This window comes from Watersipora subatra, chromosome 3, assembly GCF_963576615.1.
Source record: "Watersipora subatra chromosome 3, tzWatSuba1.1, whole genome shotgun sequence".
Classification (NCBI taxonomy): domain Eukaryota; kingdom Metazoa; phylum Bryozoa; class Gymnolaemata; order Cheilostomatida; family Watersiporidae; genus Watersipora; species Watersipora subatra.
This window is the reverse complement of record NC_088710.1, coordinates 63,393,290-63,459,747: the sequence shown is the minus strand read 5'-3', so window position 1 is coordinate 63,459,747 and position 66,458 is coordinate 63,393,290. Positions and strand designations below refer to the sequence as shown.

The 66,458-nt window shown below is 36.5% G+C and overlaps 2 protein-coding genes across 4 annotated transcripts; one reads left to right on the top strand and one right to left on the bottom strand.

Moving 5' to 3' along the window:
• The first annotated feature begins 6,645 nt into the window (after positions 1–6,645).
• Positions 6,646–45,615, top strand: LOC137391349 (high affinity cAMP-specific and IBMX-insensitive 3',5'-cyclic phosphodiesterase 8A-like). Of its 2 annotated transcripts, XM_068077795.1 has the most exons (21): positions 6,646–7,021; positions 16,229–16,285; positions 23,812–24,002; positions 24,571–24,633; positions 25,768–25,819; positions 27,797–27,964; positions 29,670–29,804; positions 30,456–30,544; positions 34,655–34,752; positions 35,104–35,157; positions 36,274–36,347; positions 37,536–37,709; positions 37,914–37,962; positions 38,233–38,371; positions 39,162–39,360; positions 39,874–40,004; positions 41,454–41,540; positions 42,457–42,619; positions 43,283–43,471; positions 44,233–44,362; positions 44,809–45,615. In XM_068077795.1, the coding sequence occupies exons 1-21, from the start codon at positions 6,791–6,793 to the stop codon at positions 44,925–44,927; spliced, it is 2,592 nt and encodes an 863-aa protein (XP_067933896.1). In that variant the 5' UTR covers positions 6,646–6,790; the 3' UTR covers positions 44,928–45,615. The 2 variants fall into 2 exon arrangements, with proteins under 2 accessions (XP_067933896.1, XP_067933897.1); XM_068077796.1 differs by lacking the exon at positions 35,104–35,157.
• Positions 45,352–54,492, bottom strand: LOC137391347 (uncharacterized protein DDB_G0284459-like). Of its 2 annotated transcripts, XM_068077793.1 has the most exons (10): positions 54,362–54,492; positions 54,010–54,069; positions 50,903–53,914; positions 50,509–50,608; positions 49,089–49,232; positions 47,632–47,729; positions 47,107–47,208; positions 46,813–46,894; positions 46,169–46,369; positions 45,352–45,996 (listed from the first exon to the last, which is right to left on the bottom strand). In XM_068077793.1, exons 1-10 carry the CDS (start codon positions 54,455–54,457, stop codon positions 45,929–45,931), a joined length of 3,963 nt encoding a protein of 1,320 aa, XP_067933894.1. In that variant the 5' UTR covers positions 54,458–54,492; the 3' UTR covers positions 45,352–45,928. The 2 variants fall into 2 exon arrangements, with proteins under 2 accessions (XP_067933894.1, XP_067933895.1); XM_068077794.1 differs by lacking the exons at positions 45,352–45,996; positions 46,169–46,369; positions 46,813–46,894; positions 47,107–47,208; positions 47,632–47,729 and having other exon boundaries at positions 49,157–49,227; positions 50,503–50,608.
• Positions 54,493–66,458: the final 11,966 nt, after the last annotated feature.

The following is a 66,458-nucleotide window of genomic DNA, read 5'->3' as shown; positions in this document are numbered from 1 at the left end:
CATTACTAACACAATTAAAAGTTAGTTAAACTCCTTAAATCTTTATGCCAAGTCTCAAGCCTAGATTAAAAAGCTACTCCTAGACCTTTACGACTGCAGCTATGCGGCTTTGAAGCAGCTGGTTGGAAACTTGTGAGTTTCGCTGCCGTTAGTTACTGGGTGGCACGCTGACTGGAGACTCGCAAGTAACAAACTCTATAACTATTAGGGTCAAGTTAAACATATTGGTGCTCCCGAAGCCTGTTTTGATGGCATCAAAACTTGCCTCGGCCCGTCGGGCTTTGCAACTGACTGGATAAGACAGTTCCTCTGAATTATAGTCCCTACTTGCACTGACAAATGGTTAGTTTTGGTGATAGGAGTCTCTAGTAATCTGTTCATAAAATATGTAAGATGAAGGGTTAGTGCCAAGGTGGGTAGGATTAGTTACGCAATATAGTTATGAGCGTGCTGGCAGTGAGATAGTAGAAAGGCCCCCCTCATTAGCTATGCTAGAAATGTGAAGTGATATGGCATACAGACTGTATCGTAACGTGTGCAGGCTTCAGGCGTGTGTATTCTTCACATAATCACAGACTTACTGAGTTGAATATAGGCGGTCCGAGAATCAACTTTTTAAACATCAATTGCTCGGTCAGTAGTAAACCATGTTGATCTTTGAACATTGCGTGCTCACGTCTCACTTACTCGATACGGATGCTGCGTACATCTAACATCTATAGACTACACAACATATTCTAATTACTTCCTATCGCATTCACAAATGGTTTTCTCTGCTAATCACTGAAGCTCGTGAGCCGGAGAGGAAGGTATTACCACCATTTCCAGTTCATTTACAATCATCAAGTCTCGGAGCTGAGCAGTTGATAATCTGAGATAAGTAATTCGTGGCCAGCTTGGTAGCCAAAAAAGATTTTCACGCAAAACTGGCCATAGCTTTTTAAGCTCCTGTTTTCTGTTCGCTGACTTTGTGATGAACTCGACTCTGGACTCCTATAGTTCAATTTCCAACCAGAAAATTGATCAGTTAATGGGAACATCATCATCACACGGACACAAGATAAATGGCAGCTGTCGCTCATCCTCTCAGGTACTTCTTATCACCTTCTACATGTATTCATGCTCTCAGCAGCTTCCTCACCTAACACTGGTGAGATGTTTTAAAGCATGCTGTCACTGCATTCACTGGCAGACTGTTTACTACAGGCTGTCACTCTGGTCTCCGCCGCACTTAATTGCTCTCCTGAGACACAAAAGCATATCATTAAGTTGCAAGCCTTTGCTATCAACTGCTGCTTTCAGACTCCGCCTAGAACAACCTGCTCTAGTCTAATAAGCATGTCATCTTCGGCTGGTCACCACACCGGTAATCGATAAACAAAACCTGCGCTACCGTGGCGATGATTCTTAAACTCCTAAGATGTCTAAGTGTAGGACTAATATTCATGTTGTAGTACCAATAGGGTAGTACAAACCTAGTAAGCAGAAAGTTAGGTAAAATATTGGAATATATTCATTCCGACAGAATATGATGGGTGAGCTAAAAATGCTAAGCACTTCTTTGCGGCTGTTTAGCTTGAAAGTCTAGACTCCAGCTTTCGCAATATTGCACTTTGGGATTGCGTAGCTTTGCCTTGAAAAACCAGTCGTAATTAAGATGCGTTTTCCATTTCATTCAGCGTTTAACACCATATTCGGTGTTGAGTGATAAGGAGATCTGAAGACTAGCCGAACTTCAGCAAACCTTAATCCCATCGCTAATCTGCTGAGTTCACCAAATTTTTTTCAAAGATGATAGCTTAAGGTAGTTCGACCACAACTATTGGTTTATGCAAGAGTCATTGGAAACGCGAGTTGACGCACCTGTATGTTTATGCCTGATTGGAGAGAGCCTCTAGGCGTGAGTTTGCCCGATTATAAGCATACCATGCAGCTGTTGGATCATGTACGTGCCAGAGACAACTGTTTGATTAAAGACTCAGTCTATGCGGAGATATTTGATCTACTTCAATTAGTAATTTTATGCAAAGTATTCTTATGAAGTCATGTCTTACACAATCCTATTTAAAGTAGAGCCAAAACTGTCATTACTAGGCTGAGTAGTACATGATGACAATTTTGGGTTTATTGACAAATGGTTACGCATGCGTGACATTCGACAGTTGTAAATGAGAGAGCACTCAGCTAATGTGTCAGAATTATTCTTATGAGATGCCTTGCCTTCCATAGCTTCCGATGAGAATTCCTCCAAAGGTCGCAAAATTCTTAATCATTTTGAAAGCGACATGGGAAAATTTTATCGTCAATCGTATGATAGTAATGCAAGTGGGAAAATGATACTTGTACGCACCTTATCAGGAAGTGCTGACGTACTCTACTCTTTGATAAACTACAATTTATAAAGAAGGCGTGCTGATGTTGTGACTCCTGGACATAAAAACATTCCTATGTCGAGTACACTGATGTCCTCTGTTGTCCTTGATAATTGAAGTAGCTCTCTATCATTCGTTTCAATGACTCTTTAGTATCAAAGTAGGGTTTGAGCTAAGTACCTCTTGTCATTGGGCTGTAGGTGAATGCAGCTTCTCCGGGCAGTACCTGTATTGCTCATTAGCTGTACGTTCTACATTTAGTGGCAAAATCTTTGCCAGATTTTGCATTTTTTTGGGAAGGTTGCGTGGGAGGGTTTCTTTTTAAACTTGGTAGCAAAAATCTAAAATCAAGTTGTTTTTAAGCTACAGAAGATCAAAAGGTACTCCGTAGGTTTGGTTTATCATCTGGTCGAATCTGGTCAAATGTTGTTTTTAGCTGCCTGAATAAAAGTGGCAGTAGAAAACTGATCCGCTACCTGCCAGGTGTTGAGTTAAAAACTAATGACAGAAACTTCTCATTTGTCATTCTCTCGAAAATTTATGATGGCTCTAATCTCAACTTGCGTAACCCCTGAAGCAGGAGATGACCGGAAGGTCATTGTTTGTTAGTATCGTTAATGTGTTCTGTTTTCACTTTAGTAGGACTCGTAGAAGTGTTGCGCAGTAGAACCGTAGCGGTGTCGGAATTCAAGACATGGTGAAGGAAATGTAAAATTTGTAACCATTGAGTTAATTAGACTGAATTGTGTAGCATTCTGAAAGGTGTCTAAAAAGGCCCGTGCAAGTAGTGTACAGAGATCCATCTGAGCCTTCTATTCTATGGCAAGGAATAGAGCACAACTTTTTTTTTGTAGCAAGAGCTAGTTAGATTCAAAAGCTGGGCACTTAAACTCAAAACAGTCCTCTTTGTTTTTCAATATGAATTCGAAAATGCATCAATGAAAAAAAATTTTTTTGTGCTGAAACAAATAATAAAACTAAGAAACCTATTAACTTGATTCGCCACTGAGAGCTCAAGCAGTGAGCGAAAACGTTTAGCTGGGCTCCATAGTAAGCGGTGTGTTACTGTTCTTTCCATTTACTGTTTACAAACAAGATTTTAGTTGTGGGTAATTTGAAACTGCAAAGTGTATTACTGAATTGCAAGTATGAGCTTATTTTATAGTAATTGCTAGATATAACCATAGATATATATACCTATGGTATATATATCTATATACCTAGGTATATATATCTATGGTATATATATCTATGGATATAACACATTCATCATACGCTAACTGAAACATTTCAAAATACCGCTAACTGAAACATTTCAAAATACCGCTATTAGCCTGTTTATAGGACTCGGTCAGGGTTGGCCACACTTATGTTTATCTTACAGCTCTTGCCATAGTTCACCTCCTGCGTCCATTTCACTATATCTTAAAACGTTGAATGAGTTTTGCTGGGCTCGATAAAAGTTTAGCTTAGAAGGCCAAAACCTTTTGTTTTAGCTCCTTGTGCAAGGTATGGATGCAGTATATTCATCAAGTTTAACGCTGGTTGATTATTATCAACATATATAAACAAATGTCACTGTTGGATATCATCGATCCTGTCACCACGAGTCAGCAAATCATTGCCAACAACCAATCATGAAGGTGGTCACATAAAGGTTTCTAGTGTTCATAGTTTATATAACAGATCTCTAAATATGTTTTGTTACAAGTACACTAAATCTATACATATCTTATTCTGTAAAACCTTCTGTGTCAGGTGTATGTGTCAGCATTACATGTGACCTATGATTGGCTAGGTGATGTGAGACAACAAAGATAGCCCATGAGGAGGTCTATATCATAAGACTCTCCCATTACTAATACTTCATACTCTGCCGTCTTTAGCAAAAACTCTTAAAACGAATGAAGACTTCAGCAGTCAAAACAATCTAAAAATGTCAACTTGACAGATAAAATGTTGTACTCGTGACTTGTCCCTGGAAACAGCTTGGAACTTTTCATCATAATCAACCTATATGAATCGTGAAATATTCTCTGGTGTACATCTGCTCTCTAGTAATCACTGATTATGAAGTACATCATTCCTTTGCACTGACTTTACCCACATTTAAAAAAGTTTTTTTTTGGAATTGTCTAACCTTTACAATTGTGCTGCAAAAACTGTTTTTTACAAAAGGCAGACCAAACAGATGAGTTCTTGACGGCACCAATGCTTAGTGAGGGCCATCTCCCCAACTTTCACCAATGCACCAGTCGCTGCCAAAACCGAGTGCTATTTTTACGATGCTTTCAGCTAAGTTCAGCTATTCAGCCATTCAGCTATTTTTCAAGGAAGCGTCTTTAACCACCCTTTTAACTATTCTGTGTAAAATACTCGCCTCTTTTCTTTCTCCCATTTTTTCCCAACTAAGCAAGTGTCTGTGCCTACCCAGGGTTCTCTAAGAATTCATATAAAACCTTCCCAGTTACCGCAGACACTCGAATTTAGACAGCCATTGGAATTTTCCTACATGATCAAAAGTAAACTGTGTTACCTCTCAAACAGTTCAAAGTTCAAGACATTTTGGTTCCCTCAAAGTGAGGTGAACAAATACTGAACTGTGGTACTGTTAGCATCGAACAAACTCATAGCTATTAGATCTAAACTCCTTCTGACACCAGCTATCTCAGCGTGAAAATGAGCTTTCTTATCAGGAAAGAGGAATCGACTGATTGAGATGGCGTTTCAAGGTTCCTTATCGCTCTTATTTGCCAACCGACATACGCGCTCTGCTCTAACATCATTTAATTGTCATGCATGATAACGAATATCCTACCATGGCAGCCATCCGTCTAGTCAGCCGCGTCGAGAAGAGGTGATAGCAATGAGACAATCTAGACAGGTTTTAGATAGACAAGAACTGTGTGACAAGCAGAAATCATGCAGAGTGTGTTTCAAATATTCAGAGTTCACTTCTATTCATGATTATCATAACTTTTTACGTCAAAGCAACTCGCAGAGAGATAAGATAACCGAGTACATAAGCAATTACAAACAAACGCTAGAATTGACATGCGTGTCTTACAAACGCTGCTTACAAAAAATTTTTGTAAATGGAAATAGTTAAATTAGTGTAAATATTTTGTTTCTTCACCCAGACATAGTAAGTGCTATTTTTGCTATTTTAAAATATTTTCATTAAATTGTTAGTACTGAAGGTATGTTAAGAGTAGGAGAACAGCTGTTTGCTTTGGAGCATCTCGTTAGGTTAATGGAAAGTTTAGAGTCTCTGTTTTATTGCTATAGTCGCTTGTCACAATTGTTGTTATTAACCCACGACATCCCGGATATTTCAGCAAAAACATATAGTCAAAGTAAAAAGCTTTTGTTGTGTAAGTGCTTCATCTTTGTTTGCTGACAAAAAATAGGAACAAAAACTTTTCAGGAGAATTATGCAACTTGAGCACTTGCCAGGAAGAGCTTTGGCAGGTATATCAACTTGCATAGTGCGCATAATATTTTGTTCTCTTCCTGTATTTTGCTGTCTTATCATTAATTACACCACCTAACACGTTATTGCATGGAAACGCATTGTGTCGGAGTTTTATGATTAGGGTTGCCGATATCAACGAATTGTTTGCCTTTCTTGTCTACGCGCCGTAGCATCGAGAGCTTCCAAAGATTTGATAGCATTACCTGGAGACTGTCCACACGCTGACACACGCTGACACACTCATACTGAGCTTCGGGATCTAATACTATATCATGATACTGTAACAACAAAATTGATAAATTTGGGTACCCGGAGATTTATTACAATAAATGAGCAACATCAAACAATCTTGTCGTCATATCTCACCCGGATCCAACCTCTGCTAAATTATTTGTGATAAAACGCATTTTCTACAGCTACATATTACATTATTACGTCATTTTACGTCATATTACTAGATATATTTGGTGTGTATTACATGTAAATATTTACACATCTATATAACTAGTGAGCCAGTCAATGTTGAGTTAACATTGCTGCTGACCAAGTGCCAGTTTGTCAGTATAAGTATGCTAGGTGAGATAGCCTGTGTGTTTATGCTAGCTCTACTATCAGACCCTCGACTGTCTTGACCCTCCTGGGTCATTTATAGCCACGCGTGTTTATCCTCCTTCTTATTGGCTAAGCATCATCTAATGGCGGGGATCAGTTGAAGCACCTAGTAGCTAGTAAATATAGGCAACATCAATCTCTGTATGTCATTCGTAGGTTCAGACTGTGTCCGTAAACAGTTTCTTCTAAAGTGCCTACTTTACCAAGCTTCGTATCTTTGGTAAACACTTTAGCAAGAAACTGCTGTTAATCATTTCGAACGTTACCTACTGTTTCTGAAATACTATTTGGTGAATATAAATCAACATTAGATAACGTTGGAGAGAGTGCGATGTCGTGGGTCAGCCGCGCGGCGGGAAAATGCAATAGGACTGGCTCTGAACTTACTAGTGGAAATGTTACACCGTATATCGCCAAATTAGGCGGAAACTCTGAACTGTCTCATAGCAAGGTGCGGGCGAGGCAGTGGTATCTCAGCAATAATAACTGCTTGGAGCTCAACAACACTGGTCAGCTAGTACGCCCATCCGAGATAAAGTCGCTTAGGAACGGAATCAGCTCGGTGAGTGCTAACATTTCATATTCAGCTGCTTAAGAAGTGAATTGCAATGACCTCCTCAATTTGTCAACAGCTGTCACAGCAGTTACCATATGTTACCAGTTACCAAACTTAACCAAATTTTGTTTTATTTGCAAACCAGAATCAAGTAATTTAACATAAAACTTGAAATTCTATAACCGCAGAAGTAGTAGCAACGACATGAACAAAAATGACGCATTTAATATAATATTATTTTATAAAGTACGTCAAAAGTTAAACGGTTATCAAAACTCGCTCGTGTAGCTATCCGGGATGCGCCAGCCGTTGCTAGGCGAAATAGTCAGTCATTACAATGGACTGTCAAACGTCTTTATTCAAAAATCTTACGCCGTAAACATGACAAAGACATGCTATGATACATGTTGAAACAAGTGCATAAATCAAATGACATAGCGCACACTGATATATGCAGGAAACCAATGGCACCCCAAGAAACCACTCGAATCTGTCAACATGTGAGATTCTTTCCTACCGCTTGTTGTCTTGTTGTCTCATCTCTCAGTTTCTCATTGACTAATTAACTGTAAGCCTAAGAAAGGGTTCCTTCAGTTGTCGACCTTCGTGAACTTTGCATGTCCTAGAGTTAAGTTTTGATATTCCTACTTTTGAGCCAATTAAGTTTGCATATTATGGTTAATGATGAATAATCCGCCTTCAAAGTAAACATGAAGTTTTAAGTATATTATGATAAATATGTCACCAACTGCAAACATTATTTGCTTTGTTTGCTACAAATAAACATAAAATTAGGAATTACAAGAAAAATCTAGAGCAGTTAAACACATTCATATTTTCTACAATTTGTAAATAAATTTTTTATAAACTTCGATTGAACAAAGGTAGCTTTTAGTTCTTGGTTCTGAGAACTTTTTTAACTGCTGCATTACAAGTGACAATGAGCTGCCAATCCAAGGCACCTCTTCTGATGTAAAACTTGGCTAATCGCTATATAGGATTAACACATTTATACATTTGCCTCTCGTATCGTATTCATACAGAGACTACATTTTCTGCTTTACTTGTCCATTCTTGAAACCTTCCTCAGGTTTCTCATCTATTCAATCATATTTAGATATTTTCTTCAAACTGAGACTGTCTCTGCATAGACATGAGTTGTTGTTGTTACCTTATGCATTTATTACTAGGTATTTAAGCTTACGCAATAGAACCAATCGGCTTGATGCTGTTTTGTTAGCTGGAGTTATGCGGTACATTCACAAGGTATGAGAGTGAGAGCAGATTGAGAGCAGGGTGAGAGCGCTATGTGTGGTAGTCTGCACTAACCAGACTGTTTCATCGTCTGATAAGAGATGAAAACTAAGTCAGGCAATTTTATAATGCACGAACAATGATGTAGTGCTCGTGTTCAAATCCCATACGGCGCAATCTTTTTTTATCAATTTTATAACGCACGAACAACCAAAATCATACTAATGAGATCTCCAAAGTGAGATATTTCTTGGAAAAAGAAAAATTATGAAACTAGTTCGAATCCACGAGTACTATGTGCATTGCGAAAGGGGGTGTCGTAGTGCTCGTGTTCAACTCCCATACGATGCAATCTTTTTTCACAACTTCCTACCGTTGCTTTGGGAAAATGGTCAAACGGCTAGATGCCACTTTTATTTTAGAAAAGATCTTAAGAACACAACATGTTTACACGATGTTGTTTAAAATTTACGCGCCTGTTTATATACTTCCTATCTTCTTACTATACTTTTGGTGTTCATTATCAGCATTAGAATACGAAGATAACTACAGGAAAAGATCCCATTAGTCACAAACTAAATATTAACTAACTGATAATGTTAGCAGATTACAGCACCCCTCGTGAAGAGATTGTACAGAGTAGATTACAGCACCCCTAGAAAAGAGTTTGTAAACATCTGCAAGCTAAGGTTACATGTTTTTAAGTGATTTCTGAAAACAATGTCCTCAACATTAACTTCGAAGTAGTCAGGCGTTGTTCAGCACAGTTCTACCAATTTAAAGGTTGATTAGCAGTACAAATTCTTATAGCATTAATAGCAGCAGATAAAATTACAGATTGAGGATTCAATGATATTTTTGCACTATTTTTACCCCATACTAGGTTTCACTGACATTTTCAAGTCATGAAAATGGGCTGAAAGATCAGTGATTTTTATACAATATTTATCCGAAAAAACTGTGACGCTTTATAATTATATTGAAATCACTAATTTTTTTAAGTACAGAAAATGATCAAGAAGTGTCGATTCAAAATTCTTACTTAGGAAAGTGGAGCATGGTTATAATTTTCAATATGTTTCCGATTTGTGGGAAAGAAGAGTTTTTGCTTGTGCACTTGCATGCACAAGCAAAAACTCGTCGACCAAACCTAGCTTCCAAGTAGTTGGATTACAAGAGTGCACCACCACTCCCAGCAAATTGTCGTCGAAACGACAAAAAATTGTCGTTTCGACGACAATTTCGGTGTGCATGCACACCGAAATTGTCGTCGAAACGCTTTTAATTGGTTAAACAAATTATTAGCGAGCACGATTTTAGCTGCTTTTGCAATTTACATAGTCAAAAACGCATAACACGACACGCAAAAAAAGTATTAATGTAATTTGCCATAGTAAATACGATACCAGTGACTTGATTACACTATTGTTGGTTTTATCGTTTGGACAGCATGGCTACAAATCATTTCTTTTTTAATAATAACAATTTCTTTTGTAGCAGCAAAAGTTCTGCCGTAAAAAGAGTTGCCATCTTTAGCGCAATCAAGTCAGTTGTATCGTATTTACTATAAAAAATTGCGTTAGTATTCTTTTTGCGTGTCGCGTTATGTGTCTTGGACTATATACATATCAAAAGCTGCTAGAATCATGCTCGCTAATAATTTAGCCTATTAAAAGTTTCGTCGACTATTTTGGTGGGCATGCACAGCTCTGACAATTCTGCGAAATTTGGCTGAATAATTCCGTGTATTTCGTTCATTTCATGATTTCAGTGAGCCAACAATAAAATCGTTACGTGTGGTCGTACCTTAACACCATGTATCCCTGTTGTCACCTGTACCGAGACAGATTGATTACACTATGTATCCCTGTTGTATGATAAGAAATAAAAAACCTCTTTTTGTATTTTTTAGCGATTTTACTTTTTGTTATACATATTACATTTAATTACAAATATATTAAATTTGTTTTATTTTATGTGTAATTACTCGGTAGATTTTTTGGAGCTTTTGATTGAATTAACAAAGTTTAAGCAATTTTATGGAAATATTTGATTCCTCAAGTAGGTCCTATGTAAAGATTAGACTGAAATTATCAAAATACATAATTTCACTTGAATCTAATTTGTTGAACCAAAACTAATACATCATGCAAAGGTAATTTTAGCATTAACACAGTATAAATAGCTCTTTAACTTATTACAAAAACTTAGACTATAACACACGAGGCTTTCTTAACATTCATTTCTTACTTACCATTTATTTATAACACAGAAAACACCCACCTCGCTTGGTAACATTGAAATATGGCACTTCAGCTGCCTTTAGAATTTTTGCGCACTGCATATTTTCTAGCTGCCCAGGCAACTTCATTGTCAAAACATTTAAATGATAGGCGCTTTTTTATGGAAGCGCCAGTTCTAACCATGATAAGAATATTCAGAAAACATTGCTCATGGAGGTTTGGTTGATATAATTGCAAGACCGATTCATTCTTCCATGCGGCCCTTAAGGTAACATTTATAGCCGTCACTATAATTATTTCCATGACACGGCTAATCCATAGGTTTGAGTCGCGAGATTGAAATGGCAAATATCCGCGAGTCAAGTGAGTTTTGTTACTCGCAAATTTTACCGAATCTGACGTGATTGCGAGAGATGGAAACGGCACTTTCGAATGATGCGTAAGAAAATTGCATGTAAATTATTCCATTTTAAACATTTTCCACCCTTCATTCGCTATTGTTTTTATTTGAGTAGTTCCAAATGTTCCGCTATAGAAATATGACATAGAATTTCTTATCTTTCTAACGGAGTGCCAGTGTTAATCCAACATGATAATGTCTAATGAAACATTGCACAATTCCAAATCCACATCATCCGCGCATCGGAAACACAGTGATCGGAGAGCTCCTACTAAGGCCCTGCCTGGTGTAGCCAGTCCTCCAGACGAACAATAGTTCAGTGAAGATGAATTGGTTGTTTATTCTAAAATAAGCCATGCGCTTTGTAGATATGAAAACAGCAGAAATTTACCTTCCTTATAGTAGGCGCATGGCAAACAACCAAAACCAATCAGAAAGTGTGACCAAGACCAAACTGGTAGATAATGTTGCAGGGTCTCAGAGCTCATTTGCATATTGTTCTCTACCTACCCATCAGTTCTTATGTGATTCATTTGATTGCTAAATACCTTTGAATAGTGTAATGACATATTTGTGGATCTTAAACACAACGGCTTCTTGTTTTTTTTTTCTAGAAACCACAAATCTGCAGGATAAGTTAATAATTGCTCATACTAAGAGAGTCGTAATCCTTGTGAATCGGATGATTACAGATAAACTTACACAAAACTTTAGGAGATTTTATCAGAAAGTATCGGCATTTTTCCATCATATGCGACTGTTTTTGATGTTTGAGATGATATGACTACCAGGACGTTTCAAGATTAAAATCGACAAAACTTGATCGTGGCTTTAAAACTCTAAGAAGACAAGTGTGAGCTGAAACGATGTTACTAGTTATTATAGTTGCGATAAATGATATCGACTATTGCGTTCAAGTTGCAGTGTACTCTGCGTTGCATCAAGTTTTGTCGATTTTAATCTTGAAGTATCCTGGCAGTAAGACTACCTCCAACATCAAAAACGATCACAAATAATAGAAAAATACTGATACTTTTTGATAAAATTGTCTAACATTTGGTACAAGTTCACCTCTAAGGCATCTTTCTCACAACTAAAAGTGTAAATACATATAGTCGAGTAGAATGGTAGGTAGAATTATAAAGAATAAACAAGGTAAGCAAACTAATAGACTGAGAAACAAGCTAGTGAGTGAAGATGCGCAGGTAGAAGTGCCAGTGTATAAACAGGCGAGTGAAGATGCGCAAGTAACAGTTGCAGTGCACAAACAAGCGCGTGAAGATGCACAGGTAGAAATGTCAGTACATAAACAATCGAGTAAAGATGCGCAGGTAAAAGTGTTAGTGCACAAACAAGCAAGTGAAGATGCGCAGGTAGAAGTGTCGGTGCATAAATAAGTGAGCAAAGATGCGCAGGTAGAAGTGTCAGTGTACAAACAAACGAGTGAAGGTGAGCAGGTAGAAGTTTCAGTACACAAACTAGAGAGTGAAGATACGCAGGTAGAAGTGTCAGTGCATAAACAAGTGAGTGAAGGTGCGCAGGTAGAAGTGTCAGTGCACAAACAAGTGAGTGAAAGTGCGCAGGTAAAAGTGTCAGTGCATAAACAAGTGAGTGAAGATGCACAGGTAGAAGTGTCACTGCATAAACAAGCGAGTGAAAGTGAGCAGGTAGAAGTGTCACTGCATAAACAAGTGAGTGAAGACATGCAGGTAGAAGTGTCAGTCTGCAAACAAGTGAGTGAAGATGCGCAGGTAGAGATGTCAGTGCATAAACAAGTGAGTGAAGATGCTCAGGTAAAAGTGTCAGTGTACAAACAAATGAGTGAAGATGCGCAGGTAAAAGTATCACTGCACAAACAAGGAAATCATAAATCATCTTTCAAGATTTAGCTTGTGAAATTGCTAATTCCTCTGCCTACAGAACTAGAAAGATTAAGTTCTGCGTAGCCTCGCATCTTATCCTTCTTCAATTTTTAACTGATTCCATTTTTAACAGTTTTCATCAAGCTTGCGGGTGTAATCATAACTTTAAAGTTTTGAATGAAAAAAATTAAACTTTGGCTAAATTAGCAAAATTAGTGATACTTTTTAGAGATTATTTTACTAGCAAAATATCATGTTTTAATAAGTACTATATTTTCAACTTTTGCAACTAGCGAATTGCTATTCGACCAGTTTTAAGCAAATATCTTTTGGAATAACTATCTTTTAGGGGCTCATAAAATTATTGGAGTATGCTAATAATGACAATGTTTCGATTTCTATGATTTCTGAATTTTATGAAGGTCAAGGTTGTATCTTTCTAATTATTGTTAGTCATATTAAATGGAAGCTACATGTATGTAGTCTGCTAAGGTCATCACCATGAGCATTCTCTTCATACATATACATGTAGATTTGTGGTAAAGATTCCCGCTTGTATAATCAAAGTTTTCAACTGTACACAGGGTCATTGTTTAATAGCTATGCAAGGACTCCTTATCGTTGTTAGGTTTATGCTAGGTTCAAGCCTCCGACCTAAACACAAACTTTGCGTCTCAATCCTGCTAAAAATCTGAAAGCGGTTGTCTAAAACAGACACTATGTTCCAGTGTGGTTCATCTGTGAATTGCTGAATGAAACTAAGAATCTGTCTGGGTTTAATTGATGGTTTAATATTTTATCTATGATTCAGTGCATACAATTTTAAAAAAAGTCTAGAAAAAGCTAGACTAAACAGACCGATGTTTCATGAAGCAGAAAACATTGCCTTATACTGAATGATCAATATTTCCCACATGTTCTTCATGATCCTTCCTTTTATGTCGATGTCGTTCAACTGCACAGGATGTATTGCTGATGAAGATATGCATTCAGTTATATACTACAAACAATACTCTTTTATTTTACTTAGAAGTGAACAGAACTATTGAAATTGTTTTGGCAGATTTTTCGAAACATACAAAGTCTGCTCGTCACTAACAAAAATAACCAATAAAATAAGAGCACTACAAAAGCAGGCTGACTAGTGGTAGACACCAACTAGTTGAACTTCAAGTGATGCTGCTGTAGGCACGTGCTGAACATATAACCAGGGTTTTAGTCTAAAACCCTGGTTATATGTTCAGATTCCTAGCGAAGAACGGTGCCTTTTCAAGGTTCTCATCAACTTCATAATATTATTTAAACTTGCCATAACACTTCTGACATTAGGAATGTTTCTACAAGATTTGTTTGGTACGAGACCATGACCATATAGTAAAAGACGAGCTTTGTCTGTTAAGGTACTAAGGCTCTGAAAGTGCGCACAAATTAAAGCATCAAATGTGACAGGTTTATTACACTTCGATAGAAGACCTTGTTTCTCTTTGATGCCTCCTACTTGGCAGCCTAACAAAATACGTTATATAATATAAACTATGAGTAGAGAAAACCTGAAGTTAACTTGATAGATTTTATACCAGTGCTTCTCTAGCAAAGCATATTTCATTGTCTTAGCAACCCATGGTTGGTACATTCTTTTTGTGGCTACTTACTCCCTGATTCAGAGTTCACCTGATCACAATGAACGAAGATAAAATCATGAGAGAGAGAGTTACCTAACCGTTCAGTGACTCAGTATATTTTATTCTTCCTTAAGGTGTGACTGCACAGGTCATTGCTTTTGGGTGCAACTACTGGGGGGCGGCCATCAATACTGATGTTATAAGTGACTACACCAATTTTGGCACGATAATACAAATTCTTTTATTAGGCTTTACATGTAGCCAGAATCTTAATTTATATATATAAATTTAAGCATTAGTTTGTTTGCCGTAGGTCCAGTTCTAGGAGCAAAAAAAATGCTTCGCAGTAGAATAGGACTCCGAAATACTGGTTTTGCAGACAGGCATACTAACTACTACACCACATGGCTACCTTGCCATACTGTGAAATAATTGTGGACGCAATTCTTACACCTGCCAATCTTTAACGGCGCGCGTGGCTGTCGGTATACTGGAAGAGAAATGCATCTCTAGACTTCCCCAAATTGCTATAAATAAATGTATATATATAGCGTAAACTTAACTGAACTTACAGCACACACAGAAATAAGCACCCTCATTTAAAAGTTAGAATGGTAAAGGTTGTATCTGGTGATTAAAAATAACTTTTTTCTTCAAAGAAATTTTTCATTACCCGTGCAACGCTGTCCACTCAGCTAGTAATAGTATATTGAACGGTAAGATTAAGTTTTCAAGAATATTTTTAATGACAATATTTTATGTTTTTAAGTTGTGAATATTATCGTAACGATAGTCTTATTTCTTCTGGTGACATTTCAAAATACAAAAGCACTCATTGCTGTTAGAATTAGACAATGAGATGCTGGGGATGAAAAAGGATTCCTAAAAAACAAACATGCTGCACTTGCTGCCAGAGACCTTGGAGAGCTGAGATAAATGGATCGCTATACACATCCCTTTAAAAAGGATGGGTTTCATCTTCTATCAATAATTTTTAGAGCGAATTCACTGCCATAAGCTCTGCTTATAAATCCAAACATCTATTTGTTGAGTTGTTTATAAGGACAATAGCTGAACGTGTAAGCAGTAATCATATCCATTCAGAGCTTGACTTCCCCCAGCACTTGTAAAGATATCATAAGAAATTATTGATTGAGCAGACGGACAGACAGACAGACAGACAGACTTAGTAATAAAACTGAGATCTTGGATTATTTTATTCAACTGTTTCAGGTTTTGGCTTGTGGAGTAATAAAAACGCAGAAATACCTTTTCGTACCTGACATCTCATGAGGGCTTTATCCCCTCTAAGGGTGTCTATTGCCCTATGTTTGTGGGATTTTGTTGGCATTATTGGATAGCACTAGACTGAATGCTATACGATAATGATAATCCATGATTAGTACATCTGAAATTATTAACATACTAGAAATCTTAAACACCAAGCTGTCTTGAAAACAACTTGTTGTGTTTTCGTTTCGTATATTGCTTTTTTTGAATATTTTGCAAATACATATGACAAAGCAAATTCGCTTTTGATTATAGATTTGTCATTCTAATGAAGTAGTCTCAGTAACTCATGCAATTTTGCATACTTGAAGCTTTTAGCACATGTACGGTTTACGAAGACATAATACCTGTAATCATCTAGACCTGTCACTGATATGCTAAATGTGTCACTATGACTGTCGTGTTCTGGCAGCCAGAAACACTAAACAACCTCTTTTACGAACCAGCAACAACCAAAAATATATCAAATCAAAAGGTCCTTTTTCCTTTTAAACCTTTCTGGGCACAGTGGCCATTACTGTCAAACTTTGCTGCTCTTGTAGGATGGAGACAACAACATCTCTAGTGGAAAAATGAAGCTCTGGATGACTAACGTGACGGTAGGTGGTCCTGTCATTGCGGTAAAGGAAAGCACTGCTTAATATGTGTCATAGATATGCTTTCTCCTCACTAATGTTGCAACACAAATAAATAATTCAAGATTTGTCAGGTACACTAAAAGTTGTTTCAAAAGGCTTGTATCAAAGACTGTTGCCTAGTGAGAGTCTACAAGGATTGCATTGTTTTATTATTCTTCTAAGTGTGCAACAACTAGAGGTTCTCTTTCAGTTTCCTAAACAGCGTTGACTACCACCATTGGAAACTAAAGTTGTTTGAAACATGTTAATTTTTCATGCCTCAAACATGCGCTTACACAACATTTTTGGAGATTTTATCTGAAAATATCGGTATTTTTCTATCATTTGCGGTTGTTTTTGATATTTGAGGTGATCTGAAGGCCAAAATATTTTAAGATTAAAATCGAAAAAACTTGATTGCGGTTTGAAACGTTCAGAAGAAAAATATGTGTGAAATGACATCACTAGTTGATATCGTTTATTATATATCTATAATCTATATCTTATATATCTATAATCTATATCTTATATATCTATAATCTATATCTTATATATCTATAATCTATATCTTATATATCTATAATCTATATCTTATATATCTATAATTGATATCAGCTATTTCGTTCAAGTTGAAGAGTCACTCATCTCTATTCTGTTGGTCTCTTTGCAACTATAGGCATCATAATCATACTTTTGCTCTGAGCGTTTTAATCGAAACCAGGTTTTGTAAATTTTAACCTTGAACCCAGCAATCAGATAACCTTAAATATCAAAAACAATCGCAAACGATAGAAAAATACTGATACTTTCTGATAAATTCTACCAGAGTTTTGTGTGAGCTTATCTTTAAGCACTTCTAATGTACAAACCAAATAATCATTTTTACCAAACTCTGTTCCCTCTATACAATGGTTATCAAATTAAAAAATATCTACTAGTAAACAATTGTGTACTTTAAAGAGAATTTGTTGTTTAACATGAGGAAGGGAGAGACAGTCCCCCATATGATGGATTTTGAAAATGCAACTCTATAAAATATCCTGTATTGATTCGCAGAGTCTACCGGGACTGCAGTGTAATTTCCTTATGTGTATATCAAACTGTATCTACACTATATGTACCTCACACTGCACCTACACGTTACATGTACCTCACACTGCATCTACACGCTACATGCACCTCCCACTGCATGTACTCCCTTCTTGTACACTACACTGTGTGTACACATTACATAAACCTCACACTGCTTATCCACGTTACATGTACATCACATTGCATGTACACACGACATGAACCTCGCACTGCATGTACACACTACATGTACCTCATACTATGTGTACATTCTAAATGTACCTCACACTACGTGTACACACTACATGTACCTCATATTACATGTACACACTACATGTATCTCATAATGCATGTACACATTACCAAGTATTTATTAACTATAATTCCCTATCAACATGTAAAAGGCAAGGTTTCTAGAGCAACTGCATGTGACATATCAGTCAGTCCAATGTCTTTCATCTGTAATCATCAATATTTATCATGATTTTGCCATAAGGCCCTATCAACCTGTTGGAGTTTGTTTAGAATGTTTCTGTATCGCCAATATTCATTGGTTAATTCTGTCGGTGATGAGTGCACCAACAAATTATTTTATTTTCTTACTAAAAAGTGATAATTGGAAATACCCTTTAGTGTGAAACCTCATCGGACAATATATCACTATCATAGATGTTATTTACCCTTCATTCGTATCATAGATACTATTTAGAATAGCAAGTATTATGATGAAAACATTATGCCGCACAATTGGCCGGCGTAACCAAGCAAACAGAGATATGCTGTTACTTTTCTCTAAATCAATGCTCTAAAACAGCGGCATGTGTAGCCTTAGATTAAGCAGTAAATCTTATCATAACGGGTGAATAGCACAAGACCCGCAATAACACCTATCGTTACCATACTTCTGTTAGACAGTTGACTATTAAGTTCTAGTGTGGCACAAGAGTGTCCGCTAGGTACATACTTTGGCTTTACTGTGGAGCTTTTGCGAGTCTTGACTTTAGGTTGCAGGCTAAGGGCTCTAACAGCTATAAGACACAGTTAATTCCTATGACACAGTTAATCCCTATGACCATAACTAAAATTTAAAAAAATGTTGCATATTAAGCTGGGAGGTAGAACATGCAATGTCAGTAATTATTGGCCGCCGCTAAATTTACGTCATGCAAAAAAAACTGCGGTGTGACCTGATACAACGTCATAACAAGCCGTCAACGATATATCACTTGATACTAGTACAATGATAAAGATGTAAATATCGGAATATTTCGTTTATAAAATAGTGATAGCTAACCAAACACCTAATCACAAGTTCTGCGAAAATTGCCACGAAATTGGTAAATCTGTCTGAATGTTCATAAAGCAAGATTGAGCTCAAAATTTACTGGATCTCTCCTTGAGCCTTTTAAACATTTGCTGCCATTTGATAATAATTAATAATTACTTTTGTGGTAGCGGTAAGCTTTTTAAGAGTTTGCTGTCATTGTGATGTTTATACAACAATTATCTTTTAGACTATACTATATCTGGCGTAATATTATACTATATAGCGTGATATATAGTATAGTGATATACTATATAGCCTAATATTTAAGATCTTCAACAAGGGCACGTTAAAGATCCACCTCTGTTCTTCACATATTGGGCAAGTGAAATGGCTACCTGGCTCTGTCAGACTGGACGTGTTGCACTGGCATCCCTTCAGGTTAATCTGACAGTTGCGGAAGTGGTAGATACTGAGAACCAGGTCACCTCTTCTCTACCATAGTGCTTGACCCAAGTATGCATCGCTAAGTTGCAAGTCATTGTCAATTTCGATAGACAGTCATATTATTATTATAATATCCAAGAATTCTATCGTATTACGTCGTCAAACATGCTTGGTTTGCAAAAAGTTCTGCTGCAGTGATATAAATAGCCCCCTTCCTTCCCCAGTATAATCTCTCTCGGCATAATCCAGTTTTATGTGATGTGATCAGCTATATTGAGAAAAAGTTTAGTCAGGAAAACTCTGCCATCTGGTTTGCCTCTTGGAAGCGTATCACTAACTGGCAGGTCACTTCTGTGTAAAGCCCTGGCTCCACACCCCGATAGGTCACTCCTGTGTAAAGCCCTGGCTCCACACCCCGATAGGTCACTCCTGTGTAAAGCCCTGGCTCCACACCCCGATGAAACATCAAAACTTTTGCATAGCCAATGCACTGTCCATGCGCCGTTTTGAAACGAACACGTTGGTCTATGCCAGTAGAGATAGAACCAACGCATCTTTGGATGATTTTCTTATAATGATCTTGATTCCATTTTATTCATTTCCAACAAATGCTAATTGTGTCTAATATTGGCTGTCTAATGACCTTGACACCACATAAGCAACTAATTAGATATGGACAGAGATATACTCACTAATAGCATATATAGTTCAGTCACTAATAGAAATTGCAATTGTCTATAAAACGTTTCAGATAGCTTTTTTCAAAATTAGATATGCCAAAATTCTTTTTTGTTTTGGTCTAATTTATGTCACAGACTTGAAGTATTATTTTACTTCATTATTTTCATTATTGACTTGTAGTGTTTTTGTTGAGCAAAATATAGTAATGGATATCATTGCACAAATGCTGTTGCTATCACAAATAGTTGATAATCCACGTTGCAATACAAATATTTTAATAATACTTCAATAATGGTACTGGAAAATCCAACAAGGACGTCATGGCTTTCCCATGGCTGAAGCCAATTTTTATTGGCCGATCTATTTCTCAGCACATTTTTCACACGGGTTAACCTATTTTTTATTACAAACTATTCATGATTTAGTAGTGTTGATGTGTAGTCACAGCAAATATCTAGACAATGTATTGGTGATGCATTTCTTCAGCGTGTGTAACCTGGCTTGAGAAAAGAAGAGTGGTGCTTTTCAATGCTTTTGTTGTAACTACACGTAGTACCAAAAACACCCAAATATTTTTGAAGTCGAAATTATAGCAAACATTATTAGGCTACATTGTTGTTCAAGAAAACAAGTTAAGTTTTACGAAATTGATACGTATATAATATAATATATATATTATATTATATAATATGTATATAATATGTAGATAATCTAATAGCAGCCCACGCTTCCTTGTAAGCGCCTGTAAACGGTGCTTCCTAATTAGTGGTCTGACCATTATTCAGTCAGTTGGCTCCATGCCAATCCTGAGCATTTTTTATAAGAGGGGTAAACATCGCGACCAACTTCTTGAATGTAAATATGAGGATGTGTGGGGTGCCTTTTGTATGAAAATTAGTACATACACTCTCAAAATCTGATCTCAAAAAGGTTAACGTTTTATGTTAGTACACTAGAAGTATTGTTAAACTGCTTGATGTTTTAGAAATAATTTAGCCTAGCTTTAATCTCTTATTCTACAAGGTTCATTCTGATCTCATATTGTAGTAAGAAACTACACTGTACTAAAAGCTTCTTTTGTTGAAAAAAAATTGTACTAAGAACAATCTTATCCAAAAATGCCAGGTTTCTGAGAGTTTGATCGATGAGTGTGCATGCCGTGTAGAAGAGAGATAACTCCAGAGTTAGTGGTCTACAATTTAATCTTGATTATCATGTTCTTTATTGCTACACTTGACAAAGCAGTATGTAAAGTCTACGTGTATGTAGTTTTCTAACAATCCTTTTATTTTCGAACAACTTTCTTCATTCTCTTTCACTCACAAGCATGGAGATAAAAATATTCTAATCTCTTTAAGACCAAAATTCACTTTGCTGTGAAATTTCACTAAAACTTTTCAAAGCTTCATATATAGACAGTAAGAGTTAGCGACACTTTTGAGCAATTAGAAAATTTGTATTGCGGTAGATTTTTCTTCTATTCTCTAATGTAATGGATCGATTTTTTTTCTATTAAATCTTACGGATAAGTCGTTTAATAAGTATTTAACATAGAAACAGCGTTCAAATTTTTTTCCGACAAAACTATCCAGAGACATGAGTCATTGCTATCATTGGCTCAATCATTACCAAAACATCTTCTACGGATGATGTAACTGGGACATTAAAGACATGTACAAGGAGTCATTTTGAAGTCTTATAATTGCAACTTTCCTTGCAAGCATTACCCAAGGTATCTTTTCTCAGACCACTTTTCCATGGTCTCCACCTGTAGAATGATTGTCCTATACAAGCCTTAGACGCTTGCATTGGAAGAACCAAGCAAATCCCTAGTCACAGCTAAAAAACCTCATCCTGTCAGTCATTACCACTCAGTACACTCCATCAACCCTAAATCATAGATCTGTACTAGTTTATAAGTTTCACTGTTCATTTGCAAGTTCCTTAGAGATTCATTAGCATAATCGAAAATATTTTGGACCTTGACGAAGGTTTTTGATTGCTTTTGCCAATTACAGCAAATTCATTATCAAATTTATTCGTTGCCAAGTTTCATAACTTGTTGGGCAATTCGAAGGTGCATTCAATCAGGCTACAAAGTTAACCTAAATTATATTTAGAAACTGTTAGCAAAAGTATTTATGCTTTTGGAAGTGACAGAGGCTTTCAACAAGCCTTTCTAAAGAGTTGAGTGACTCCAGTTTTATTTATAAAAAATCCAATTAGAGCTGAAGTGAGGAAGTCTCTCGTGACTTCTAGTTTCTGTAGTGAATATAGTCAGCGAGGATTCACTGATGACTTTTTAAACGTAGCGCCTCAAAAAGCTGAAACAGATCGACTTTTCATGATTGAATATTTGCCAAAAACAAATATAGACTTGTCTCCCTAGGTCAGTCTTTTTTACAATAGAATGGTGAATTTCTAATCACTACTCATTTTAATTACTGAGTACACAATACTTCGTATTTGTGAACTTGGCAAAAATTTTAAAAATTTGCTGCTTCCATACTTACATGGAGTGAAAAATCCCAAATTTTGAACATGTTGTTTTTGTATTGTTTAATTAAGTTTGATTAGAAAAAACAAAAATTCGACTTCAGTTAAATTTAACAAAATTTTAGTTAATTGCGATATACTTTTTCTTGTATAGCTAGACAGTGACACATGATATACTTAAATTTCTTGTCATTAGGTATTTGAAGAATTGAATGGTATAACAAGGCATAGATAGTTTATTCCTGATAAGATTGGTTTTCGTGGTGAATATTAGGCTATCTTCAACAAAGTTATGCAAATGCTTTAGGGAACAGGAAACAATGAGTTGATAGTGAGTGGCTCAAAGCATTTATTCTTTCAGTTAGTCGAGTAAATTATCTGCTACATAACGATAAGGGTACGACTTCATGTTAGTTATTGACTCTCGTTACTGCCCATAGGCAAGCACGGTAATTTGTTACAAATTGTTTCAAGAGAAGTTGGCTCATGGTTAAAATAAAGTTGTCTACAGTAGTTAGCCCAATTTTTTGTAACAGCGAAAACCTTTTTTCCTCTGTCAAACCTTTTATTATTGTATTTCTGAATGTCAGCAAGACAAAGGTTTAGTTCAAATGAAAACAATTGTGGACTGCATAGCATTTTACTCAACAAGTTTAGTATTATAGTATTATAGTTTAGTATATATAGTGTAACAAATAAAATAGTAGAGGTATGTTCATGCGTTGCACTTGGTTATTTTTTGGCAAAATGAAGGAATATTCATTAGCTAAAGCAATCTACCTAGACCACCCTTGCAGACGCCTAATCCTGCAGCTGCACTCGCTGCTCAGCCATTGGCCAACCGCCGAGGTACACCACAAACTTAGTTAATAGTACTTAAAAAATGGCAACCAAATATTTCTGCCCAGACTTTTTTGGTGAGAGGAAGAAAACTTGGCCAGCCATGCGTGAAACCAGAACCTCAGTATTTTAATATCTTTTTGTTCATATAAACACTCTTTCTGACCTCTGTTGTTGCTCCTTGTGTTTCCGTAGGTTGCTGAATGCAGAAGACAAGGAAATTCATTCCGCTAGTTACTGTTGATTAATGATTCGCTCACCATTTTTAGTGAGAGACTTGGTTGGCTATCGGCATGCATACATTGAGTCTGCGTACACTAGTACTACTTTGATTACTGACCAACTAAATTTTTTAGATTTTGTTTCTTGAATGTGTTGCCAAAAACAATAATATAGCCTTTATAGACATAGTATCTGTTGCTCCACCGTGATATGACATGAGCTAGTACTCACTTTGACAACTACACCTCATGTATTTACTGATAAGTCATTACTTATTGTAACCATGGAGGTGTGGTCTGTGGCACAGCAAAGCATGCTTTGGTTATTCTTATGACAGAACCCAGGAGTGTTTCATTTAATCTAACAGGTTGGAACTTTGACTAGAGATTTTCCAACTAGAAGTACAATATGTGGACTGTAGACTGATTGTGGACAGTATGTGGACTGATTATGAGAATATAAAGAGCAAATAGATCTGTTGCTACAGGTTTTGATGGTCTTTGGAAAAGAAGACGCTCAAAGTGACACGCTGAAAAAGGCTGCAGACAAAGCTGGATTCGGAGTGACGCTCGTCAAGAGCGCAGAAGCTGCCATTGAGTCATACGTGAACAATCAACAGGATCTTATAATCATAGACTGCAGGCATTCCCTATACTTCGAGCATGACAACCTCTGCAGGTTTGTGCAGCCCTAGTATTAATTGGCATTCTGTGAACTCTGAGCATGACAACCTCTGCAGGTTTTGTCAGCCCTGGTGTTAGTTGACATTTCTTTAAATTTGAGCATGACCACCTCTGTGGGTTTGTGCAGCCTAGCGTTAGTTGGAAATTCTTAAGCTCTGAGAATGACAACCTCTGCAGGTTTGTTCAGCCCTGATGTTAGCTGGCACTGCTTTAACTGAGAGCGACATCATCCGCAGGTTTGTTTATTCCTGGTGTTAGTTGGCATTACTTAAGCTCTGAGAATGACAACCTCCGCAGGTTTGTTCAGCCCTCGCTTGAATTGATAAAGGCTGAACAAGACTGCCATTACTCGAAGAAGTGTAAAGTTTGATCCAATAAGGAGTATTTAATAGATTCCGCTTAATGCTACTGACTTACTCTCTTCTATAGATGATATTTTAATATTAGGTGACATAAGTCAGTCATTCTTTTTACTCTTTTATATTTTGTACCAAGTGATCCTTTTGTTTGTTTTGTACCATTAGTTTACCTTATTTTATTAACACATCAATTTTTTCTTACAGATCTCTCAAGTCTAAATACCCTAAAGGATACTCACGATTTCTAGCCATAACAAGCAACAAGCGGTGAGTAAGCCTGGCAGCCCTTAGTAGAAGAAGTCTTAACCCTTTGAACTCTGGCCGTCCTTGTCAAGGTGTGTCAGTATCCCTAGGCGATTTTTTCAACGGTTGAAAGTTTTAAAACTTTTATTAAAATTATCTAAAAATGCTCATAACATAATGCTATTTGGTAAAGTACAGATAAAAAAGCTCGGCAACCTACAGCTAATGTCACTAAATTAAAAAACAATTTTTTCACAGTTCTTCAGGGAAAACCATAAAAATTCGTACGATTTTAAAAATTTGTAAAAATCTTTACAGTAGCATCATATCTATTGAGCACAAGTTCATCGTTGTTTCATGACTCAGAATAATCTGGAAAATTATAGTTCGTATTATATAATTCTTCATCTGCATCACCATCATCCATGACCTACCCCAACAAACGAGTCGTATCAATTTTTTTGCGATAATGTTCCAATAAAAATTGATATTATAATGAAGGAAGTTGATAAAGATACTTGAAAACAGTTAAAAATGGAAGTGAATTTTCTGGTCTAACATCCCGTGCAAAAGTTAATTTAATTGGTTTGCTCTGTTACTTAGAAACAGCATTTGTTAACAGAGTCGTGTGAATGACGGTATTCCGGCCGTTAGGGTTTCTGACATGCCAGAATACTCTAACGCAGTGCCGGAATACCGGCCGCTAAAGTTCAAAGGGTTAAAGGATGTACCCTAATTTACATACATTTATTAAATGTGTAAAACCCGCTTCATAACGTACACCTTGTAGTGTTCTTAGTTTATCCTCAACAACTGCACTTTACTCGGTGCTTTGGGTTGCCTTATTCGAATAGCGAACTCGTGAGTGCTGCTTTGAAGTTATTGGAAGCTCCATGACTTACGAGCCTAGGCATGATTAATGTAGCTAGCGTATCAGAGTTAGCTAATGACATACACATTCATCCCGACGACGGCGAACTTTTTCCCAACCAATCGCAGCCTGGCTTTGTTTTCTACAAGCGGAGGCTACATGTCTTGCTGTAGAAGACTTAATCTTGGCACGAGCCTAACTATGATCTTCCATGATTGAGATGCTTCCTTGAAATATATATTTCAGCTCCTCCGACCTTTGACCTTATGCTACCTAATCTATTGCAGTGACAAAGATGAGCCATCCATTATTCCTTATCTTCAGTCTGGTTTCACCAGGGTGAGTAGAGCATGTAATAGCTATGGCAGCAATTAAACCTCAAAAAGATTATTTTCTAAAAAAATGCAAATTTCAGGACGCATTACAAAAAAATCTAGAGTTATTCATCTCCGGGTTTACATATGTGCTAACTGATTTCACTCCGCCTTTGACAAGAGATAAAACATTACTCAAATGAAAAACCGAATTTTGCTGTCATCATTTTTGAAAAATAAGAATAGAAGTCTAAGCAGGACTCTTAATAGTAATATGTACTCACTGGTCTAATTTAGTTATGAGTATCAACTTTAGAGTTCAGAGTAAACCTGACGATAACTAAGATTTCTTTTACTTTCAATCCGATGCCGGCATCTGGGTGTTTAGGAGACTGGTTCTCAGGCAACAGACAGAGTTCTGAAACCAAGTACTTTTAGCGACCTGGTAGAAGGCATGGAGCATATGCGTGGGAAGTTAGGATGGAATCAATCAAAAATGTGGAAATGCCTAGCGTTTGCACGAACTAACAGACAGACAAAATGACAAAGTGGAATTTATTTATATACATATCTATCTACAGTACGTTGTGGCCATCAGAAACGATAAATAAAAACAGAATCTAATGAATAACAATAGAAAAATAACAATAAAGTTTTAACCAACGCCATTGGCTGAGAAGACAAGAGATCCAATGAGAGTGTTTTGAGTAGAGAGCTCATAGCAAGCTACAATTAGGTTTGGCTATGGTCGGGTGGGGTGGGGTTATGGTCGGGTGGGGTGGGGAAAGTCAGAAAGGCATGAAAATCGGTATAATGTTCTTACATAAAAGCCCATGCACCATCTTCCCAACATTCTCTATATCGGACATTTAAATGTAATAGAACTGAAACATTAATAGGTGTTCATAGAATAGAAACCTTCTAACCAGGATATTACTAGGTCACTTTCGTGAGCAACTGCGGTGAGACAACAACTAGCTGAGCCTATAGTCGTAGCTGTAGCCAGATAGTAGCAACATAGAAAGTATGAGGAATCTCAAAATGCCTCACCTAATCGGCTTACCCGCGGCTTACCTACGGTCTTGCTTGTCTAATAGTCTTTAATCCGCTAGTAGGAACCTCAACAATCCTAAATATGGCCATTTAAGGATAGTCTGGAAAGAATTGAAACTGCTAGATATGAAAGTTAGTTGCTGAACTGAGATTAGGCGCTTTTAGTTTGTTTGGTGTTTGTTGTTTCACACGAATGCCAAAACTGCCAAAAACCCTACAAGGGAAACGGATGAGCGGATAAAATCACAGAGTTAGACAAATTGGCAGCGTTTGTTTCCTTTCCTGCTCTCATCATCGACAGACATCTATCTGATTAACGCCCATAACACATCCTTCTTCCCGCTGCCGTATGCCACTGCCTCACTCTTTCTCTTTCTTAAGAAGTTTGGCAGAAAAATTAAGATAAAATCTGATGTTGTTATCTAGTGAGTAAACAAACAATTTGCCAGAGAGTGTAAAGCTTGATTTCCTGCCTCAGCTAACCTCCTTAACAGCAGCAAACACGGAGCTACTCATCTCTATTGATGCATGATTACGGTATAAGATATATGAGCAAAGGAATTTATTGTTGTTTGTTTCCATCAAGATATGCCTTTTGGAGTTTGTAAGCTCTCATAGCTTTTACCACAAACAAACAATGTGCCAGCAGCAGCCATTGTTACTTGTTACACTGACCTGGTATTAACGAGCCTATAAAACACTGATAGTTGTACAAGTATGCAATTTCATCCTCTTTTTACAGGGAACTATTTGGCTAGACTCTAGCAAATACAAATAATTGTATCTATACCAACTTTTTGCCTTTTGACAGGCACCTCAGGGGTTTACCAAGTAAACTGTGCAATATGTTATTGTGGGCACCCGTAAATTCTAATGCCCACCTAACCGCATCTTCCCGTTTCAATGCGTAACTGTTTGTTTATAAATAACTTCCTTGGGTTCCTTTCAGAGGATGGTAGAGTGTACAAACATTGCAACAGTTTTTAACGAACTCGTGAGTATAGAGCGAGGGGAAATAAGACCGCAGCAACAACTACAAGCTTACAACACACTCTCCTTGGCCCTACAGAATATCGATGAGTCTGTTGAAATTACTGACAATAAGTTCAGAACAGAGGTAAGTTTATACTTTCTGCTATAAGAGCAGGCAGATGCCCTCTTCTTATGAAGTAACCCAGAGAGTTACCTTGGAGAACTTCATTAATTCGTTAATGAGAATGTTCCCAGAATTCGCCCAAACTCGCTAAAAAGGCTCAATTCGGCCTAATTAGATGATTTTGAGCGTTTTGCAACATTTTGACAAAAACGAAAAAAGGACTAATTTATTGCTATTGAAAAAACTTTTTCTAAGAATTAGTATTGTTTGCCTCCTATGTATGAAACAAAACTAAAGGTTTATTAGTGAGTATAACCAATGTCCTTGAGATCTATAGTTTTCTAATGTTAGACAAAGTGCAAGATTCAGACTGAGTCCACTGATGACCGTTCTACTGAATGGCTTTTAAGTATTTAAGCACGAACCAAACATTAATTATCGTGAGCCACACAGAAAAATTCTTTAATCACCCTAGCAATATCCGAGATTTTTTCTGAACAAAGGAATTAAATCTGCTCTTCATAATATACATCGAGTGCGTTTTTGTGGAGAAACGGAGTGTGTTCTGTTGGTAGTTGAGTATCTTTGGAGGTACAACATTTATTGAACACAATAAATTATGCTATCAAATTTTAATTAGAATCCACCAGAGCTAACCAAAATCTTGCTGGATCATATATGAGTTTTTTTATTGATAATTGGCATGCATAGGTAGTTAAACGCAGGTCAAATCTAGGTCAGAGAAAGGCATTAGTCACTATAGAAAATTCAAGGCTATTAGATAGTGTCTGAGAAGGTGAATTACGAGCAAGAGCTCATTCGCAATTACTCGTAATGAATGCAGAAATTTATTAAAACACTAACGGTGAGCCGTAGGTGAGCCGTACGTTAGCCGTAGCTAGCGGAATTGTGAGAAAGAGTAAGAGATGGAGAGAGGAAGCTATAGTTTGCACTCAACATGACCTGTTTATGGTGATGTTATGAGCTGGTGTAACACTGGTCATTAAGGGGGCTGCCTGTGGCTTTCAAAGAATGTAATGCGGAATAGAGTACTATTAACAAGTATTGAGGCATTTGGGTTTCATCCTACCATAACGTAGAGGATGAATGATGGTAGGCCGGACTGCCGTTTGCCCGTCAATTGGTTTTAGGGTTTATAGAGAAGGCTATATACAGTCATATAAATATTTTATACAGAATGATACCTATAATTTGTATAAATAGTTATCCATTAAAATTAAAACCACTGCTCCTTCCAGTTGAGTGCTCTTCTGTGTGAAGTCCTGCATAAACTAACCACTTCTCAAGTTTAACAACATAGATAGCTGGGAGTGAGGTAGGCTGTATGAGCCAATAAGTTCTTAGGCTATATGGAGCACACAAATGTTACATCAAGTTAGAGTGTATGAACCTACATGTATAAGTTCTCAGGCTATATTGGCTGTATAGAGGACACAAATTTTATGCAAGGTTAGAGTGTATGTGCCTATATATTCTCAGGCTATATAGAACCCACAAATGCTATGCAAAATCAGTCATTTTCAATACATGTATGACAGGCTAGTTGCAAATAAGACAAGAATGCAGAACAAGGTTTTTACAATACAGGCATCTACCAAAAATTGGTTGCTCACAACAAATTGGTAGGAATTTTTGGAAACATTAGGAAACATTTTGTTTCTGCCTTATCATTGGTTATAGAAATGCATTTTCTTTTGTGTAACAGTTTGTGAACGGTGCATTTGAGAAAGCAACTGGATACACAGCGAAAGACGTGGTTGGAACGTATGCGCAAGACAGATTGCAAGTAGACAACTGCAACGAGGAGCAAACTATGGTCTATCACATGAAGAAAAATGAAGTATGTATCGGTGGATTTAGACAATGCATCCCATTAATCATTGTAGGCGGGGAGACAACTCAGTCATTTGTTACTAATGTAAAATATCTGAGAGGATGTAGCATATTATATCCTGTCAACACTACGGTGTTCTCTTAGCAACCTGACAACTTGAGATGTCAAATAGTTGGATGCTTCACCATTGCCATGGTGTTCATCTGTGTCTCAAAAGTGGAGAAGAAATTCGATGACACCCCTACTTGCTTAGAGATTCTTGAAAATTCGTAAGGTGACCACACTGGAAGTGACTATTCAGAAAAAAAATTTATTTCAAAAATTATTGTGAAGCTTTGTTATCTTTACAGTAGTCGTGTCAACTCTTTTCAGAAAAATATTTGGTAATTGAGCAATTTCTATCTCCATAATCGAACAATAACAGCAACCATTAACTGTACAACTGATCAACTGTACAACTGATCAACTGTACAACTGTACAACTGTACAACTGATCAACTGTACAACTGATCAACTGTACAACTGATCAACTGTACAACTGATCAACTGTACAACTGATCAACTGTACAACTGATCAACTGTACAACTGATCAACTGTACAACTGATCAACTGTACAAAACTAGTAAGACTGTACACATCGTTTGAACATGTTGCAGCACTGGGAAGGTATACAGTCAGTACGCAGGAAGAATGGAGATACTATACAGTGTAGATGCAAGATAGTACCTGTAGAAATGGCGCCAGGGTAAGTCTGCTGAACAAATCTCTTGGTTGTTTCACTTTACATCATGCTGCTGTTGGCATCACGTTCTTTGATGAACACTGTACTACTTTTCCAATATAAGAAATACATATTACTTTTTGTTAGTTCTTTGGATATTGCACGCGCAGTTTTTAAATTATGTAAAAACTATTCTAGTCATCACAAAATTGAGAAGATAACTCCACTAAAAGTTTACTGTAAACTTGTGCATAAAATTGGTTAGTAAAGTTGTTAAAGGTTGACTTGCAACAAAATTCACATTACAGTTATTTGGTATCAAAAGATTCACCATGTCTTACTCTGTTGTGTTGTAGGTGCAAAATATGTGGGAATGTGATTACACGCTCTTAAAAGCTCAAAAGCGAACAGTTAATCGCAGCCATCACGAAAACGCCATAGGTTGGAATCCTTTTATTTCGAAAACGTACTCAAACATTGTGGTTATGGTTTTGACACGTGGTGTTATCACGTGAAATGAAAGACCAATAAATGGCTCAATACAAAATGTCTCGTAGCACTAGTTTATGACAAACACTTCGGGTTTTACCGGAAAGCCCTTATCTAATATAGATGCTCGCTACTTTACAGTTTCATTTCAGCTTGGTCTAATCATCTAGTCGTAATACTTCCCATACTTCCTGCCAAATGGCGCGAACAATTTCTGCCGCATTTTTCGACTATCACGGGTGACTAACAGCAATGATATACAGCCCCAAAGGATAGCCGACGGCGCTCATATGGGCGGGGTTTAATTATGAAGCTCTGTTGGGATTAACCCGAACACGGCACCCGAACAAATAAATATGCTGAATAAAGCACCTTGTAAATTTACGAATATTATGAACTATAGTGGTTATTTTACTTATCTGTTGAATTCATTTTGTTGTCAAATAAATATAGTATCCCAATATTGTCACCGTTATGATCAGTCAGTTGCCATTCACAAGCATTCGTGATATTAATAGTCACAATCGTAAAATAGCTCAAATTCGGTTTTGCATTAGATTTTGAGTATGAAAACTACACTGCACAGCTTTGCCTGCTGTCCCATCTTATTGGCAAGGTAAAACAATGTGAAACCGATGAAAGACTTTGTCATTTTATATTAGGGGTGGCAAAATATTAATCAAAAACTAGAAAAAAAATGCCGTTGTTCGGGTAATTATATTCAACTTTAGGCATATACTACGACCTTTACTAATTTTAAATTTACTAAAAGTAGGTAATTTGAAATGTTTTATTTTGATTAGATACATTATTTTGGTTAGGTATTACCCCTACATTGCAGAAATTCAATGTTTGCTATTGTGACCCGCGGGGTCTACTGGCTGAATAATCTAATGAAACGATAACAGCGATTCGTGTTTTCTAAAACCTAACAAGACAACGCGACCGCCCCGCGAGAGTTGTGTTTGCTTTGAAACCCAGGCTAGCACAATCCTAATAGAGCTCCATAATTAAACCACGCCCATATGATAGCCGTCGGCTATCCTTTTGGGCTGTATATCATTGCTAACAGGCTCTTCATGTTTATCAGAGGATGATATGTACTCCTTCGAAACAAGGTTAAAAAATTAAACAAATTTTTAGGCTAGGTTTTGAGATATTAGGGCTCAAAGTGACAGCAATGATGATGAAATTGACACGTAAAGATAATAGACAAGGTTTTATTGAATGGGAGAAGTATATTTGTGAAAATATTTCAATGAATGAGATTGCATGAAAGTGTAAATAGAAGCACATCGTGTTCAACTAAGTCCCATTCGAGCCGTTTTGGAGAGGGATTTCAACCTACGGCATTTTCGTGATGGCTGTGATTAACTGTTCATTTTTAAACTTTCAAGAGCTTGTAATCACATTTCTACATATTTTGCACCTACAACACAGCAGAGTAAGACATGGTGAACCTTTTGATACCAAATACCCTAGGACACTTATATTTCGCTAGTATTTAGTTTCGTGAGTAGCATACAGAGTAAAATTTCGCAGCAACTTAATTTCGCAGCTCTGATGAGTGCGATAATATAGTGATGTGAAAGTAAAGGCAGTGGAACAAACATAATTAGATTCCTCAGGTTCAGTTCACCGATAAAAAAAAATTTGAATTTGCGACTAGTTTGTAATTGTGAACCGCAGGTAGAATGGTGTGGGCAAGGTCGATAATGCCATTTGATCGCTTGTTGCCATTTGTTTGTTGGACTATCAACAGGCCCGTATTCCCTGAGGCGGCTGGCCGGCTGAGCCGCCCCAACTTTTTGGGAATTTTGCACGGCTAAGTACTGTCAAACTCGGATAACTCGCCCTCGGATAAAATCTAACATTTCATCTCAAACACAAGGTTAACTCGAACGGATTTGTTTGGTCAGTTCCAACGCAATGATAAATTGCTTCAGATAACTCGACCTCAACATCATTTATTCAAAAAGTTATTTGCTCAACGGCCATGGACACGGTTTTTATCGCTGTAGAATATCACTTCATTCCAAGCCATAGAGACAAACGTCAACTTTTAGTAGTTATTAGGTGTCATTATTATTATCATCAGTGGCAAAATATTCTTGTTAACGACTTTTATGAAGGTTTACAAAAGATCAAGTTTTACCAAACACCCGCTTGGCCATGTCCCATCAAAAGCGTAACATCTCCGAATGAACTTAAAATAAAATCCGCAAAATTGATCTTTGTTAAAACGTTCAAAAGAAAAATATGTCTTTTTTCTGAGCGTTTTAATTGCGGTCAAGTTTTGCCTATTTTAATTTTAAAATGTCTAGTCATTCACATCACCTAAAACAAAACAAATCTCAAAAAATAGAAAAATGTTGATACTTTCCGATAAAAGTTTTTAAAACTTCACACGAGAGGCCCGGCTGAGGCCCTACATGAGAGAAACCTGTTGGAGGGCGTACACTGCCCCTCCACACCCTAGGTGTTCATAACTAGTCGCCTAACATTAGCCGCCCCATCTTGCAACCAGTGAATACAGGCCTGACTATCAATGGACAAAGCTATTTAATTTCGCGTTTTCGCTCGTTCTTTATGATAGTTTAGTTTCGCACATGAAATTTTCGCGAAAGGATGACTCCGCGAAAACACGAAAGTTAGATGAGGCGAATACATAAGTGTCCTAGGGTAACTGTAATGTAAATTTTGTTGCAAGTCAACCTTTGAGAAGTATTAGACCAAGCGGAAAGCATGCAGTGAATACTATTTATTATACATGGCTTGCAGTTGACTTGAAATCATAATTGTGAACGACAGCATTCGTTGTAGTTCTTCAGCAATTGATGAAATCTACACATCTAAGTAGCAGCAGGCTAACTAATTATCATAAAACTGACAGAACAACAAAGAATTTACTGAAGGATATATTAGAGGGAAAAGATTTTTTCAGTATTCTACGGCAGATTTGACAGAATTTATGAGCTTTTGACAACTAAAGATTTGTTAGATGGAGCAATAAGCATACGATCACACATTGCACTATCTTAATAAAGCGTATTCTATCCCTATCTTATGTCACTAATTATAGCAAGTTTTCTAAGTCTATGTTACTAATAACAGCAAGTTCTCTAAGTCTATGTTACTAATTATAGCAAGTTCTATAAGTCTATGTTACTAATAACAGCAAGTTCTATAAGTCTATGTTACTAATAACAGCAAGTTCTCTAAGTCTATGTTACTAATAACAGCAAGTTCTCTAAGTCTATGTTACTAATAACAGCAAGTTCTCTAAGTCTATGTTACTAATTATAGCAAGTTCTATAAGTCTATGTTACTAATAACAGCAAGTTCTCTAAGTCTATGTTACTAATAACAGCAAGTTCTCTAAGTCTATGTTACTAATTATAGCAAGTTCTATAAGTCTATGTTACTAATAACAGCAAGTTCTCTAAGTCTATGTTACTAATTATAGCAAGTTCTATAAGTCTATGTTACTAATTATAGCAAGTTATATAAGTCTATGTTACTAATAACAGCAAGTTCTATAAGTCTATGTTACTAATTATAGCAAGTTCTATAAGTCTATGTTACTAATAACAGCAAGTTCTATAAGTCTATGTTACTAATGCATCTTATCATATACTTGCATAGGAAAGTGTCCAAATACATTCTATTGCGAAACCAGCTCAGCATGGAGGAACCATGGGATAGATTCAAAGAGTTTGAAACCAGAAACCGCGGAACATCAGGTATGTACTAAGAATATAAAGAGATTTATCTAAAACTGAATAGTTCATAAGATGTCTAAGAACGGAAAAGATTGATGTATACATGCTACGCCATGGCACTTATGCTGCTTTCTAAGTTCTAACAGGATTCGAGTGACAATGTAGCAATTTGGAATCTACAGAATTCTTCTCAAACTATGCGTGGTCGAGCAACACTTAATTGCTAGGTTTCTTTCATGAATATATAACGTTGTTACGTGTCTGAGTAGGCTCACATCTGCCATAGTCCACATGGGAATACTTTAATATTAGTTTAAAATTGATTTACAAATAGTACAATTAATATGATATATTTTGTCACCATGTTTTCAGAAAGTAGAACAGTGAGACGAGATTCCTTCATATCTCTGTCTAGCACTGGAGAAGGTAAACCCACTGGCTGCGTTATACTTACCTTGTTTGCTAGATCTGTTTAGTTAGCTGTTCTCCAAAGTTTTCTTAACACTTTGTAAATATTGACAGTAAAAACATTAAAGTCCACTTTAGAAGGCTTGTCGCACTTCACTCCAGCTGGCATTTGTAACAACTTCAACTTTTACCATTTCCCTGCACTAGTGCGCAGGATCATGCTAGGAATAAACAACATGCTATAAATAGAACTAGCCACACCTTTTTGCTTCAACTATCGGCTTAAAACGAGCAGAACGTTTGAGTTAAGGCTAAAATGGGTGCATAGAGAATGTTCTAATGTATAACTTGCGGGTGATGTCGAGCGTTATAAGGCAGTTCTCTAGAACCAAGGCTAAATAAGGCTTGGAAGGCCAAAATTTAATTCGGCATATTAAAATAAATGAAAAACTAAAATAATTTAACCCCTCCTCGTTTGCAAAGAAAGGTCTCTTGGTATTACGGTAGTTGTAGTCTCTATAATTAAGAAAGTGGTGTCAGAAATCAGGGTGTATTGTCAAATGTTTGTGCATTTTAACCGGTTGTCTAGTTATCTGTTGGTACCCGATCACAATTGTCCACAACTTACTATAGTTTTAGCAAGGTCTCTTGATGAATAGGTTTTAAGGAAACCATTATACATTACATAGAGAGTCGATGATTAACACACACCGTTTCTGTGTATTCGCACATCGCTACTATATTTTAATAATATAATAGATTAAAAGTAAGCCTGGTGTTTGTAATAGCATCGTTCTTTGTGTTTGCCACCAGCATGAGTTTTAGCTAATTGAAAAACCGACGACTATTACTTGTAACCTAGTCATTGTAGAACTGTTGTCACCTTTTGATTGGTCCATCTTCTTTCACCTGCACCCATACACTCACATCTCTCTCAATCAGTAGCTGAAGCTATATTAGACACTCAAATTATTTCTTTCTTAAACATGATTGACGATGTATTCCCGTACTGTATGCAGTTTTGAAATGGAAGAAAACTGTGAAAGAGTTGAAAGTTGTCTATACACAGCGTAAGGAGACAAGCTATTAGTTTGTGAAAAAAACCAAAAGTACGTTTATCTTTTATGATTTTAGGTATTATAAACTTTAAAAGAACTGAGTCAAGAAGAAGAATTCATTCCCTCACGATTGAGGCTCCAATCACTAAGGTAGTATTTTCTAACTTATCACTTCTCTCCATCTTCCCTGACCTCTCCATCTTCCCTGACCTCTCCATCTTCCCTGACCTCTCCATCTTCCCTGACCTCTCCATCTTTTCTGACCTCTCCATCTTCCCTGACCTCTCCATCTTCCCTGACCTCTCCTTCTTCTTCTCAACCTCTCTAGTTTCCATCTCACATCTGATGTAAACCTTCTCACTTATCTTAATTAGTTTTTTATCCATCTTTTCTGCTCCTTTTATCCTCTGCGCATATCTTTTCTCTTCTTTCATTTCTCATGCCAAATTATTATTGCACATTTATTTCTAATTCTCCTATCTTTCTATCATCTTTACCTCTTTCTGAACTTCTGGGAGTTTGTGAGCTGCTTTCTTTCATCTCAAGCACCTCTTTATACTGTCTTAAATTTGCTCTCTAATTAGTTTTATGTTCGGGTCTGCTCTCCATATTTTATTATTTTTACCACTTACTATCAATTTCTTTTTTACGTCATTTTTTATTTCCACTTCTTTTTAGAGCATTTGACAATAATGTTGTGTAAGTCATAATAATAATGTTACTCGCTTTCTTTTCTGCATCTTTTTCTTCTATTAGTTGAGTAATTCTGACAAAAAACCGAGATTCTGACGATAATCGAGCATCGAGCATTATTCTTCAGACTATCCACTTTGTGCAGAATTTAAAGACTTCTCTATAAGCTACAACAGGGAAGTGGACTGAAATGCGAATAATTTAGGTTTAAAACTGATAGTCATGGAACTAGTGGTGCTACACGTGAGCCATGGCTTGTCTCTAAGGGACAAGTTCTTGCTGGAGGTCTTTCAACCGATAGAAATGTTGTATTATTGTTATTTTATTATACACAACGAATCTTAGTCGAACACAACAGTGTCTCTCTACACACTGTGTCCAAAATATGGTTGTTGTGAGCAAATACTCAATCGCATATGTACAAAACTTACTGTAAAAAAAATGTACATAGTTGAATAGGACTTAATGTAAAAAAATGTACATAGTTGAATACTTTTTCTAGACATAAGCCTGTAAAAACGTAAAAACTGCTTGTATATCATGTTTGATTCTTGCTAAAAACCTGCGAGTAATACTAGCGATACCTACAGCAGCCGTTATTGCCTTAGATCCAGGTTACATAGAATGCTGCTCAAAATTTTGCAGGTAATCAGCATGCTAAATGATGCACAGAATAGCTCTCCAAGTAACCTGCGAGTAGTAGAGGCCATAGACAAGGTGCTGGAAATCCTGCAGACTACGGAGTTGTTTGCCCCTCACATCCATCAAGTCAAGGAGGAAGACTCACTAGCTCATGACTACGTGGAAGGCCTGTGTGATGTGAGTCATAGAGAGGAGCAGAGCAGTTCTCATTACTAGTTACAGTTTGACTATTTAAGGATAAGTATAACAAAAATTATGGTGCAGAGTAAAATGATTTTTTGACACAGTTACCTTTTCAATCCTTTAATGGTCATAGATTGGTGCTAATCATTCTAGCTTGACTCTTCAAATGCGGTGGTGAATGACTCTATGCTTTTTCAGAAAACAAGGCGTAACAACCGAACGATGCCAGGGCTTCAACAGAAAAGAAGTGAGGAAAATAAAATTATTCTAAGAGTGTTTTAACATCCTTGTCTTTCTCTTCATATTTTTATTGTGTCCTAAAGTGGTTGTTTTTTTGCTCATACGAAATAATTAATTTTTTAAAGCTCTACTTTTTTGATACTATAATCCAAAAAATTAAAAATAAATGTGATCTGGCTTGAAATAATAATAAACATACAGGTCAACAATAAATGGAAGCTAGTTATGTATTTAGTAAGTATTCTCACTTTAACAGCTGTTGGCTAATTTATCACAGGCCAGAGCAGTCGCCTGAGCTCAGGGCAAAAACAGCAGCCGTCCAACCAGCATATGACTCCAGAAATAGAGCAACAGTTGGAACTAAATACTTCATGGTACTTTGACATCCTCTCGTTCGAATCTCTCACGAACCAAAAGTAAGTATTAGTAAATACTAAACTTAGAATTAGTTCACTTGTAACAGTAGGTCAGTTACTGTAGTAGGTCAGTAGTAGTAGGTCAGCAGTAGTAGGTCAGTAGTAGTAGGTCAGTAGTAGTAGGTCAGTAGTAGTAGGTCAGTAGTAGTAGGTCAGTAGTAGTAGGTCAGTAGTAATAGGTCAGTAGTAGTAGGTCAGCTGTAGTAGTAGGTCAGTAGTAGTAATGTAGGTCAGTAGTAATGTAGGTCAGTAGTAGTAGGTCAGTAGTAGTAGGTCAGTAGTAGTAGGTCAGTAGTAGTAGGTCAGTAGTAGTAGGTCAGTAGTAGTAGGTCAGTAGTAGTAGGTCAGTAGTAGTAGGTCAGTAGTAGTAGGTCAGTAGTAGTAGGTCAGTAGTAGTAGGTCAGTAGTAGTAGGTCAGTAGTAGTAGGTCAGTAGTAGTAGGTCAGTAGTAGTAGGTCAGTAGTAGTAGGTCAGTAGTAGTAGGTCAGTAGTAGTAGGTCAGTAGTAGTAGGTCAGTAGTAGTAGACAGTATGGCACTCGTTCTACTTGAAAGTTATAAATGTTTCTTTTCTTTTGAGACCTTCGCAGATTTTGTGAGTGTCAGCGAGTGTCTGTGTGCATGTGTGCGTGCATGTGTTTGCGTGCGAGCATGTATGTGTGCGCTTGTGTGTGTATGTGTATTCGTGTGTGCGTCTGCGCACGTATGTGTATGTATGTGATCGCACGCATGTCCGAAGCCATGTTTGTAATCAACAGCTATTTCATGAGAAAAAATGTATACTTTTAACAGCGCCCTAGTGCTGCTGGGTTTAAAGATCTTCCAGAGATTTGATGTGATGAGCTACCTCGAGGTGGATGAAATGGTAGTTGTCAATTGGCTACAACTCATTGGCTCCAACTACCGATCACAGAACTCGTACCATAATGCTACTCACGCTGCAGACGTTCTGCAGGCTACAGCCTTTTTCCTTGACAAAATTAGACCAAAGGTGAGGTAATATCATCCATGAGGTTGGCATATTGAGACATGATGTGAACTTAAATCCGTTGAGCAAATTGTGTTGGAGTAAGTCATAACACTTACTACACTTATAGCTAAGGTCAGCACCTTCAAACAATATAATGATATTATTTAATAATTTGACGAGCTTTGTTTATTATTCAAACAAATACCAAATAAAGTATAAAACTTCATACCGACAGTTTTATCTGTGATTATTAAATATCTCTTTCAAAATTTATCGTTCTTACAAATATTATGTTACATTTTAGCATAAAACAAGATTGAAACTTCGTCAAATTTTGTTAGATGCTCAGACTAAACCATTTATAAAAGAGTTTTTGGAACCATCTATATCCTATTTCCTTATGACAAAATCTATGAATGTACTGACTCACCTTTTTCATTCTCATGAGCAGATTAGTCCTCCAGTTAGTACAGTCAGTCTCCTCTCTTTCTGTCAAGACATCTCCAATCCTAATGGGCTTTCTTTGCTTTGCAGTATTTTCTAGAGCAGCATCATGAGGTTGCTGCCCTAATTGCTGCCGTCATACATGATGTAGACCACCCAGCAAGGACTAGCTCCTTCTTGATCAACTGCAAGGATAAGCTGGCTATATTATACAATGATACGTAAGACTTCTTTTTTAATATTGTAGATAAATACAAATAAGTTTTGTTGTACTATTCGTATCTAATAGATATGCTATTTACCAAATGTGTGCATTTGTATATATCTAATAAACCTATATGTGTTTAGTGAATAGCGTTTTTGTATACAACGCATACACCTTTAGTAAATAGTTTCTTTGTACATAATGCATACACATTTAGTATATAGTGTACATATTTACATGTATATTTAATGTATACACCTTTAGTAAATAGTTTCTTTGTACATAATGCATACACATTTAGTAAATAGTGTATTTGTATATAATACATACACAATTAGTAAATAGCGTATTTGTATATAATACATACACATTTAGTAAATAGCGTATTTGTACATAATGCATACATATTTAGTAAATAGCGTATTTGTACATAATTCATACACAATCAGTAAATAGTGTACATATTTACATGTATATCCAATGCATACACATTTAGTAAATAGTGTATTTGTACATAATTCATACACATTTAGTAAATAGTGTATTTGTATATAATACATACACATTTAGTAAATAGCGTATTTGTACATAATGCATACATATTTAGTAAATAGCGTATTTGTACATAATTCATACACATTCAGTAAATAGTGTACATATTTACATGTATATCCAATGCATACATATTTAGTAAATAGCGTATTTGTACATAATTCATACACATTCAGTAAATAGTGTACATATTTACATGTATATCCAATGCATACACATTTAGTAAATAGTGTATTTGTACATAATGCATACACATTTAGTAAATAGTGTACATATTTACATGTATATCTAATGCATACACATTTAGTAAATAAGGTATTTGTACATAATGCTTACACATTTAGTAAATAGTGTACATATTTACATGTATATCTAATGCTTACACATTTAGTAAATAGTTTAATGGTTTCATAAAAAAGTAAACAGTGCAGCTTTTTATAATTTTCAAAGACCCACGACTTGATAGAGTGTCCTTTCACACAGTAATAATGATGACATAGAAAGTATAAACAAGTAAGGGTGTTTGAGTAACTTTGTTTACACTTATATATGAGTTAGACTAATCAAGTATGACAATCTCTTAAGTACTGCCAGTCAACTAAGTGTACCAAGTTCATTGAGCGTGAGATGTTCTTCTATAAGATAATTTAAACAAAGTAATTTGGAAATATAACTTAGAATACAATACTGGATACAATACTTATAAATTAAGCTCCGAACAACATACCAGGTAGATAGGTCACCACCCTATCGATAGCTAAGTATTTCTCCAAGGCTTTGACTCAGGATAGTGCAAATACTATAGACTATTAGAGTTAGCGAAAAGCATGCCTCAGCAAGTCTAAAATAGATAACACTGTACGATGTATACATCGCTAACAAAACAAGTTGTATTGAATAATTTCTGTTACAGCTCTGTGTTAGAAAATCACCATGCTGCTACTGGATTCCAGCTAACCCACCAGAATCCGAAAACCGATATTTTCATAAAGCTAGAAAGGTACAGTCTATAAAAGTTGAACATGTAGATGTCTATAGTATAGTATATAAATGTACATGTAGATGTCTATAATATAGTTTATAAATGTACATGTAGATGTCTATAGTATAGTTTATAAATGTACATGTAGATGTCTATAGTATAGTTTATAAATGTACATGTAGATGTCTATAGTATAGTTTATAAATGTACATATAGATGTCTATAGTATAGTTTATAAATGTACATGTAGATGTCTATAGTATAGTTTATAAATGTACATGTAGATGTCTATAATATAGTTTATAAATGTACATATAGATGATGTCTATAGTATAGTTTATAAATGTACATGTAGATGTCTATAATATAGTTTATAAATGTACATATAGATGATGTCTATAGTATAGTTTATAAATGTACATATAGATGTCTATAGTATAGTTTATAAATGTACATGTAGATGTCTATAATATAGTTTATAAATGTACATATAGATGATGTCTATAGTATAGTTTATAAATGTACATGTAGATGTTTATAGTATAGTTTATAAATGTACATGTAGATGTCTATAGTATAGTTTATAAATGTACATATAGATGTCTATGGTATAGTTTATAAATGCTTCAACACTCATAGATCTAAACCATATTCCTATGTTGAACCTGAAAAACTAGGCTTTTACCAAATAAGCGAACGTGGTATATAAACTAAATCTATAGGAGTTGTTTAAATTGATTCATGATTCTAATACTGAGTGTCCTGTGAAGCAGCACTAAGAACTTGTGTCAGCGTACGCAACTCAGCAAACAACCTGACATTTATAGATTTTTACTGAAATATTTAGTAAGTTAAGAGTTGTGTTTCCCTTATGTTCATGTTTAGACTGTTTTATTGTAGAACATTTACTAATTTAGTTGGCCATTCATTTCAGGAAGAAGTATGACATAATAAGGAAAACCATAATTGACATGGTAATTTACACGGACATGGGAAGACATTTTGAAACTGTGGAAAAATTCTCATTGTTATGCTCTTTGAATAGATTTTTACCGAGTGGCAATTGTTCGCAGACCGAAGAAACCTCTACCATACAGGTAATACTAGTAAAAGTGACTTACAGCGACTAGAATGCTGTGAGCAGTCTTTTAGTATTCTAGTAGGTTAATATAAATGTATTCTTGAACTTGTTTAAATGTCTAAAGCATTTTAGTTTGTGTCTTTGGGACACAAGATTGTTGCAAAGATTAATGTGAGAAACCTCTAGTTTTATTTCCTTGATACATCCTGGGCAGTTGTGGCTATCTAATATTACCAATACTGCATCTATCAATGCATTTTACAAAAGAGTTTTGGTTTTTAATATCTATTCATATATATCATATATGTATAATTTATAGTATATATATTAATATAATATATATACATAATAGATTCATAATATCTATTTGATAGGTTCGCCAGAAAAATTCTTGACTTGCTCATGAAACGTGTATTAGAATATTAATTGGAACAAGCTTTTTAGAATTTTAAATACTTAAGGCAACTTTCAGAGTTATCTGTTCTTTATTAATGATTGCATGCAAAGGACAATAACTCTTAATCTATCATTATGTTACTTATTACTTAGCCTACTACCTGTAGTTTAACGAACTTAATGAACGCTTGTTAGAATGAACGTTGAAATAATCGTTCACTACAAGTGTTTGCTGAGCACAGAGTTTTCTGTTTTACACTCCCCCTTATTTTATGTTACCCAGAGCAAGCGAGGCACTGGCCTTGTGTACTTGCCTATACCTGTCGAACCAACATCCATCCCTGTCACAGATGAGAATTGCACTCAAGTGCTGAGAATGTGCATCAAAGTAGCTGATGTGTCCAACCCAGCTCGAGATCGCCAGCTCATGACCACATGGGCATACAGGATTGCAGAGGAGTATTTTGACCAGGTACAATCGTTATATCCACTTGCCAGCCGCTTACGAAAAATACCGTCATTCGAGTAGGGTTTAAGAAGGGTAGCATTTGGGAGTAATTTCTATGTCTCAATGATAGTACATCATGCGTAATTGGGAGCGGTATCGGCGCTTAAGAAAGACCTAAACAACTTATGTGTTAGTCATAGACGGTTTAAAAAATTATGAATAAATACTAGAAGTATAACATCTACGATTACTATATTTTAGATACAGTACAGTACTGTATATGCATATATACACGCAATAGTGATCAGCATCACTTAATATCATACAAGGCAGTTCTTTAATATCATGAAAAGTACTATCGGCCACTATCCTAAGGAAGAATTACTAGGCAATCATTCTTAAAAAAAAACAGCCTACAACAGTTGTTTTAAAATTTAGTTGCTGTAAGTATGTACATGTACATGCTCCTAACTTCTTGAAGCGGTTTATAAGTTTGCTTATGCAGCAGAAAAAATAAAAATCAACATCTTTCAACGACAAGAATAAAAAGCTATAATTTCATCAATTGAATTACATTAATTGTCTAATTAGTCGAACCATCCAGATTGAGTTGCAATATTACCTTAATGTAAAGGTATCTCTTGATACATGTTATCCATATCGAGCAGTTCAAGCTGGAAATTTTTTCAGTCAGCTAAATCTCTCTGACCTACTAATCCATCATTGTACTACATCTAATCTCTCTGACCTACTAATCCATCATTGTACTATTGTATTTGTTCTAGTATGACGAGGAACAAAAACGAAATATCCCTGCAGCCATGCCTACATTCAGAAGATCTGATTGCAACATACCCAAATCTCAGCTGGGATTTACAGAGCTCTTTCTAGACAAAATGTTTACGTGCTGGAATGGTGAGTCTCATGCTGTGCTTTCTCACCCTTCTAGTGAGACCAGTAGTATGTTGAGATTTGTTGCCACTTAAAGTATTCAGTGTTTACTCTGCGCAGGAAATTACTAGGGTAAATTACTAAACATTAACTTATCTAAAAAGTAGCATTCTTTCTTTTCTTCTTGTCAAAAAAAAATTGATACAACTTAAGATATTTTTACCCAGCACATTAATTGACCAATCATTGAGTCACTTCCATAACGAGCCACCTAGCAGATACTGTTCGCACTTAGTGATAGATACTATCAGACGTTGACTCACATTCAAGTTTGTAGATGAAACATTTTTGATTTTAATAATTAAATTTACTTTAGTTTTCAAGCTTGAGTTAGATTCTTTATTACTTTATCAGTAATGTGTTTATAATAGTTTTCTTGCGCAACTGACTGTAACTATTATTACTTACAGCGTTTCTGGACATACCAGAGGTGATTGGGCAGCTGCAAGACAATTATAACTATTGGCAAGATGAAAATGTCGAAGAAGATGGTGGTAGCAACCCGAGTGTCACCAACTCAGTCTCATAGCTAATTCCACTCTCCTATTTGGCTTTATGCCAACAAAAATTTCCCTCCTTCCAGATGATGTATTTTCATAGTTATCCATGATAGCTTGCAGTCACTATTGTTCTGTATATGTATTTATTGAGCTCTTCTCGGGTAGGCGCGCTGCCACCCTCTATTCTATTCACGCATAGACCTAGCCAGCCAAGGCTACCTAGCATGTTAATCAGACTATTTATAGACATTGCGAGCATCGAGCATTATTCTTCAGACTATCCACTTTGTGCAGAATTTAAAGACTTCTCTATAAGCTACAACAGGGAAGTGGATTAAAATGTGAATAATTTAGGTTTAAAACTGATAGTCATGGAACTAGTGGTGCTACCCGTGAGCCATGGCTTGTCTCTAGGGGACAAGTTTTTGCTGGAGGTCTTTCAACCAATAGAAATGTTGTATTATTGTTATTTTATTATACACAACGAGTCTTAGTCGAACACAACGGTGTCTCTCTACACACTGTGTCCAAAATATGGTAGTTGTGAGCAAATACTCAATCGCATATGTACAAAACTTACCGTTTCAAGCCTTGGCAGTGTAGCCAAGGTCTTTCCAAAGATGAAGAGTCCCAAGGTACTTGTATGGTGCCCTATTTTATATCTAGTGAGTAGACCTGATTGCTATTTCATTTGGCAATAAACTTTACGAATTGTTACACAGCTACAATACATCTAACTGTTATCTAGTGACCATTCGCTTAACTTGTCTTATAACAAAGGAGCCCTAGTTTGATCTACTCCCAGCGATAATATTAGACCACCATAAAATTGTGAAATATATATGCCAGTAAATATGTCTGATACTATCTACATGAATTGTCCGATGTGCGGCTGCGGTAGACAGTGTTCATAAAAATAATAAAAAATGTGCACAGGATTAGGTATACAAACCCTTACAATATATCACAGCACAAAAATGGTAAGAAACACACTTGCTATATCATGAAATACATATACACGATAGCACGGTCATCGGTTTAACTTCTTCATAAATTTTCTCGCTTTTTTCATCAATGGCGGAACGGAGATGACTTTGACTGTAACAAATAAACTAAGATGCATATTTCATTATGACAGCAGAAATTCCACCAATAGAACTAAAGAGCAGTTAAAATTAGGAATTATCTCCCACCTCATCAGATTGCAAACAACTACCATACTAATGCACTAATCATGCAACTGGAGCCATTATAAAGGCCAGTAACCGACCTGTAGATTTGGTATCACGAGAGGGCCCGCTGCCTTTTGACAGATATGGTCGTAAAGACTGTTCTTGCTTCTGAATAGCCGCAGCTCTAGCAGTGCTTTCTAGAGAGCCAGAGCCCGTACCATACTTAGCCTGCTGTCTTCTAACCTCTCTAGGAGGCTTAGGTGCTGACGCCATCGCATAAGCCACCTGTGACTTCCTCGCTGCAAATAGCCACCTGACAAGCATGATCCCTCGATCATTAACCAAAATGTTTAAGAGGTTTGATAGGGTCCAGCGTATCCTAGTAAACTCCTCCTAGCATGGTGTCTAATCCTATGTAAATCATGCCGGACAGATTCGTTGGATATGAAAATACATATAAGAAAACATCAATTTTTTCTCACCTCAATCTTTCTTTAATTAAACCTTTTAATAAGAAAAATTTCCAAAAGAATTTTGATGCGAGATTAATCTAGCAGTGTTACATACAAATGACCAACAGATCAGCACGTGCCTAATGCAACTCTTAAGAGCAGCGTTGCGGGCGTTGTGATCTCCTGTGCATCGTCACACGCTGAAAGTCCAGGAGACTGAAGTTGAATTAGTAGGACACGAGAGTGAGGCTCGCCACAGCAGCAGAACATGCCACATGACTAAATCTTACCTTCTGAAGATTTGAGTTGCTGGGTGGCTGCAATCTTGCTCTGAAGTCTCTCCAACTTAAGCTCTCTTTCCTCAAACTTTCGCTAGAAATTTAAACCGTATGGTCTGAGAGAACCGACCCCACAATTGGTGCACAGATAAAATTTTACATAAAAGATCGATAATGGGCAGAAGTGTGCATGACCAGAGATATGTTGCTATATACAACTAAAAATAGACGCGGTGTACGACTGTGATCAGACCAAGATGGTAAACAAACCTAATAATATGTGGTTAGAGGAAAATGCTAGCCTACCAGGTAAAGTTCCCTCCATGATTCAAACTCGTCTGGTTTCTCACCCTTGAAGTCTCTAAGGCAGTGCTCCTTCCACAGCGGGTCACTATCTTGCGTAAAGTCCTGCATCAGCAAGTATATCTCGAGTTAAATATCATAGAAATGTCGTAATAGAGTGAGTGAGCCAATAAATTCCCAAGTTATACAGGATAAACCCGTGCTATGATACATCAGGCTAATGTTACACAGGTTCAAATTATATAAAATGAACCAATCGCAAAACAGGTTATCACTTCCTGGGTTGCACAATGTAATCTAGCAATAAAAGTGGCCGGAGTGTATGGTCAAAACCCATTTATGAAAGCTACACTAGTGAACCAACCAAATGCTTTACTGAGTATTTAAAACAACCATTTTTGAAGTAATACAAGTCGGTCCAATCATAGTACAGTTTAGAGATAGCATATGAACCATTCACCAATCAGGTTAAAAGAGCTACATAAAGTCTTAACAGATTATAAATCCCATGAGAAAGCCAACACCCACTGTATTGTAGTCCTCTATAGTTAGGAGTTGTCTTGGGCTAGCTTTCTTTAGCACGGGCTCCAAAAGAGTGTAAGGCACTCCACCAACATATCCTATGTCTAAAACAGTATGAATGTATACACAATTGTTGTTTTCCATCTGTTTTCACTGTATCTGTAACACGACTGGTTCTCATGCATCCCCTAGGCCACTTCATACAGCATACAGTGTATCTCACATTTTCAACAATCGCAATTGCTAAGCACAGATCATATTTAATAAGTCACGTATAGTTCACATGTAGGTCACACGGAGTTCATGTTTATGTCATGTGTAGTTCACATGTAGGACATGCGGAATTCATGTATATGTCATGTGCAGTTCACATGTAGGACATGTGAAGTTCACGTTCATGTCGTGTGTAGTTGAAGTGAGTACCAAGCTTTATGCAACCATTGAGATTTATGTAAAATTGAAATGCACAATGAAGCCATCAGATAAATTTTTACTCAGGTTTCTGACCATGTAATAACTCGTTAACATTGAATAAGTGAAGCTGATAAACCAGTTTTAATTTATCTCAAAAAATAGTATGGCTCACAAAAACATGGCAATGTATCAGCTTTGCATGAGATAATCATAATAGACAGCTGTGCGTTCTTTTGAGGGCTCAAATGAGAGAAGAGTTCATATACAACTGAATCTGTTCTTTCAAGAGTCTTCCAGAATAGTCTGCTCTATATATTACATAACATATTACATAACATATTATATATACTATCAGTCAAGAAGCAGAATAATCACTAACTTTTACTATAATAAGAACCGTGTCCATCCGAAGCTACGATTGAAGGCTGGGAAGAAGATCGCATCAACCAGAATTCAAACCCGCGACATTCACCTGCGCCAACCTTCACCTACTACTGCGCCAACCTTCACCTACTACCTGCCCCAACCTTCACCTACTACAACCTTCACCTACTACCTTCGCTAACCTTCACCTACTACCTGCGCTAACCTTCACCTACTACCTGCGCTAACCTTCACCTACTACCTGCGCCAACCTTCACCTACTACCTGCGGCAACCTTCAACTACTACCTGCGGCAACCTTCACCTACTACCTGCGCCAACCGTTTGCCATCCAGGATTTTCTTATTATAGCGCATAGGCTTATTCTCTGTACTATATTGATACGCTTGACAATCTTTCACAGCCCTCAAGACTGCCAGGGTATTAGTAAAAATAATGAGAGAACCCAAACTTCTCCTTCAGAATCAAATCTTTCACAGCCCTCAAGACTGCCAGGGTATTAGTAAAAATAATGAGAGAACCCAAACTTCTCCTTCAGAATCAAATTACTAAACGGTGACAAATACAACAGGAAGTCAAAACAGAAAGGTCGTCTAACCTATTGAAATCAAGTCACAGCATAACCAGAACGTTGAAGACCTAAAGAAAGAGACAGAAGTTACTTACCATCGATATTGTTGCTCAGAACGTGTATGCAGAGTTCCTCCAGAGAAAAAAGAGAAGACATGCCTCGCCTCTTTCCAGAATAAACCGACTCGGAGCGTGATGAGGCTTTGATCTCTGAGAAGGACAGCGTAGATGTACTCTGGCCTGTCAACAATAGATTACTCTTAAGACATCTAAACACTCCTCGATTTGCGACAAAAATGCTTACACATCCATTTGAAGATATGATTTATAGTTTATCCATAAAGACTGGTTTAAATTTAGCGTTTTTGGTTTTTTTCAAATTGCGCTTAAAATTGATCAACTCCATTCCTACCCACGTTACTTGATTACTACATTGAAAAGCAACACATGTTATTTTTAGGAATATGTTTACTGATTTTTAATTTTTAATTATTTGCTTCCACTGATCTAATTGGTGCTAAAAATTAAGATGTAGAGATTACACAGAAAAAGCATGGTAACAAAAAACAACGCGAAAACATAAAAAATAACTTGTGAACATCCTTGATTCCTCAGTACACAGATCAAATACAGAAAAGAAAAGGGAGTATATTTTGGTCATATTATGAACAACTATCGTCACAACAAAGCATCTTCTACAATGATATAATGAACACTGACCTCAACACCCGAACGGAAATACTACAGGTAAAATTTCTACTTTTAAGAACAAACCTGATGATAGGTAAAATGTGTGTAAGCGTCCTAAATGTGGGGGTTCCACTAAAACTTGCCGATGCTCTAACACTAATGTCCATTTTATGTGGCGACCAGCAGCGATGATCAGTTATTTTCTCAAGCAGTTTTAATCTGATACAATTATGCCAAAAATAAAAGCGCTATCGAGAGTTTTTGTTCATGTAATGCATAACTGCTGTGTAATATAATGATGCTAAAACTACAATCCACCCCTGGTAACTACAACTCTATGTTATGTTAGCTTATGTCTAATTTGCTATAATAATCTAAGAATAATAACCAATCTATATATAATCTACAATAATCTACTAATCTACAATAATCACTAATGTTTTGGCAAGGTTGCTCAACAAGGCAAAATGCTCAGGCTATAAACATGAAATTTGCAGATATTTTGCCATTGTAGAACAAATGTATCATATCAACATTTCACAAGCAAACAGAAATATTTATTCTAAATACCTCATAGCTAATCTTTGATTAATTTTAACCATTTACACTGGTAAACCTCAAATCATAAAATTATGATGTAGCAAAGAATAAGTGCCTAATTATATATAACTTTGACCAAACTTTTAACTGACAGCATTGCAGAAAAATAAAGTCAGGAATTGATAACAGGTTTACAATTCGGTTGGCTAAAACATATTCATATTGGCACGTAAAAAATCATGAGAAAACGCTGTACATTGCTAGTAAGATTGTGTATAACACTAACCAGTTTTTTCATGTCTACCAGATATATTTCCCCTTGGCAAGGGTTTGTAATCTGTCAGCAGCTCTGGAAGGTCATCCAAGTAAGATTGCGGGAGAGGTTGCTAAGAAAACAAAAATAATTAGACCAAAACATGCTTCGTTGCATGTTTAAAAAAACAGGTTTTACAGAATAGAATATATAATGCTTTTAACAAGAACTTATCACAACCCAGACAGGTACTAGCTAAAAAATGTTTCCTCTACCTAGAGTCGCGCTGGAACTCAAACAGCAGGAAGGTTCTGTTGATGATGGTGACATGCAATTGTACCTCATTAGAATAGAGTATAGAGTATCTTAAAAGTTGACTAGACTCATGCCTAGAAGCTGACCTAACTTGAAGTAAACAGTTACTAACCTCCGCAACGGTCTTTGCTATTTTTTGCTCAAGGGTTGCCGGCTTCTTTTTCTTATGAATGGTATTATGCGACGATTCCAGTAAAGCTTCAAAAGACTGTCCACCAGTGGCATCAATACCTCCCTCGGATAACTTTCGCTTGCGTGACTTGTTCCCTGAATCTCTTGTGCCAGATTTATCCGACTCAAATGATTCTCTGACTGATTCATGTGAATCTCGACTTGATTTGTGTGATTTATCAGAATCTCTACTCGACTTGTGTGATTTGTCAGAATCCCGACTCGACTTGTGTGATTTGTCAGAATCCCGACTCGACTTGTGTGATTTGTCAGAATCCCGACTCGACTTGTGTGATTTGTCAGAATCCCGACTTGACTTGTGTGATTTGTCAGAATCCCGACCTGACTTGTGTGATTTGTCAGAATCCTGACTTGACTTGTGTGATTTGTCAGAATCCCGACCTGACTTGTGTGATTTGTCAGAATCCCGACTTGACTTGTGTGATTTGTCAGAATCTCTACTTGACTTGTGTGATATGTCAGAATCCCGACTTGACTTGTGTGATTTTTCAGAATCCCGACATGACTTGTGTGATTTGTCAGAATCTCGACTTGACTTGTGTGATTTGTCAGAATCCCGACTTAACCTGTGTGATTTGTTAGAATCATGACTTGACTTGTGCGATTTATCAGAATCTCGATTTGACTTATGTGATTTATCAGAATCTCGACTGGGTGTGCGCAGCTTATCCAAATCTAGATTCGACTCATATGATTTGGTGGAAGTTCGACTTGATTTGTGTGACTTATCAGAATCTCGACTCGAATTGTGTAATCTGTCAAAATCTCGATTAGACTTGTGCGACTTATCAGAATCTCGACTCAACCTGTGCAGCTCTTCTGAATCTTGACTCGACTTATCTGACTTATTGGAATCTTGAGTTGACCTGCATAATTTAGCATAATCTTCACTTGAGTGGTGGGATTGTGAATATTTCTTTGACTCATATGGTTTATTAGAATCTTGATTCAACTTGCGTAGTTTATCGGTATCACAGTGTGAATGATGCAATTTATGAGAGTCTCGGCTTGACTTGTGAAACTTACCAGAATCTTGACTCGAGCTGCATGAATCATTTGAATCTTGATCCAATTTTAATGGATGTTCCAAATCATCAATTGATTTGTACAATTTGTTAGATTCTCGACCTGACTTGTGTGACCTGTTAGAGAATTCTCTGCTGGATCTAGAGGGTAAATCTATCTCATCAGTTGAGTGGTATCGCTTATCGGTGTCTCTGCTAGACAAACGTGAACCATCTGTTTCATGCCTGGATCCATGTGGAGTCCTTGTGTTCGTACAAGACTTATAAGAACTTTTAGATGCACCACTGGTAACACTCGACTTCGCAGCGTTTCTGTCAGATTCACCAAGATATCCTTGAGATGGACTGTAGCAATGCTTCTCTGTAACAGGAGAGTTTCCACAAATTTGTTCTTTTGATGCGTAGGTGCCAGGCTTCATTTCTGCAAATGGTGAGATCTCTTCTTTCGAATTAGAATAGCTAGCATATGCTTTTGGCAAACTAGACGATCGAGATGCTTTTTTGCTTCTTCCACCAGATGCAGCATTACTTTTTAAAACATCAGGTGAGGAGTGTTCAGCTTGAGCATCACTAGTTTTAGGAAAATCATCAACAGCTGTTTTATAATTCATAACATCCATAAAATGATTTAGATCTGATTGCAACTTACTGAGAGAGATAATAGGGTCTGCGATGTTAACATCAGATTGGGAAAATGAACAACCCATATCGGCAGTCTTAGTCCTCTTTATTTTTTCATCATTAGAAACATCTTCGCTAATGCCTCGTTTATCACCAATTTTATCCATACTAGGTGAAGTCTTCTGATCAGCTGTACACTCCTTTTTAACACTATTAAGCAGTCTATAATCTGCCAAAGCTAGTGTTTTTTTAGAGACTATTTCTTTAGCGTGCTCCTCTTTTTTTGTTAGCAATTCCTTGGGTGACACCTTGACTGGTGATGGCTCAAGCGCTGGCTTTGAAAAGCTTACTGATCCATGCAAGCTCTCCAGATCTGTAGAGGTGTTCAAACCTTCAGCACCTAAATATTTAGCTTTACTATTCTGAGATGGCAAATCGGACTCAACTTCTTTTTTTACTTTGCGCGAATCTGACTTTGATTTCGACTTTTTGTGTTTCTTTATTGAGGTACCTTTTAAAGCATTTTCAAAACAAGCATCATTGGAAATTGAAACCATATCTGTTTTGACAGCTGCGCTATCATCAGATTCTTGTATTAACTTGGGTTTGCTGGTTTTTCCAATTTCAGGAGCAGAAAGACCTCTCTTTTCTTTTTTTACCTTCATCTTTTTTTGTTGAAGATTTTCTGAGGTAGGCGAATTTGATACAGTTGTATCTTTTTTGGAGCTCTTCGAATGCGTGATTGTGCTTTCCATAGACAAGGAGTGATTACTCAAACACTCTTTGTTATTCCTTTTACTGTCTTTGTGATGATTATTATCTTCACTATTGACTGATGTTTTGTCTGAGAGATTTTCCTTTTTGATAGGTACCAGCTCTGAAAGTATTTGAGCATTATCGGAATGGGAATTACCTAAATCTATCTCTTCAGCTTTTGGAAATCCTTCAAAAGCATTTGTGGCAGGTTCACTAGAAAAGTCTTTGCGTGAATCAGAAACAGAACTTTGCGTTTGTTCAGTCGAAAGTGTGTCAGTTTTCTCCACCTTAATGGTAACTTTGGAAGGAAGCATGCTAGTATTGTAATGTTCATGAAGCGCTTTATTTATAGCAGCTGAGTCCTTCACCTTGTTACTGCTATTTAATTGTAAACTATTTGATGAAACTTGTGGCGCATGGAGTGCTGTTAATGTCAGGTCTTTCCAAGCAGAAACTATCCTTTTTGCTAGCTCACCAACTGATCCATTATGCTTGCGAAAACCGTTGACCGTCCTTCCTATAGAAGTATCCTGAAAGCAACAGCAATAACAAACAATGATTTTACATCATCACAGTAAACTTCATTGAAATTGAGTGACTTGAAAAATTATGTAAGGTGGTTTACCTTTAACAACTCATGAGTCATCAACTTGAATTGCTCAAGCTCCTGCAAAACGCACATCACCTGAAATAGGCAAAGCACTGATGAAGAGAACAATGATATTCATTTTAACTAACTAAAGGTGTTAATTAGTCATGTTTGATTGATACTGGTAATATTTATCTTTTATACAGACATAAGAATAAACAATCGGTATACATGTAAATTGAAGCCGTGTACTGCACAATCATAATATAAACAGTTGTGAACTACTTGCTGTAGGAACTTACTAATTATTAATCTGTTCAACGGTTTAATGATGTGCACTTGATGAGTAAAATCATAATCGTCATAAATTTCAAACCTAAAAACATACCATTGCTGGCTTTTCTTTAAACTTCTCTAGAGCATCCTTAAAATCCAGAAGCATTTGCTTTGCATCAACGGGTGACTTCTGTTTTAGCTCAGACATGTTCGTTCAAGCTTTTTTATGTGTCAATGTTGTGCTGCAAATAAATTATAGAAAATGTACTGCTGCTCACACTAACGAAGCTTTTTATGGTCTGATTTTTTTGATGAAATAACTAACATCTCAAATGTACAATATTGTTTACTAGTGAATCATTAATTTGGAATAAAAAGTTGTGATGGTAATTTTTTAACCAAAACATAAAATAACGTCAAACATCATAAAATGGCAGAGGAAATCAAGTAAAAATAATCACTAATGAACGAATTATCATTTTTAGCTCGGTCGTTCCCAACCTACATAGTTGGATTTGCCTCAAGTCTAGCTATAGACAAGAGATGTAACTGATTGACATATAAGTAACTTGTGATGATGTACAGCACTTCACTATTAACTGCAAATATAATTTCACATCACTGAGCTCATACACCCTACAAAGAATTATATACACGTAGCTAGTAGCTTGGTGCGATCATAGGCATGTAGCCGTTTAGCATTTTACTCAAGTACAGCACAAATTAAATCTTTTTTATATTATATTTTTACAAACTTTGAAGATTAATTAGATAAATTCATATTAATTTAAATGAATATAAATATGACATATTTGACAAATATCGATAGGAATCCATAGTGCAACAATTTTATTTATACTAAAAACTACTATCTCTGGTTTATGAATAGAATATGTGAAATCGTTTAACATCTTTTAATATTATATAACATAATGAGAGCTAATATTATTAATGAGACTGATTACTGTTACTATATTGAGTAACTAACCTTGATAATAATTAGTGTCATGAGAATGCTTACTAAAATGTTTGATTTGTGGTAAATAAACCGTGGCTTTGTACATACTTCTTCATTTGCGCAAGCTCGGCGTATATAACATGAATATAACAGTCGTACACGTTAGGTGTGACATGAACAGTTGTAAGTAAAACAGTCATTACATAGCTAAAATAATTTAGCAAATGAAATAAATAATGCCTTGTTGCAAGCATCGTTTATTATCAATTAATCTGAGACGCGGCTATATCACACACTTTCATACAACCTACTTATCTTTAGAAGTGATAACAATCTGAGAATGTAACTAAAACTATGATTTATATGCTTTTATTGCGAAGACGCTTAGATAGTAGCGGATATATTTGAACTGGCATTTTGATGACTTCATTTATTTGCCTCAAACAATCCTAATATTTTAGCGTTGAAATCAGGTTTTTCAGATATATGTCTTCAAACGCGGATGTCAATAGACCATTTAATTTTACTCCAATAATTTAACACATTGTGTGATAAAGATTTGAGGAATCTGAACATGACACTACAGCACCAAACACCTGCTAAGAATGAATATCTATAGTTTATGTATCACGTTGAGTTTGCCTCACAATTATGCCAAACCTAACTCTGTTATGTTTTGGTAATTACCAGTTGGTGTTGTAGTTTGTCAGCATTCGAGAAATCTACATAAAATGGCTGGCCAGACCTGAACTTACTATAAAGTCTAGAAGAACATTCTATGGTGGTTGCCGCCTTCTTCCGTCTGCCTCTTGTTGCGAATTTTCCAAAAGTCTAAGATTTTAATTGCGAGGTAACATTGGTTTTCTAACCAGTTTTTCTACGTTTCTAATTAACAATATCACAGCATTCCCCTTTTCTTGGAAGATTCTTGAAATAAAAATTGACACACACATTTCGGCTTCAGTCGTTGATCTCCATGCTGCATGTTGACATGGTTCTCTAGCCTCAGACATCTCAGCATTTCTAGCATCAGCACTCCTGTCTAATTTCAGATGAGCTCTGTTGCCCTCATCTGAGAAAACCCAGTTCTTACAATGTATGATCTCAGCTGGTCATGATTTGGCACTATCATTCCAGGGTTCTTCTGGCTGTCATTCCTTCTGCCATTTCTGTCATTCTTCTGGCTGTTCTTCTAGTGTGCAAACATACACATTTTCTCCAGTCTTGAGCGGTTCTAGTGCTCCCCTTGACGGTCATAGGCAACTTTGTGGTCTGCCTGTCGTGAGACGAGATCGTCATGCGCATCAGGTACCAGTGGTTGCATAGCTGTTGTTGTTGAAGGTAATGTAAACCAAAACGCAGCGACTAAATAATAGTTCTGCTGGGATAAAAGGTAAACCAGCTAGCGGTGTCTGTCTGTAAGCAAGCACTACAGCATAAGTATTCCCAAAAACATCATATTTTTGAGAAACTTCTACACCGTCTGTACATAGCGCTCAGCCATCCAATTAAAGCAGGGATATTTGGGACTAGAAGTGACAATGTTGAATCCCCAGTCATTAGCAAAGGTAGACAGCCAAGCACTAAAAAACAGCATGTTGTCAGCTACGATCTCAGCTAGTATTCCATAGACAGCAAATATAGACTTCAGCGCAGCTACAACATATTCAATCTTCTTTTGTTTCAGCTGCCTCAACTCTAGAAAATGTGGGTAATAATCTACAACAAACAAGAAATTTCTGTTGTGGTATCCCAGAAGGTCAATCCTGAGTCTAAGCCATGGTAAAGATGGCACCTCATGTGGCATAAGAGGTAATCTTTGCTGTTGATTAGCAAACTTTTGGCATGATGAACAACGAAAAATCATCTTCATAACAGATGCCGATATTCCAGACCAAAAAATGCTTTGACGAGCTCTTTCACTGCATTTTTGCAATTCTAGATGTCCTTTATGCACTTTTGAGAACTATTGTTTTCGCAATTGCATAGGTATGATGACTTGAATGTGAAGCTAATCTCGCACAGCCTGATATGGATGTAAGATAACTGGTGTTTGTCATTTACATTTCCAGATCTACCTACTACTATAGCACTGGTCAACTTTTGCATTATAGAGTCGTGAGCGTAGACATTAATCAATGTCTCCTTCGCATGCGATTCTATCTGAATAGTGTGGATCATGACCACTTCTTCCAGACCTTTGCAAGATTCACCAGCAATGTATGCTCGAGAGAGTGTGTCAGCTAAATACAAATACTTGCCAGGCACATATGAGATGCACGAAATATTATACCAAAATAGTCTCAGTGGCAACATCTGTAGTCGAAGTGAGGCCTTGTGTAAAGACCTTTATACAATTTCAACCAAAGGATTGTGGTCCGTCTGTACACCAACTTGCTGTCCATAAATAAAGCAGTGAAATTTTTCACAACCATAGACAAGGCGAGCAGTTTTTTGTCTATTTGTGGCCAGTTCTGCTCTGCGACTATGAGAGCCCACCAGGAATAGACTATGGGATGGCCGTCTTGGAGTAAAACAGCACCTAGGCCAGCCTGAGATGAGTCTACTAGCAGTGTAGTTGGTATTTGAATATCGTAATACTTTGGTACAGTATTACGATGGTGAGTTTTTCTTTTATAGTTTTCAAGGCTCTGTCAAGTTCGGTTCCCTAAAACCATTCCGCATCAGTTTTGAGAAAAGCATGAATTGGTTCAGTCATGATTGCCATGTTTGGGATGAATCCTCAGAGAAAATTGAGTGTCCCAAGCAGTCTCTGTATCCCATGCTTGTTAGTAGGATTTAGCATTTCTACTATGGCCTTTATCTTCTTAGGGTTAGGCTTGAGTCCATTTGTTGAAACAATGTGGACAAGATAAGTTCTGTTTTGCCCGCTGAACCTTCTCAGGGTTAAACTGGATGTTGTGCTTCCTTGCACACTCAAGCAGCTTACTGACAGTTTGATTAAGATCTTCGTGGTCTTTTCCGTAAGCGACAATGTCATCAAAGTATAGGCCCACTTTTAGATGGCCAAATACCTCTTTAACTCGATTTTTCGTAAACTACAGCAGCTGATGCAATCTCAAATGACAGACAGTTGAAGTCTTCCAAATGATAATCCGAACGTAGCCAGCAGTCTGCTGTTTTCATCTAGCTTCACATGCCAGTACCCTTGTTTCATATCAAACAGAGCAAACTTGGTCATCCCTGCAAACTTGTGGGCTATATCATCTAATGTCAATATGTGGTGGTGCTCTCTCACTACCGATTTGTAGAGTTTTCTCGGGTCTAAACCAATCCTGACTCCATTTTTTCAGCAACCACTATACAGTTGACCCACCCAGTTAGTTGATCCACTCTCGATATAATTCCATTCATTTCCATCTTATTTAACTCTGCCTTGACCTTTTCCATTATGGCCAGCAATATTCTTGGCGGTCTGTTGATGATAGGTTTCACATTGGGATGAATCCTGATAGTGTGCTCCCATTTCAAGCATCTCATACTAGTGAAAAAATTATAGTAGAGATGCTCCGATTTTAAACTCACCAGCCGATTCAAATACCGATCTGATATACCGATTCTTATTGAAAAATAATCTGATTCAGATCTTTTGTGTTGCATAGATAATTGTTCATTTTATTATGCAAATACAAATATAATGCAAAGAAGAAATAAATACTAATGTAATTATTTGTTTGTATTTATGGAAAAGAAAAAAAAATATATATATATATTCATATGCTGGCATACTGTTTATGTAGTAACAAAAAAGTCAATGTTTTTTGTAATTTGTAATTAACAAAAGTAACTACTGTTAGTGGTACAGTGGCTCTCACTGTAATAACGAAGTCTCTCTACTATTGCTGGTCGAACTGCTGTGTCTGTGCAAGTTTAGAGCAAATCAATGTTTCTTCTACTTACCATTAGTGATTCAATTCTCTCAGTAAAAGTTTCTTTCTTCTATCGGTATCAATGTAGCCAGTCGTACTGAAGAGGGACTCACTTGCCACAGATGATGGAGGACAGGCTCAATACCGATAAGCCACTGAGGTTACCGTATTTTGTACGATACATTGTATTGTCATGACCAAAAGAGTGATAGATAACTTTATGCATCGACTGCTTAAATTACTTGATAAGCTTCATTAGTGTAGCAGACTAAAATACTGTTTTCTGCTAAATAGTTGATCTGTAAAAGGTATCTGAAGTTCCAGATTTTTTAAGAAAATATCGGCCGATACTGATTCAGACACCCTACAGGATGAAAATATTCGATGGATTTAATAATTCGCAATTTCACGAACAGTCAATTCCGAGAATTATTAAATTCCACGAATAATTAGTTCTATTTTTAAACACAAGGGAGAATACTACTACCTCAAATTAAAAACTAGCCGCTAAGCAGAAGTACTAAACGTAGCTAGTTCCAAACCTTTTTAAAATCATCGCCGAGGCTTCGAGTTAACTCCATTGCCAATGCATCTCACTTTACAAAATTATTCAAGGTTTTCACAAGTTATTCAGCATGGCGTCGTCATGGCAAAATCTCTCCTACAGTTTTTACATTGAAATCAACTCCATCAACCTCTAATACCGAAGTTTATGACGATGATGATTCTGATCTGGACATTATGGTATGTATTTGATTTGCAGTGCAGCTTTTATATATATATAAAAATTATATATATATATTCATATGTAGAGATATATATTCAGAATATATATACATATATTACATATAGATATTTTTTGAGGATTTTCAGAGATATTTATATAGAGATATTTTTATGTATAGATATATTACAGCATAATTTATTACAAACTTGAGTGTACAAATAAAATATTTCAAATACAAATAAAATTTTACAATCAATGAATAGAGTAAATAAAAACAGTTTAGCCTATATAGCGGTTGTCTGGCTATAAAATTAAACTGTAACTATTGATAAGTAAATATTAGCGTGTAATAGTGCTCCGACTAGTTATTTTGGTAATAGCAGCATTATATCGCTGTCACTTTCTTGAGTAGATGTTAAAAGCGATTCTCTTGCTACTACATGGCTGGTAAGGCAGTTATCATCAGAACTCTCCTCGTGGCTTACTATTGCAACGTTCTGCCAGTTGGCCAGAAATCTGTGATCGTAAAGGCATTCTTGTTTCTCTTTTAAAACAGATATATTCTCCTTGTTAGCAGCTGCAGTCACTTCTACCTCAATTTCAAGACCTCCCAGAATGATTGGTGATCTTCCAGGAATGACATCCACCACCCTTGCAGTCATTGTGCCTCCATGTATGATGAAAAAGCTGCTTACTCTACTTATTTCACTGGGCAGATGACCAACCACTGCACAGTCTGCGTTTACTAGCCTTACTGCAAATGGGTGGTGCAGATTATTGGGCTCTCTCACACTAAAACAAGTAGCGGAGCGGTAGGAATGAAAAAAATAAATATTGCATTTTACCAAAGAACAAAAGTAAAATTCAATTATTAATTTAGTAAATGGTTTTGAAGAAACTCATTACTTACCACAAGTTCTTGTTTTATCAAAGACCTCCAAATCAATGATATTCGTGAAAACCTCTGAACGCAGCAAGAAATTTATAGCTTAGCATGATCGACTCGTAGTTGTAAGCTAAATAGAAACCTAAATGCGTGGTGTACGCATGTGATGGGTTAACTCTATTGCTAGCCGCAATAGAGTTAACTCTTAATAGAGAGTGATTGTGTTCATCTGCAAATAAGTTAGTCACCGAATATGCATGAAAAAGGTATTTGCCCGAAACTTCACTCCGCGAATATATTAATCCTGTAGGGTACTTAACAACCATATCGGCACCGATACCAAAGTCAGGGCAACTCTAAATTATAGTACTGATGAGGTCTTCTGTGCCTACGGTATCCATGCGTCGGACAAGATCATAGTCCATGCATGAGCTCAATTCCAATATAAGATGAAGATTGGCATCAACTAGCGCGAACCACACATTAGATTGCGCGTCGCCTTGCTTTACAGAGAGTTATGTTTTTTCCTGCATTGTCTATCCTGTGACATGCATACGATATCAAACCAACAAAGCTAAGGTGGATGTCAACATTGAGTCTGTGCTATTTCCATGGGAAGAACATTGGCTTCAGCACTGGCGTCGATCTTGAATGCCACTCATGTTCATAGTTTGTTTGTGAGGGTAGAGCACTTAGTCCAGGACCCTGATTGCTCATCTCTTTTTATCATACCTACGAAGTAATCATTGAAAGCATTTTTTGTCCATATTTCCAACAGTCCATAAACGAGATACCTACCTTTGACATGCTTGAATGTGCAAAATTTGCACTTGAATTTTTTGTAGTGCAGGAGTGGGAGGGGATTTTCCAGCTTTATGGGCAAGTGCATCAATTAACTTGTTAGTATTCATGCTATCCAACTGTGTTTTTGCTATTTCTGACGTTAATATGAAATTAATTTCATACAAGATCAAGATACAAGATCCATGAGCAACTTTTCTCTGATTTGGGTATTCTTTATGCCAAAGGGACACCTACAGAGCATCATCAACTCTTTCATTTCCCCAAATTCACCCTTGCTTATCTGTGTTCGCAAGCGCTTCACAAACATATCGATGTGCTCACTCTGACTGTATGAGAGACCAAAGCACATACAACTCATGAAGTCTAGTACATCTCAGGTTGAAGCATGCTTCAAACATTTCAAGTACATCCGGGAGCTTTTCAGCAGCAGTATCATAGTCAAAATCAAATTGATCCAGTATCTTCACTGCCTCTTCACCAATACAATGCCTTACCAATATCGATACAATCGGTCTTAACCAAATAGCAGCATTGCCAGCAGGAAAACTTTCATCGTCCCCAGCAGGAGCAGAAACTAAGTTGATAGCAACAATATAGTTTTCAAAGGCTTTTCTCCATTTCCTTCACCCCCTCAGCCACATTGCCAGAGTTGACACACAACTCACCAAGGGGAGACAAACCCAATGCATCTATGTAAGCAGTAACAGCAAAATCACAGCTGATCTGAGAAAAATTAAATGCCAGTCACGGGATATGCTCCAACAACACAAACCAGACTGAAACAATCAGTCACTACAAATAAACAAAAGCTTTAAAACAATGGGAATGATGGTTGTACACTAAATGAGTGCTAAATCACCAATAGACTCTACCACACACATCAGATCTTACCGAGCCATAGTGGCATACCTGCCAACTCTCACGCATTGGGCGTGAGACTTACGCAATCACCCCAAAGAAAAAGTGAAAATGCGTGAGATTTTTGCCCCAATTTCCACAATTTTATATATACTATCATTGATACATCAATTGCCCCAAAATCAAATCTCACGCATTGCCCAACTCTTGGGTTGGCAGGTCTGCATAGTGGTAGCAAAAAAATGTGGGTCTCTTCTCCTAGGACTATCACCAACCTGCCGCCACAATGTTAGAATAATTACCAGTTGATTTTGTGGTTTGTCAGCATTCGAGAAGCATACTTAAAATGGCTGGCCAGCCCTAAACTAACTATAAAGTCTAGAAGAACATACTATAGTGGTCGTCGTCTTCACGCGCCTTTTTCCATCTGCCTCTTGTGGCAAATTTGCAAAGAATTTAAGATTATAATTGCAAGGTGACATTGGTTTTCTAACAAGTTATTTCTTGTAAGTTTATAATTAACAACAATACAACAAACTCCATGTCTCAATGTACTCGCACTCCGACCAAACCAAGTTACATAGAAAATCTTTATTATTTTTAGTAATGCATAGTTTATAATATATATTGCACAAATGCATGTACATATATATTACAAACTACGCAAAACAAAACCATGTTTTTATGCAAACAAACCTGTAATTATTTTACCTGGTATCAACTTCTCTTTCTGGATAACCTCAGTCTACCTAAGTAAGCTAATCGTCAAACACTTACAAATATTCGGCAGTGATTGTTATAACAAGCAGTTAAATTTAAACAGATAAAAAGATAAAGCGTGTTTCAGTTAGACGTTCAGCAGTAAACTATTATAATTAAAATAAATTTATATTTCTCAAAGTCTCACCATCTTGCAATTTGTTTGAGAAACGAACGGATTGGAGTCGCACATAGGAAGTTGACGTTCATGTCGTAGCGCCCATAGAACTATATTCCTTAGAGAAGAAACTATGGTTGACGGATGTGCAGCTTTTTCTTGACACGTAATAAAACTGACAACAGAATTATCCTCATTAGCCAAACGCGCAAACAAGAGCTTGCTGGCCTTGCAAATAATACCGTAGCAACTTTTAGGTATTAAGCGCAACCTCCTCTACAGTAATTTACGACATGGTGGTAGACTAATACGATGCAAATCCTTGAAATGAGAGAAGATTGGACAACTCTTACTTTTAACCTTGTTCTTTCACATGTACTGTACTGTATTTCCCTATGCTCTGTTGAAGCAAACAGAGTACTCTGACTCCAATGCTACCCGTGATGCCATCTGCTGGACCGGGCAGACTGAAGTACAATCCAACTCTCGGTTATCCGCTAAACTCAAACCTACCTGAAATACAACCTGTTGAACTGAGCAAAAGGAGTCTTAAAACCTTTACCATAATAATAATATCTCTATTTGAATGTGCTGATCTTTGCTACAATGGACTAAATTCTAATGCACTTGTTAATCACTTAACAAGACTCAAGAAATATGCCAGGATATGCAATAAATAGACAATTTGTTTAAACTTACAAATCAAGTGTTTTTTGATTAAAAAACTGAAACTGCACAACAGTTTCTGCAGTAGTTATTCTACATGAATGTGGTAGAGTTGAGGTTTACAGTTGTTATTTTGACTTTACCCTATTTCAACTTTTTTGAACCATCCAAACTTGTAACTCTACTAATTGGAAAATACACACAAGTTCACATTACATAACAGAAAAATCGTTAACCAATAACTCAAAACAATTGGGTAGCAAAATAGGTATGATTTAAGATATCATAAAATACATAAGCTCACGCACAGAAAATAAGTCCATAGTAGTTAAACAGAGTAGCTTGAATGCTATAAAAAAATTTTTCTTTCTTGAAAAATGCTTTCTCAAAAAAACGCAGACAAACAAAAACAACTATTTCAAACTAATGACTATTGTTAACAACAATTTAATAATCAAAATAACAGCCCCTATTGGTTTGAGAGAAACTCAATAAGTCAAACAAGTTGTAACAACAAGATAACATCACAGAACACTTTCTAAAAGATAGTTTGAGGAAAAATCTCTTAATATAATCAAAACAACACTTTTTGCCTTTTATAGGTCAACCTAACGGATGTCCTTTTACAAATAGTTGATCTGTCAGCACAAAAGCCATCTAGCTCGGGGCACTCCTTAAAGCTAGCTTTTCATAGCCCATTTATGACCACCGCTAAATTCATAGAGTCTATTCTGTTGTTTATAGCAAGTAACTTTTGTTTTACTACAAATATATATGCACTGTATATAATATTATGTAATAGTTGATTGTACAACCAAGGTTAGAGCTGGAGAGCTGTGAGAAAAATTGTGTAGAAGCTATGTGATTTTTACTTAACAAAAAGGATAAAGATAAAAGGGTTAAGAATTTCTACCAGTATTTGGCCAAGGATATATTAGGAGCAACAGTTACGACTAAACATCAGTAGTAGCCTCCTATTAGCATCTCATGACCTCAAGGGACCTCAAGGAACATTTGGCACTAGATACTAGGCACTGCTTATGCTCTAGAATCTATTTAGCTAGTGTTCTAGGAGCTGAACAAGTACTTAAACTTTGTCAAGGCCAAACTCAGTAGCAGAAGGAGAATAGGAACCAGCTATCTACTCTATTTACAGGCTAATCACACCTACCACATTAGTCATGTAGGTTGGCCAGTGGATCAGATAACTAGTCACAGTAGGTTGGCCAGTGGATCAGGTAACTAGTCACAGTAGGTTGGCCAGTGGATCAGATAACTAGTCACAGTAGGTTGGCCAGTGGATCAGGTGGTCAACTCCTAAACTTCTAGAGAAAATGCACAAGTTAAACTGAAATGAACAACCAAGATAGCAAAGCAGCCCAATATGTTTAGAGGCTATGTTGTTCATCTAATGTACTACCGGAACAGCTACGAAGGTGCAACACAACTCCGAAATAAAGCACTAGAGTACATTAACATTGTAAGAAGAGCAAGTAAGAATGCTACCTGAACAATAAAGAAGATTTAGGAATACTAGCTAAAGGGATTAAGTTGAAGGGATATCGAGAAAATGTGATTCTGCCAGACAACAGCGTGAATGCAATGAGTGTTGGCAGCACATAACTTGCTGAATGCTAGGCGCTGCGGCACAATAATTTGAAACTTCAAATTCTGATCAATGTTTGTGATAAATAGCCTCATAAGCTTTGCCCGAACTTATCCTAGATTTATGCAAAGTTGCATAAAATTATCTACACCAAGCAACTCAACTGGAAAATACAGAAACATTGCTAAAGAATACTTCGTTTAGCCGACTGCTAGACGTATTTAGTGTATATAAGTTTTTATTAATTTATTATTTTATAAGTTTGTTAGGTAAAGATTTTAGTAATTATTTCAGCTATTTATCTTAGTATGACTGCAGTGAGGTCGTAAAATGCTCTTCCAAAACTGTTTTATCTATCCATCAACGCCTATTAAAGTTCACAATTTCACCTAGCAGGAAATCTTTAATTTCTATAACATAATGGAGCCTTTTGGTGTTGTGACTCTTCAAAACATATATTGCATGCATGTACCATTTCATAATGTGAAATACTTTTTCAAACTTGAGAAACATACTGATAGCTTAGTTTCTTTACAAAATTTTCATGGTTTAAACCTGAATGATTGAAGTCACAATAAATAATGAAGGTCTTGTGTATACCACACATTCTTTATGCAAGGATCGCTACACCAACTACCCCTGTAACTATTCCTACTACTATTACACTATAATTTAATACCTTTCCGTTTCCTCATTATCAAGCACTGCCATATTTAATGTAGCAGCCATTCAGTTCATCTGGTTCCTCAAGGCTGCTCATATGTCTGTATCACTAAGTTTCCATGCTTCGAATATGGTTGGAGTTGCTTCCACTCTGAATCCTAGAAACAGTAGAATCCGAATGCATTTGACGCCATTTCGCTTCGCTAGATTTGTACGAATGTGTTCGCTGTGAGAAATCAAGTGTACATTAACAAATTTTGTTTTGAGAGATACA

What these genes read in the sequence shown, in the direction of transcription:
- LOC137391349 (XM_068077795.1), top strand. Translation starts at nt 6,791, where the DNA reads ATGTCGTGGGTCAGCCGCGCGGCGGGAAAATGCAATAGGACTGGCTCT. An exon ending in CAGAAACCGCGGAACATCAG is followed by an intron (nt 34,753 to 35,103) that starts GTATGTACTAAG and finishes CCATGTTTTCAG; the next exon opens with AAAGTAGAACAGTGAGACGA. An exon ending in TTGAGGCTCCAATCACTAAG is followed by an intron (nt 36,348 to 37,535) that starts GTAGTATTTTCT and finishes AAAATTTTGCAG; the next exon opens with GTAATCAGCATGCTAAATGA.
- LOC137391347 (XM_068077793.1), bottom strand. Translation starts at nt 54,457, where the DNA reads ATGTCTGAGCTAAAACAGAAGTCACCCGTTGATGCAAAGCAAATGCTT. An exon ending in TGACTCATGAGTTGTTAAAG is followed by an intron (nt 53,915 to 54,009) that starts GTAAACCACCTT and finishes TGTTGCTTTCAG; the next exon opens with GATACTTCTATAGGAAGGAC. An exon ending in TCGTGATACCAAATCTACAG is followed by an intron (nt 45,997 to 46,168) that starts GTCGGTTACTGG and finishes TATTTGTTACAG; the next exon opens with TCAAAGTCATCTCCGTTCCG.